Source organism: Phocoena sinus, chromosome 11 (assembly GCF_008692025.1).
Source record: "Phocoena sinus isolate mPhoSin1 chromosome 11, mPhoSin1.pri, whole genome shotgun sequence".
NCBI lineage: Eukaryota > Metazoa > Chordata > Mammalia > Artiodactyla > Phocoenidae > Phocoena > Phocoena sinus.
The window spans coordinates 8,035,257-8,106,788 of NC_045773.1; the positions used below are offsets into that span (position 1 = coordinate 8,035,257).

The following is a 71,532-nucleotide window of genomic DNA, read 5'->3' on the forward strand; positions in this document are numbered from 1 at the left end:
TGGGGTCTGTGGGGGACATTACTCCTGTCCACAGTGGTGTGGACAGAGGCACCAGGACAAAGTCGATCACGCTGGGGTTTCGACAGAGGAGAGATCACGTATCCCGTAATCCCTCTGTCCCGCCATTACCAACCCCTGTTGAAAACTCTCGGAAGGCTCCCCGTTGCTCGTAGGACAGAAACAGGTCTTTTCTGTTGCCCACAAAGCTGGTGACCCTCTCGTGCCTCAGCATCCATCCTCCGTCTGTGGACCTGCCACACCCATCTTCTTTCAGTCCCATCCATGGTCACCACTGTATCTCCAACAGCAATAAGTAGCTATTGAATAAACTGTGCTGCTTCAGCCACAGGGTCTTTGCACATGCCACCCATGCACCCATCTTTAACCATCTTCCTTTCCCTCTTTGGCTCCTCGGCATCTACTGCCCTTTAGATCTCAGTTCAAGTGTCACTTTGCCAGGAGCACCTTTCCTGACATCCCGGATTAGGTCCAATCTCTTTCATTTGCTTTATAGAGACCTGATTCCCCACCCCACTACCTTCATACCATCCATAGAAGCAGTAATTTTACATCAACTTGTGGGAATATTTGCCCGAGGCCCATCTCCTGCACAGACTGTAAAGTCCAGGGGCATTGTTCTTTCTGTGAGCACTGTACCCCCTGTACCCAGCATGCGAATTGGAATTCTGTAGTGCTCAGTGAATACTTGTGAATGAATGAATGAGGGAATGAACAAGTGCCTATTCCATTGGCGCTTCAGGGAGGGCTGCTGAGAAGCAGGTTCTGTTTCAGAAGCTCCTTCTAGGGCAGGTGGAATTTCTGTAGAAGGAATTGGTCTTCAAGGACCCAGCACAGACCAGGGCGGTGGTGGCAGGGGAGAGGGTCTTGATCAAAAGGAGTTTCTGAATGTTTAAGTGAAATAGGGAAATTGAAATCTAGAGAAAGAAAGGGTTTTAAGACCAGAAGGACAGTTAAGCCAAGTGTTGGAAGGACTCACATGTCAGGATGAGGACTTGGTTGTTAAGTTGAGGGGCAACAGGGATCCTGGAGGGATGGGTCCGAAAGCTCCTCTTTGAGAAGGTGGACATGGCAGAGAAACACGGGGGCTGGAGAGATGAGCTGGAAGCAGAAAAACACCTGCGAAGGATAGGGCAATAGCTTTCGTCCAGCTTGCAACCACATGAATGGAGGTATTGTAGACGAGGTAGTGCGAGCAAAATTTGGGTGGTGAAATGAAAGAAACTGGGCAATAGATGGGCAGTTTAAGAAAGAGAGGCCAGGACTTCCCTGGCGGTCCAGCGGTTAAGGCTCCGCACTTCCAATGCAGAGGGCGCGGGTTTGATCCCTGGTCGGGGAACTCATGGCGTGACTAAAAAAAAAAAAAAAAAAAGGAGAGAGAGGCCGTGGTGATGAGGCTGTGAGCTCCTAAGCCTCAGGTCTTTTTCACCTTTATATCCGCAGTAGAAAAAGAAAGGTCTTTCTTCTGAAATTGTGGGGAGGAAACGAATTTGGAGACTGTAAGTGCACAGAGAGGCCATAAAAGAGAGACAGTCTCACCCGAAGAGCTGTTCTGTTCGGCTCATTCAGTGTTCCGTTGGCAACGTTTAAAAAAGGGAGCGATTTCTCTTAAAAGCCATATTTCTTCAGGTTGGCCTGCACTGGCCACCGTGTCCCATGTGGCGCCCATTGGTTGAGCTTAGGTGGCCCTGTTTGGTTGCTTTGAGTCCCCTGCCTGGTCTTACACCCAGAGGGGCTCACTCGTCACCTGCCGGGACTTGGAGAACACCTGAGTTGCTGCTCCCCGGTTTTCAAGAGGCTGCTTTCAGGTGTCCCATGAAACACGACACGCTTGTTTCCATCAGTGCTCTGGGGGTACCCAGAACTGGGGGGATGGGAGTTCTGCCCCGAGGACCTTCAGTCCCCAAAGGAGTCTGATGAGACACAATTGATGAAGAGGCACACCTGCATTTCCAGTGCCTTCTGCTAGCACCGGCACTCAGGATCTTGGTGCAAAACAGATGCTGTGAAATGACTGCCAGGTGTAAATAATGAGATCAGGGCATGTGCGAACTTCGTAAAACTTTTATTGATATATTTATCATGCCAACGTTTTTTTATTTAAGATTCAAATTCCGTTTGAAAGGGAGGCAACAAACGAGCATCGGGATCCCAGGCTGCTCCTGGAGGAGCCCCAGCTTCACGAGAAAGCACGCACATCCTCCAGCTGTGTGATCTGATCACTCAGAGTTGCATTCTGGGAAACTCCTCCTAGAGAGCCCGGGCGGGATGTGTTTCGTTGGTAGCTGGGAAACAACAACAGCAGCAAAAACAAAATAACTGCGTCCTAAGACTTCTCAGAACATCTCCGGCTTTGAAACTATTGACCCTCAAGGATCCCTCCCCACCCGATCTAGAATATGTGTGTGTATATATATATATCCACTGAAGAAAGATCACTGTTTTTGTTGCTTGCTGGCTGTCTCGCCAGACCCTTAGGATGGCCTTGGCACACTTGGCTGTGCTTCTCGGTGGGATCCTGTGGATTCCAGCCGTGGGTGCACAGCCCTTCAGGAGCGTTTGGACTTGCTGCACGCTGGGCACAGAAGCTGAGCCCTGGAGATGATGTACGCCCGGCCGCCCAGCTGCTGCTCGCAGCCCTCGCAGACAAAGTGCTCTCGGTGCCAGGCCAGGTCTTCCACGCACTGGTAGTCCTCTGAGAATATTATCTGGGGAGGGGAGCAGAAGAATCGTTCAGCTCAGGTTTTGTCCCTAGTAGACAGGGTGTGGGAGACAAGCCGTCAGATGGTGGTCCCTCGTCCCCCATGCTTGTTTTGACCTTTCAATGCCTCAGTGGAGAAATCTGACATAAATCTAAGACAGTAAGTACAGTATTTGGCGAAGGTCATGGTTGCATCTTAGCTTCTGGGATCAAAAAAAAAAAAAAAAAATCCTCCGCTATTGACAGGTTTTACGTATCTGACATCTATGATGCTGTCTGGGCCAAATCCAAAGCCCAGTTGCTTGGGCTTGGAATAAAGTAACACTTCGGAACATCTGTACAATCTGGCGAGGAACCAGAGAGCAGAACAGCATACTGGTTAAATGTGCTTTCTGATTTGGGGGTCAAACAGGGACCAGGTACGTGTTTTCACTTAAATACCAGCTGCATGACTTTGGGCAAATTACTCAACCTCCCTGTGCCTCAGTTTCCACATCTGTAGGATGGGGATATAAATACTACCCATCCCGTGGGGTTTTATGAGGGCCGCGTGTGTTGCTACAGATGGAGTACTCGGAATGGTAACAGAGACAAAGTCAATGCTTTGTGGTTATCACTGACCTCTCTGAGCTGCACTTTTCTCAAATGTCAAATGGAGATAATGATTCTCTGTCCCCGAAAGACTGTTGTGAGATGTAACGGCACATCACATACAACGTCTGTAGCGCATTAGGATGAGGTGTTGTTACCGCGAGCATACTGTTGACCTCACAGAGATGAGGTGGGTGGGACCAGGCCTGCTGACAGCCCTTTTCCTTCTGTAACATCCTTGCCCACACAGTTATGAGGTAGGAGGATTACAGGGTCTTAACTTCACACGGAGACCAACACGTGAAAGGTGGGAGGAGGCAGGTATTGGCTTAAAGTGAGGAAGACATTTCTAACCCTCGTATGTGCCAAAGGTGAAGGTAGTGAGTTTCTCGTCACCAAAGGCATGCAGGCGGTAGTTATTATTGTCATAGCCATTATTGTCACTATTCATACACCTTAGAGTTTCTCTACTCTAAACCCACGTTGGAGAGCTGAACCCCTTTCACAGCATCTCCTAACTGTCGGATTGTGTTATGTTAACGCTACGTGATTTTATTGTATCATCTTGTATTACATTACCCTAAGACTCACAGCAGCTTCCACTTCTTAGTTACTTGGGCCCCGTGCCAAGCATTTTCAGGCATGATCTCATTTATCCTCACAGCAATTCCATGGGATGGGCACTGTTACCCTCCCATTTGGTAAGTTATAAAACGGAAGCACAGGGGTTAGGGACACACATGCCTCACAGATGCAGAGCCCAGTTTGAATGCGGGTCATGTACCTCCTGGCGGCAGCCCATAAGGTTCTTCTGAGCCCTTAGTGCCAAGCCTTGTGCCAAGGATGAGACTTGACAGGTCCTCTGTGTCTGACCCATCCCAACAGGCCCCGGGGGTGGGAACTAATTTCTGCCCCACTCTGCAGATGGGAAAACAGAGGCTGAGAGGTGTCAAGAGGGATCTGAGCCTCAGTTTTCCTATCTGTGGATCACGAAGCTACACTCCCCTGGGCCTCTGGGTCCCCTCCTGCAGTCTGGGGTGCCCATCCCACTCGGTCCTCACCTCGTCGCAGCCGGAGCACCGGGGCCGCAGGCTCTCGCAGTAATGACGGCCACACCAGGGCGCCCCGTCCTTCCAGAAGTAGATGAGGTTCCACCAGCGGCTCGGAGCACTTGTTGCACACGAAGCAGGCAGGATGCCACTGCTTGCTGTAGCCTGCCCTGTCCGAGTAGACCACAGGGCTGTCGGCGGGGGCCACCCCCTTGCAGAGCTCACAGACCTGGAAGGGTGGGGGAGGAGCCCCAGGACACAAGGTAGGTCAGGAGTGCATGGTGACCTGGGTTCGAGTTTCAACTCCAGTCTCCTTTACTTCCTGGGTGACCTTGAGCAGTTACTGTACCTCTCTGTTCCTCAGTTTTTCTCATCTGCAAAGTGGGATAATAATAATACTGCCTACCTAGTAGGTAGTCGTGAGGACTCAATAAAGTATCGGTTTGGCCATGAAGTTCATTTGGCTTTTTCTGTAAGATCTTATGGACAAACCCGAATGAACTTTTTGGCCAACCCAGTATTTGTTTAGCACGGTCATTCTCACGCTTTTTGTTCTCAAGACCCTTTATACTCTTAAAAATTTTTGAGAAGCCCAAAGAGTTTTGTTCATGTGGGTAATAGCTATTGATATTTACCATACAAGAAATTAGAACTGAGGAAAAAAATTAAATAACTATCAATTCATTAAAAAATAGTAAACAACAGCATGTTAACATAAATCTGTGTAATTAAAAATAACTGTATTTTCCAAAACAGAAAAATTGAGTCACGTGTGGCATTGTTTACATTTTTGCAAATCTCTGTGACTGGCTCAGTAGAGGATTTCTCGATTCTTACGACCTGTTTTAGCTTTTTATCTTTTGCACCATGTGGTTTTCTTTGAAATATATGAAAAAAATCTGACCTTACGCTGATTAGAAATTGAAAAAGGGAGGCAGGCATTTTCAATAGCCTTTCTAGATAGCTGTGGAGTATTTTCCTTTGCTATTACATCAACATTAGACAAATGTTAGTTTCTCAAAAGTTAGTTAATGTAGAGTATCAACCAACCTTTCATCCCCGGTTACATTAAAACCCACCGGTCCACCTTGTACTTTGAATGGATCTTTTACCTATGGAGGATAATTTTTAATAAACTTAAAATTTTAGAACAGTTTTTCGACTTACAGAAAAATTGTCGTCATAGTACAGAGAATTCTCGTATACCCCACACCTGCTTTCCTCTGTTCTTAGCACCTTACGTTAATACGGTATACTTGTCACAGTCAGCTAACCAGTATTGATATGTTGTTATTAACCGAAGTCCAAACTTTATCCAGATGTGCTTAGATTCTACCTACTGTCCTTTTCCTCTTGTAGGATTGGATCCAGGATCCCACATCACAGGTAGCGATCATGTCTCCTTAGGCTCCTCTGGGCTGTGACGGTTTCTCAGACTTGCCTTGTTTTTCATAACCTTGGAGGAGTACCAGTCAGATATTTGGTAGACTGTCCCGCAGTTGGGATTTGCCTGTTGTTATTATCATGACTGCACTGGGAGGAAGACCACAGAGCTAAACGGCCGTTCTCATCACGTCCTATCCAGATGACATCCTCGAGCTGTAAAATCCAGTCATTTTGGAGTTCTCACCTCCTCAGAACTCTGATGACGAGGATGATGCGGGCTAGCATCTCCCTGGGGGCAGTTGTGTGTCCAGCTCAGGTGTTTTCCCTCCCGACTGACACCCTTACGGAAACCCGAGAGAGTTACTTTCCCTTCTAGACTTATCTCCCTTTTAAGGAGACCTATATTTCCCCCCAGACATGGCCAAGCCCAGGTTCACAGAGATTCAGTGATTGCTGAGTAGCAATAGCTGACAAAAGGCAAAGCTGGGATTTGAACACAGGTCAAAGCCTGACCCCAAAGCCAAGGTTCTTTCTGCTCCACCGTGCGGCCTTTACATCAGAGTCGGCAAACTACCTGCCCCCTGCCTGTTCTTGTAGGAACCATCAGCGTCGAATGGGTTTTTACATCTGAACTCTAATTTAGTGAAATGTTTTCTCCCAAAAAAGAATTCCATTTTTCTCATAGTAGAACGGGGTTTTGGACTGAATGGTGCCCCTCCCCCAGTTAACATGTTGAAGCCCTGACCCCCAATGTGACTGTATTTGGAGATGGGGCCTTTAAGGAGTTAACTGAGGCTAAAGGAGGTCATTAGGGTGGGGCCCCTAATCAAATAGGACTGGGTGTCCTTATAAGAAGAGAGACCAGAGATGGATGGCTGTCTCTTTCTCTTTCTGGGTGTACACAGAGGGGAGGCCATGTGAGGATACAGTGAGAAGGAGGCCCTCTGCAAGCTAGAAAGAGGGGTCTCACCAGAACCCAGCCCTGCCAGCACCTTGATCTTGGACTTCTAGTCTCCAGAACTGGGAAAAAAATACACTTCTGTTGTTTAAGCCACCTGGCCTGCGATATTCTGTTATGGGAGCCTGAGCTAGCTGATACGGCCTGTATTGCAAAAACCTGTCTTAATTATACTACTGTACTTTGAATTTCAAAAAAAATTTGTGGATATTTATTTTCTCTCTTGTTACATAAAGTACCTACGTGATATCATCAACTCCAGCTCTTGGTCCACAACACCTGAGAGATAGATCACCTGGCCCTCTACAGAAAATATTTACTGATCCCTGGCTTGAGACGAACACTCTGTCTTACCAAGCACAAATTATGTGTCAGCCCAAATAGAGATATTTATTTGTTTTGCTGTGTAAAGATGAATAGGCCTATATGCAGAGCCTAAACACTTAGAATTCTTTACATACTTTAACTGCATACTTAATATACTCTTGTGTATGAAGAGGAAATAAAAATTAAAATGGTGGTAATTGGGGAAAGAAAACCAAATGACAGAATATGTCCACGTACTGAGTGTGGTCCCTAAGCACGGTCGTGGCTGAGCTCGTGTTCAGGTGAGGCGTGTGTTTGGTTAACTGCTCCTGGCCGTCTGATGAGGATGTTCCTTAGAACGTGCTGGGTTTTGGTTTCAGTTATGCCCACAAGAATGACGGGTGTGAGTCCTTCACCAAAGTGAACCCTGTCCTTCTGTACGTGGCTGAGCCCCAGCTCACCTGGAACTCATCAGAGGGTCTGAACCAAAATATAGGTGATGGGGAATTCCCTGGTGGTCCAGTGGTTAGGACTCCACGCTTCCACACCAGGGGGCACGGGTTCGATCCCTGGTGGGGGAACCAAGATACCGCAAGCCTCACAGTGTGGCAAAAATTAAAAACAAACGAACAAAACAAACCAAAAATAGGTGATGGATCCGCGTTCATTGACTGTCACATCCTCCAGAAGTGTAAAACTGTCTGGTGAGGGCTGTTTGAGAAGCAAGTGAATTTTCTGTCTGTTGGTCTTTCTAAATTTCACAGAATGAAATTTCCGGCCCCTTTCCTCCCACACAGAAGGGGCTTACTGTCCATCCACCACACCTGGTCGAGTATCACCAGGGATACATCAGCGGGGCGCCTGACTCCAAGTTTCCAGATGTGCCTAACACAGAAGTGGGGAAAGGGGGGGATATAAATGCACCTGGATGTGTCTGGTGGGTACCAGCAGGCGCCCGCGACCCACAGAAGGAAATAGAGGGACGTGAGGTCAGGAAGCAGTTTGGGGGTGATCGCGGGTGACTCTGAACTGTGGGTTGGGACTTCGCTTTGGAGATAATGGGAAGCCATTGTTGGTTCTGGAGTGCTGGGGTGTGGTTTGCACTGTGTGAGGGGATAACTCTGGGAGCACTGTCTGAAAGGGCTTTGTCAGGAGCCTCTCTGAGGAGTGTCTCTTCCCTCCTTGTCCCCCAGCATCCCTGGCTGTGCACCCTGTTACCACCAGTAGCCAGTCCTTTTCTAAGCAGTGTCATTGACATTTTATGGAAACATGCTGTCAGAGTAATGAGTCCTGTCAACATGCATCAGGAAGCAATTTCTTCTTCTGGCCTCTGAGCTATTTTCCATGCCCCCTTCCCTGTGGTCTCAAAGGACAAGAGATCTGACAGTGTCTCGGCTCTGTCAGCTGGTGGCCCCTCAGCCACTAGGGGCAGCCTGACAACCAAGAGTCCGACTGCCCAGCCTGCCTGGGGTCCTGTGATCCCGGTCCTGCCCTTCTCTGCACAAACTTATTCTCCTGCCATCCTTGGAAGGGAGGTTTACAGTTTCTAAATTGCAGTGGGTGGTTGAGAGGGGGGCTAGCTGTGTGACCTTGGGCAAGTTACCCAACCTCTCTGCACCTTAGTTTTTTCACCTGCCAAATAATACTCGGAACATCACAGGTCTGTTGCATGGATTAAATGAGATAATAGAATGAATGAACTTGACAAGGGTTCAGTAATAATTAGCGAAAATCTCCTGTTATCCCTACGAAGCCCTCCTTATAGAAAGCTGAGGAGCTAAATCCATTTCCTAAGATGACAAAGACGTCGAAGGCAGCATCTGCTTCTGGTTTGGAGGCCTGGGTTCCTTTCAGTAGCACCATGAGCACGTAGATTGGCAAGAGGTCATTCCTCCCACCCATGAGCTCTGTGTTTTTCCATCTCTGTTCTTTCCCTCTGTGCAAGGCCAGAGAATCACATCATGTGAGCTTCATCTTCTGTCACTACCCCAGACTCAGCTACAATCAGTGCCCACCTTGGTGGGCCTGCTTTTCTCCCTCTCCCATCCCACCCCCTCCAAGACAGCGTTCTCAGCCTCGAGTCTGCCCCAGCATCCCTAGAGGGCCGCTCAGAGTGCTGCATCTCCCCACCCCGAGTGTCTGATTAGTAGGTCTGGGAGAGGGTGGGGGAATTTTCAGACTCCCAGGGGATGCTGGTATGGTCAGGGGACCGCACTTCGAGACCCACTGTCATAGAGCGTTTGAACATGACCTTATATAAAAACTCAGCAAAAATGACATGACCAATTAGGTTCCATGACAGCAAAAGCCAATGTGAATTCCTGGTATGCTTAAATTGTAGACCATTTTGAAGAAAGCCCAATGTGGTCATTCCCAGGTGACTTCCCCTCTAGAGGAGCCACTTTTGGTCGAGTAGAAGTCCTTTGGAACTAGGCTAAAAGGCACAGAGAAGACCATTGATCATGAGCATGTCAGTGGGTTCTCATTCAAACTCCCAACTGTCTAAAACTAGAGCCTTCTCATGGGAATCTGTCCAGCCTTTGCCACGTAACCTAGTTTGCAGACTGGTGCCTCCGGGGGAAGGAGCTGTAGCACAGTCCTTTTGTAGGTAGAACACATGTGACGTTTCTCCTGGTGCCACTGAAGTTTTGTCTTGCCCTGTTCAAATGGTGAGAGATTCTTCATCACAAGCGTCTAAATGAAAGAGTTTGTATATTCTGTACTTTGGGCTTATTGTAAACACTTGCACTGAGAAAGCTGAGGAGCATTCTAGATTCAGCTGCCTGCAAAGCTCAGACCCTGCAGGGCTGGGGTTCCCTCCGCCGTGAGGTGTGGAAATGATGCCGGCAACTTCTTGGACCCTCCTCCAACCAATACCCGTATCCCCTTTCTTTGCATATGTAACTCGCTTCTGTAGAACAGAATGTGGTGGAAGGGATGCTGTAGATCCCTGAGGTAGGTCATAAAGGCAACACAGCTTCCACTGGCTCTTTCTTGGGAGTCCTGAGACCCACATCCTAGGGCAGCCACACGGAGAAAACACAGAGATAGAGGGAGAGGCCGGGGCCCCTGCTGGTCCAGCCCTAGCCGTATCTGTCTTCCAAGCATCAAGGCCAGATGTCAGGGACAGAGACAAGCTCTCCCGCTGAGCCCTGCCCAGGTTGCTGATCTGCGAGAAAACAGACGTCTTGGAACAGGTGTTCTAAGCCGCTGCATCTCAGGGTGGTTTGCTGTGCGGCCCCAGGTAACAGGAGCAGCACACGTGGGCACGCAGAGTTATTCAGGCTTCTGAAACGGAAGTAACCAAGACACAGAGTGTTTCAGGAAGCAGCAGATTCAGGACAGTGGCCCCGGGTTCCACGGCCAAAGAGCTGTCTCCAGGGATGAGCCGAGCTGGCCTTCAGGGACAGATCTGCAGATACTGAGAGCCCTGTAAACCAGCCGAAATCCGTCTGCCGCGGTTGCCAGCAGTTCTGTTCCAATCATGTGGTTCTTTTCTGGAAGGCCTTTATCCAAAGGCCTCCCCAGTCTAAACCCAGATTGCCTTGTGAAAAGCTCACCGTTACAATACAGTAAATATTGACTCAGGGGCCTTGAATTCAGGCACTGGGTTCTCTCCAACACAAATACTCAACAATTTATTTATAAACAGTATCACTCCGTTTCCTCTTATGGCGATTATTCACCATCTTTGCTTGCAGCCTCGTCTATCGGCAGTCTTTTGTTTGTTTTTTCCTCTTTTCTGGCCCAGTGTCACGGCTGGCATCTTTAGCCTCTTGCGTTCTCTTGCCCCATACGGGCACCTTCCCGAGGTTCCTTATGGTGCAGAATAGGTGGGTGGCCGCAGGCGCTGTGGTTAGGGTCCCAGCCTTTGCACGAGGTCCTGCCGTAGCTTCATGTGGGGGGATGTCCGAGCCTCAGTTTCCGCATCTGTGACACAAGGTGGGCCCTGATCTTGGGAATTGCTCTGCACGTGGGGTCAGTGCTGTGGGCCCACCAGTGCTTTGTCTCCCGCATCTTCTAGGGGCAGGTCCTTAAGGAGGGGGCTCTCTCCCAAGCAAGGCAGAATGCAGGCGTTTCTAACCGCATCTCCCTCACTGGTTATCTGGTGAAGGGGGAGGATGGGGCCAGGAAGGCTTCCCAAATTCGACACTTGCAAGAGAGAACGTCGGCCTGGGGTGTTCCCGAATCCGGCTTTGACAAGTGTATCCCTACAGCAGGATGCTGCTGAGTAGGGACAAGGCTTATGTGTGGTCATCTCTGTTGCAGAGGGCCTCGCAAGGTGTCTGGGCCACACTGGGGGCTCTGGAAGCGGGAGCTGCCGTCCTTTGGAGTCTGTGCGGGGTTTGAGGTGAGGCAGGCCTGAGTTCCAGTTCTGGCTTCACGGCTCACCAGCTAGACAACTAGAGAGGGGGATGATATATCTTGCCAGGTAGTTCTTGGGATTGAATGAAACAACCGTGTGAAGCCTCTGGCGTGCTGCATGGCACAATGTAGGTCGTCGACGAATGGCAGATGACACCATCCTCAGAATTATCAGCGTCACCAAGTAACCTCCAGTAGCAAAATAAAACGGAACAAAGCCCAGGTCATTCATAAACGGTGAAAACCATTTTTTATGGTTCTTCTAGTTCCAGGGTCAGCAAAGTACATCCCTGGGGCCAGATCCAGCCTGCTGCCTGGTTTTGCAAATAAAGTTTTATTGGGACACAGCCCTGGTCATCTGTTGAGGTATTGTCTTTGGCTGCGTCAGTGCCACAAGGACAGAGGCCAGTGGTTATGACTGAGACCTCGTGGCTCGTAAAACCTGAAATATTCACGATCTGCCCTTTGTAGGAAAAGTTTGCCAACCCCTGTTTTAGTCAATGGACTCTTACGTAGCCCACTTTGCGGGGGGGGGGGGGGGGGGGGGGAAAGATAGTTGTGAAGCCTTATGAGGCAACATGGCAAAGTATTTATAGTATGAAAAGCAGGATAAGAGGAATTTTCTGTGGCAAATAAATCTCCTTTAATGTCATTAAAATATCTCCCCTGTGAACAAGGTGGCAGGCAGATGCTGAGAAGCCTGGTAACCATGGCAATCTGGGGGGGGAGCTTCCTTTGATCCTCTGTCCTCCAGCTCAGGCATGGCTTGCAGGCCTGGGGGCGCACGGTGGTTTCGAATTCGCAGAGAGGGGCTGGCAGGAAAGCCAGCCTGCCGACCCACAAGCCAAACATCTGCTCGGACCAAGCTTTGGAAGTCCCTTGCCCACAAGTATGTCCCTTGTCGGGGCTGGAGTCGGGCTGAGCCGCCAGAGGCTGTTAAGTTTCCATCTGAGAGGCCCACCTCGTGGGAGGGAGGGGACCCACACCTCCGGTCCCTCCTTTGTGCATTCTTGTGGGGAAAGGGGGCAGGGGCATTACACTGTAATTTGGGACCAAATTAACACATCTTTACGACTTCCAGCAACGTCTTCACTTCTTTCAGTCTGTTCTCCTTTTAATCATTTTCTCTGGGGCCACGGCTTGGCCCATGAGGCAGGAGCTGGGGTCTCCCGGCAGGGATGAAAACTACGAAAGGGCGGAGATGACATTAAATGCTGTGTCCTGGCTTTCTTTCGTCTTTCTTCGGTTACAAGTTTGGGGTGTAGGGAAGGGCGGAAATTCCTGGGCAGGATGACCATGCCCAGGAAATTGGTATATTTAATTTCGGAGAAAATATCCAGTAAACTTTCTAAACGCAGGGAAATGGTCTGGTAGAGCTGTTCACCGTCCGAGCATTGAGGTCCACTGTCCGTAGGATCCATCCAGGTGGGAGAGGTCGGGAGTGGGGGCCTGGAAAGCAGATATGGGGCCCCGCCGTGCTGCTGTGGAATGGTCTGGGCTGCTGGGGTGGGCAGCTCCACGGCCACGGAACGCTTCGAAGTCCCCAAGACCCCTGAGAACCCATGGCGGGTGGGACTGGGGCGGGGCAGGCACGTCCTTCCCTTGTTCTTGGCTCACAGACAAGAGGCCCTCAAGTTCTTCACCAGGCTGGGCTGGGAGTAACTCTGCACACTGCCACCCACTCCAGCAAACATAAATGCACATGCCCTTGCTTTGTCCCCACCCTGCTGGGACCCCGCGGAAGGACCTGGGCTGGAACCTCACCGGCAAACCAGTTAACCTCTCTGTGCCTCAGGCTCCACGTCTGTGAAATGGGCATAACGACCCCAAGCTGTCTTGCCGGTCGTTCGGAGGATTCGAAGAGATGAACGAGCCTGCTGTGAAGTAACAGTTCCCCACCACCCTCGCCGCTCCACGCACACACAGAGGGGCAAATCAGGGAAAGAGGCTAAATACTGGGGTGTTTTTACTTGGCCTCACTGATTTAAAGGGCCTGCTTTGGGAGTGACAGCGGTTGGTTAGTATCTGGGATTTTTGTGCCGTGGCGTTTCCTCATGAAGAGGGATGACTCTCAGGGCACTTGCCATGCCACTGCCTCTCCTGAGCTCAGGGTCAGGATGACACTTGCAGGGACCGGCCCTGAGGTCGGCTATGGGCGGCCGCAGCTTTGGGGTTCATTCCCAGACGTGCCACGGCTGATTTCAGCTTGCCCGTCCTGTCACGGGGCCCATGGGAAGGCCTGGCGGAGGGCCTTACTCAGATCCGAGTAAGTGAAGAGTCCTGGCCACGAGGATGGGTCGGCTCAGAGGGTGCTGCTCCCGTCACCCAGCTGGCCCACCGCCCTCCGGCTTCACCCAGCGCTCAGCCCGTGGGTGGGGATTCCACACAGGCGACTTGGAAAAGCCTTTCGGCGATAATGCTTCTCTGGTCTGGACTGTCTGGTGGAGGGGCCTGGGGTTGGGGGGAGGACTTGGCGGCCAGGGTCTCCGAGGAAGGGCACGACTGTAACAGCAGTCCAGCAGCAGGACGGAGCCGAGCGAGCTCCTGGGAGAACCGCCGTGGGGTGTAGGCTACCGGCAGCTCAGAGAAAGCAGGGCTCATGGCCTCCGGCTGCCAAGTGTAGAGTGTCGTACGCTCTAGGATGGGGCATTCGGGGCGGGTATAGAGCAGGGGGCTATGTTCCGTGCCTGTGTTTCCACCACTCCCCGTGGAGAGTTCAAGGAATTCAAGAGTGCCGTGCAGTGTTCTCAAAGCCGGACACCCTAAGCCAGGGGGCCACATAAATCTAGAAAATGCCCCCGTTAGCATCTCTTGGACCCTCCCTGTATACCAGATCGGCAGTATCATTTTGGCTGAGCTTAAATGTAAGGTCATTTTTAACCCTCTTTAGCAGTGGATCTCAAAGTGTGGGCCCCAGCGTTGGCATCAACCTGGAGACTCGTTAGGAATTCAGATTCTCAGCCTCCACCTGCACCAACAAGTCTGGGGTGGGACCCAGGCCTCTGGATTTTAGCCAGCTTCCAGCTGACTTTGGTTTGAAAACCACTGCCGTGGCCTCCTAAAGGCTCTGAGAAGTCCAGCCCTAAAGAAACCCATTTTGTTTCGTTTAGTCTGATGTCCCCTTTACATGGCCACATGGCCCGTTTATAGCTTCATGGCCATGAGCTTTCTAGGAATAAGCTTTGGGAAACAGGAAAGAGGGGTTTGGGGGCTGAGTTGGTTCGAATCCTACAGCCTCCCTTGGGCGGTTGGGAGCTTTACATCAGATACCCTCCTGCTTAGCTCTGTCCTCGGTCCAGAGAAAGCCCGCTAAATGGTAGCCACTGACAACAGTAATAACGTCACCATTAGGATGATAAAGTGCGATATGTTACCATCGTAGCTCCAGTGTGATCCATTTCACACGTCCTTCTTTTTGCCGCCTTTTCTTTCATAAATCACTGTTTGATTTGGGGTGTCAGTCCTGTGCTTCCTCCCTGTACCTGGGTTCTCAAGTTGAATGCCCTGACTACTTCTAGCAAAGTCTGTGGCCCTCGTCAGGGGAGCAAAAGTCAGGCCTCGTGCCCGATGCTTGTCTGTGGTAACTGTCCTACCTGCCCTTTTACGAGAACAAGGGGAGCCCAGCACACAGGACAGCCAGCGCCCATGTCCCCTTGATATGCCGCCCCCTGGGGTAGAGCAGAGCAGTTCAGGCAGCGAGCCCACAGCCAGGCCCAATGGCAGGGCTGCCGGGGACAAGCCATCTATGGCCTGACAGGCCACTTAGCTACCTTAATAGAATCTGCTCCCCGGCTTCAAGGAGGTAAACAGGGAGTTAAACACAGATAACAAGGAGGGTTTTATAACTCAGCATCATGCAGTAGAAAGAGCCTGATGACCCAGCTTCTGCCCTTGAGAAACCATGGGGCCTCTGACAAGCCACCATTCTTCCCTGAATCTCTGACTGCTCACCTGTAAAATGGGGCTGGTGAAATCCACCTACCAGGTAACAGTTCGAATTAATCCAAGACCTGGAAGTACTGAGCATAGCACGTGGCACACAGCAGGTGCTTAAGGCATGTGAACTTGAAATCTCATCGTCCTTTCAGGCAAAATGGCCACCCAAGCGGTCCCCATCTTTTGAGGATCAGTTTAGTTCGAACATGGGACTTCCCTGGTGGTCCAGTGGTTGAGAATCCGTCTTGCAATGCAGGGGACGCCGGTTTGATCCCTGGTTGGGGAACTGAAAGCCCACATGCTGCGGGGTAACTAAGCCTGTGCGCCACAACTACTGAGCCTGCGCACCACACCTAGAAAGACCTGCGTGCCGCAACTACAGAGCCCACGCGCCACAACTAAAGAGAAGCCTGCACGCCACAACGAAGGATCCTGCGTGCTGCAACTGAGACCGGACGCAGACAAAAACGAAAACAAAATTTAGTTTGAACATTCATTCATTCATCCCCTTGTTCAGTCATTCATGGGTCGCATGTTTATCAAGCACCTATTCTGTATATTATATTGATGACTGCTGCTGCAGATACAGAGATGGACAAGACAGGACCTCAGCTCTTAGAGGGGGTGATGGACGTGAGTCCACTAATGACATAATTTGTCATCTAATTAAGATTGGGCTTAGGGTCAGGAAGGAAAAGTCTGTCTTCCCAGCCAGCCCGACCCACCAATATCGGCTTCCTTCGCATTCCCTATTTACTGCCTGGTCTTGTTTAAATGCTTCTGAAGTGTCACAGCCATTTCCTAAAGTTGACTGTTGCCAAGGCCCTGGGATCTCAGGCCGCCTCTGCCCCAATTCCACACTGTCCAAACCCGTGGGCTGAGTCCAGGATAAAATACGTTCTCAGATCAGCATTTCTCTCTTGGGAATGGCAACTGGGAAACGTCACAGACTTAAAGACGTTGCGTTCCAGCTTGGAATCACGCAGTACTGATGTGTTAAAGATCGATGGCTGCTGGAGGGTGGATAGAAGGCAGGGCTGGGGACGAGGCTAGTTGATGAAACATGGTAACTGGATCTAATGTTTTCAGAAGTTCCTGGCATGTGAATTCTTCCTGAGAAATGGGTCTTTTCAAGACCATCACCAATTTGTGCTAGTGAAAATCAATTTCATTCTTTTGTCTCCTTGTTCTTTGCGTTGGATGGCAATCCCAAATGAACGGGCCCAGGGGGCGGGGGTGGGAGATGCAGGACACAGGTTTTGGATAACAAGTGTGAGTCACTACAGAGAAGAAAGACCCGGCCCCTTCTGGACGTACTGACAGCATCGTTCGGGCTGGCATTTCCCTGGGGTGTCTGGCTCACGTGGGTGACGGCTAGCCTGTTCCCAGCAAGGCAGGTGGTTTGCTTGAGGACCCTATACATTGGGACTTTTATCTCCAAATGTCACATAGAAGCATGAAGCCTCTTGGCTGATAGGGGTTGGGGGCCCATGAAAGTTAGCAAACAGCCCCACGTGGCCCGAATCTCAAGCCCGCCACCTCTCCCTACGGCCCTTGGAGTAAAGTCCTAAATCTATAGCATCCCAATACGGGGACAGTGTCCTCTGCTTGTTTGATTTCCTGGGGGCTCGGCGGACAGTACAGGCCAATCAATGCTTGAGTGATGGATGGACGGAGGGCGTGCCCTTCCGGAAGCGTGCCCCTGCCGACCTCGCCAGCCTTGGGCCCCCCTGCTCCCTGGTACCACACTTCCAGCCACCTGGGACTTCATTCAGTCCTCTGTGCTGTGCTGTCTGAGACTTTCACCTTTTTTTGCACATGATCACCTCTTTAAGGCAACACAGGTCTTCCCCGAAGAGCCCGAAGGCCTGGGGCACTCTTAATTATTCTTCCAAGGCCAGCGTGGGCCTCACCTCTCCCCCAAGCCTACCCTCACCCCCAAGCAAGGACAGATGCCCTTTCTCCGCACTGCGACGGTTTGCTTGTCTGTGACCTCTCCTGGACCATGACCACGAATGAAGGCAGGAATGAGGGAACAGAGCCTGGGGCTGGGAACCTGACCCTGCAGCCCTGGCCTGGGCGGTTTCAGCCAGACCCGATGGATGGATGGATGGACGGGAGAGACTTACGTGTTCCTTGGACGGGTCGCTGATGCTGCCGTTGGTAGTTGGGGCGGCCGTCTCTGCGCCCTCGGGCTTCTCCTGCTGCTTCCCCTCCTCCTTGGGCAAGCCGCCCTGCCCGGGAAGGGCCACTTCGCCCACACCCAGGGCCTCGCTCTTATACTGCTTCACAAACTCCTCCATCACCTTCAGCTCGTTCTCCAAAAGTCCGCGGCAGCGAGAGGGGTCCTGGTCGTAGATAGGGAGCTGACGCAAGAGCTGGCGCCGGCGGTAGTAGGCGCCCTCGGTGCCCGTCACTGGCTGCTTCTCCTTGGGGATGAGCTCCATGTACTGCAGGCCCTGGGGAAGAGGAGACCCAGCACCATGACTCCCAAGCACCGGGCAGAGATCTGAGCCCTGGCAAGACCTGGGCTTCTTCAGGTCTCTGCAGAACCCAAGGATTATTCTCAAGGAAGAAACGGGGTGAATTTGGGGAACACTGGAAAGAGACCTAAATAAGCTTCCACTCTCCCGAGTCACATTCACAGATTCACATTCTTGATGAGAATCGGGTAATTTCAGTAGACGTTCCTTTTAGATTTGCTAGCTTTGCAACATGGATTTTTGTTTCCTTCAAAACTGAATATTTTTACCTCATTTACCTCATGGCAATGCTTCTCATTTAAAAAAAAATGTCGATCTAGTTTAAAATCGCTTTTCTTGGCAAAGTGTAATTAAATCACTATAGGCAGAAGGTATTTCATAGTTTATTAATTTAAAAATATGCAAAGGCACCTTGTAACAGTAGAATCGACAAGGTCTCAGGTCAATCACATTTCCACACCAACAGGGCTGGCACAGATGGTAGACCATCTGAATATTAATATGTCCATGGATGGCTGTCCAATGGCCTTCTGTTGGCTTGCTTGCTTGCTTTTTTGAAATGAGCAGAAATCTTACACTTGGGTGGGTCCCAGGGACGGGGAGATTAGGGGAAGGTAAAGGTCGAGGCCACACAGCATGAGAAAGCGTGAGGGGCCAGTTGTTTGTCCTGGACTACTGTTCTCCACCACTGTGCCCGACCCTGACCCTGACCCTGACCCGTACCTGACTCGCCCACCAGACGGCCTCATTCCCATGCCCCCACGGTCGCTGCCGTATTGACCGTCTTAGAATCTGCCTGCCCCATATCTCGTCCTTGAGGCTGGACTCACCCTGGAGTTGTGTTAACCAACATGGAAAGTGCGATTCATAATGGACAGTCCCAGCTGCGGCCTGTCTGTAGGGAACAGGGTATGAGAACCTGGGGGTGGGGGGTGCTACTCCAGAGCCTGGTTTGCTGAATTTCATAATAAATGAATTCCGGATAAGAGCCTTTTTAGAACAGGGAGAGGCAGGTGTGGGAATGCAGTTGAGGGGGGGGCTGTGAGGGCCCCACCCCCGGCAGCTCAGCCCTGGATCCCGGAGGACCCGGCTGAGACCTCCTGGCCCTGCGGGCTCACGCATACCCTCTTCGTCCCTGTTCCTCTGCACAGCCCCTCATACTCTCAGGGCACCTTCTAGACACAGGAAATGGCCTGGGTGGTGCACAGAATTCTGGGGTGCTGGGAAATTTGGGTTTCTAGCTCCGGCCCTGCTGCTACTCTCTGTGTAAGATCAAGAAAGCACCCAGCCTCTCTGGGCCTCCGTTTCCTGATCTGCAAAGTTCAGGGTAGAAACCATGATCGTTAGGGTCTGGGCCGTTTGTGAGAAGTCAGCGGCCACCTCACTTGATCTTCCTCACAAGTAAGAGGAGAGCAGTGTCACTCAGCCGAGTCCGCAGCCCCGAAAAGGGTCCAAAGTAGGCTGGCTGGCCAAAGAGTCCCAGGCCCTTCACCCAACACTCAGAAGAACCAGAAGCCCCGGGGGGTCCCCCAGCTGACTACACGTCTGGCAGGGGCTGATTCCTGCTGTGTCTTGGGAAGACCGTGGCTTTTCTCTTGATCAGTGTGAAACTGCAGGTGGCCTCCGACGAGAACAGGCCAGACGGGTAGATCTGAAGACCCTTGTCTCAAACTTTGCGGTGCATAGGACTCACTTGGCGACCTTGTGGGAGAGCTTTCCAGGCCCACTCTGTTTTAGGAGCCTGCAGGGGCCTGGAAGTGAGTGCTTGTATAGGTCCTCCTGGGGGAGTCTGAAGTAGGACATCCGAGGGCAGTGGGTGGGGGAAGGGATGGGACCAACAGAGGACGGGAAGCAGCAGCCCAACAGCCAAGAGGCTGGGGTGGGGCACAGGGCCCTGAGGAGATGGATGAGGGTACGGTAGGGCACAGGACCCTGGGGAGATGCAGCAGGGGCGGGGCAGGGGAAATACCCCCGCCAGCCCTTCCTATTTCTTGCCCGGGGCCTGCCCGGCTCCTAGAGTCTTAGGAAGGATTTTGCAGCCGTGGAAACACGAGCTTTGCTCATGCTGTCGGAATGGGCATCCAGACCTGGCCAGTATCTCACTTACTCCGAGTGCTGAAGCAATCCCGGTCGCACGGAGGATTCGGCTGATGGGAGAGCAGCCTCTTCTAGGAAGGCTGCTTTCTTCCCCCAGGGGAGTGGTACGAGGAACGGTAGGGACAGCTAACACCTACGTGCTGCTCGCTGCGTTCCAGACCTTCTTCTAAGTGTCTGACCTATGTTAACCCATTTAATTCTCACAACACCCCTAGGAGAAAGGTACTAATATTATCCCTTGGGAAACTGAGGCACAGAGAAGTTAAGTAACCTCCCGAAGGTCACACAGCTAGTATGCGGTAGAGACAGCTTTGAACTCAGCAGCTTGGGTCTCGACTTCTTCTATACTGACCGTCTACAAATTGGATGATTTGCAAAGAGAAAAGAAATGTCCCCCAGTCTCTGGGGGAGTCTCCTTTTGTCATCATTTCAGGGTGAGGGGGCTGTGGAAGCATTGCCTGGTGCCAGGAGGCTGTAGTCCCTGGATCTGTGTGTGGCTCTGGTCTTCTAGGGCCTGCACCCCTCCCTGCCCGACTTTATAAGTCAGCCCTGTGGTCGAGGTTGCGCCTGCACTCACAGTGTCCTCAAAGCCCCAGCTGGGTACCGGCTCTCTGCCTTTGCTCTGGCAAGGCCCCAGCATCTGGCTACCACCGGCATGTGTTTCGGGATGGCTGGCCTTGCCTGGCTGGCCTGAGGCCCCTCCCACACTCCCGAGCCACACGCTGATGGCAGACATTGCTAATCAACCCTGATGAGGGTCTCAGAACCCACCTCAAGGCAGCCCTCAGGCAATCACGATCAGTTGGCATGGACTCGGGAAGGGGAGGATGGGGAGGGAGGCCGGGTCAGAGTGAGCTGCCGGTGGTGCTCAGAGCCTGCAAGAGAAGCTCTCAGGTGTTTCTCCACGAAGCCGACTACGGTCATGTTCCCCAAACCTTTAGCAAGATGACTTTTCTAGGATCAGTTGGAAAGATTGGTTTAGGTTTTAAGTTTTTCGTGAGAAACGCTCTGAATCATTTGGTGCTTTGCTGTCTGGCACAGCCATACTGGGTGAAGAGGTTCCTGGAACCAGGCTTTTTCAGGAGAGAAATCAAAAGAGCAGAGAGAAAAGTGGAGGAGAAGGATGCTCTTTTCCCAGGGTTGGGCAGTGGGACACACACAGACTCTGGAATCAGAAAACCCAGTCCTGATTCTGCGCTTCCTGATTCTTCTCCAGCTGTCAGACAAAGAGAGCAAATGGGCTTCACGTTACACGTTAATCCTGGTCAATCATGGCAGCCTGGAGTGCTGTGTTGAGTAGGATTCTGAGGCCCAATGAGGGCTCAGTGGGAGACAGTGCGCTGACTGCCACGGGTAAGGGAGCAGAGGATGGGGTACGAGTGAATGCCAGCCCTGCATGCGCTCCTCAACAGCTTCTGTTTGCCCTCCTGTAAAAAGGGGGCAGTAATGCACCCAGCGCACAGGGAGTGGTGAGGTGTTGATATCCTTCGTATATAAATACTCCGTGGATGCTGGTTCCCTTCATCTTCTCCGTCTTGCCTCCTCACAAATTCCCGGCTAGTTTTCAAAGACCCATTCACCTCCCCGAGCCTCGGTTTCTTCTTCTGTAGATGAGGGTAATAATAGTACAACCCTAACAGTGTTGGAAAATCAGAGGCAATCGTGCATGTGTGGCTCTTAGCGTAGTGCCTGGCTCATAGTAAGTACTCGATACGTACTAGCAATTAGGTTTATTGTGACTTTAGTCTTTGAAGACTTTAGTCAGCGTAGTGCCTGGCTCATAGTAAGTACTCGATACGTACTAGCAATTAGGTTTATTGTGACTTTAGTCTTTGAAGACTTTAGTCAGCGTAGTGCCTGGCTCATAGTAAGTACTCGATACGTACTAGCAATTAGGTTTATTGTGACTTTAGTCTTTGAAGACTTTAGTCTTTGAAGCATTTCTCTGGCTTTTATTCTGGTTGGGAAGGGTGACAGCAAGATTCAGTTCCATTTCCAAAATATAATCAGTCCCGATCACTTGGTAATTAAAAAAAAAGTCGGAAGGGTGAGTGGGAAGAAAGTCGTCCAATCTCAGAAATGTGATTTGCTCGGGCAGGCCAGACGCAGGGCAGACAGAGCGGCCTTTATCCCATGTGGTTTTATGAGCCGGCATTAATCACGGCCCGACGATGCCTTCCTCTGATTAGACTGGGGCTGAAGCGTTTGGGGTTTTCACCGGTCAGTTCCTGACGCCCACAGCTGGCTCTTTTATGAGCTGCTTGTTTTAGTTTCCACTCACATCTTGGAGACCCACTGATGGCTCACCCAGGCCCGGGTGCTGGAGGGCAGACCCGCGTTCCGAACCACCTGGCACTGCTGCTATTCCGTGCCGCTCTCCGTGGCCCCCGACCTGCCCCTGCCTACCCACTGGAGCTGTCAAAGTCCAGTTCAGCATTCTGTGTTTCCTCACATGTAAACTAACCCTCACCTCACAGGGTGGCTGAGCTCATGCAGGCTGAAGTGTTCTTTTAAAACATGCTTCTCAAAAAGCAAAGCTTTAAAAAAAAAACACACAAAAACTTTGCCTCTCTTCGCTTTATCTAGAAGGGATTTTTTCCCCCCTCTTAAGCTCCAGCTTAGCACTGCGCTGCTCGAACCTTCTATGGTGAAGGATCAAGATTTGTTTGGTGTTTTTTCCACGGATTGCAGGATGATTTGTGGGCTCAGTGCATGTGGTGAGAATGTAGCTCAGGCCACGTGAGATTTCCACGTGAGGCTGACCACGCAGCGCTGCTCAGCCATCACGCACTTGGATGTCAAGTGCTACAAAATTTTCCCAACATTTATTCTCAATTTCTGTGCTTCCGATTGGGGACCAGTCACAAGGATTTTGTGGAGCAGTGCCAGTCCCCAGACCACACGTGGAATGTCCTTGGCTGGGAGGCGACGTGGCACAAATACGCCTCGAGCCTGCTGCGTGCCCTGTGCAGTGCAAGGCGAGGAATGAGATGGCACACGGGACAGGCATGCGTGTGCTCTCGTGGGCCTCGCTTCACTCCAGTGTAGGGGAGAGGTGATGCCGAAGCACAGACGCGCATGCGACAATGAGAGCTCGAAATAAGAGCTTCTAAAGAAACCATGGAGAACTGGGAGAGAGGAGAAATGCAGTAGAGGGATGGGTGACATCTTCCACAGACTGGGTAGTGCGGGACGGCCTGTCTGAGATAGGACTGGCAGAAGGAGCCAGCCATGCAGAGAACCGGGAAAGGATGTTTCAAGGAGAGGGAACAGCATGTGCAAAGTCCCCGAGGAGGGCAAGAGCCTAGGGAGCCCAGGCCTGCCATAGAGTGGTCCAGGGCAGGAAGGTGGGAGGTCATTGCCATGCAAGGTACTCAGGGAGGGGGCGTAGCAGGAGCTGTGGGGGGAGCCCGCGGGGACAGGGACACACGGGTCTCAAAAGGCTCTCCTTTTCGCCCAGGAGAGATGGAATTCAACGTCAGGCTTGCATCTCTAACACTGTAGGGTTTTTTAAATCGCACTAACCTGTAGAAATCATCTGGGTCCTTGCTACTCCAGGTGTGCTCTGGGAGCTTGGCGGGACTGCAGATACTCAGAATGGCCCTGAGCCTACTCGATGTGTTTCTGCATGCTCTCCAGATGGCTTTTATGCTTGTGGAAATTTGAGGGGCGCTGGTCCACTGCTCTGGGTCTTGAAGGGGGCCCACATGGGGTATTACCTGGGGCTTCGTTTAAATACTCGTGACTGATAATTCTGATCCTGCAATCTGGAGCTTCCGATTTAATGGTCTGGGTTGAGGCCTGCGCATGGAGACTTTTCTTGGGTCCTCTTAGTGGGCAGCCACGGGGTGACCTTGTGCAAGTCACCTGCTCTCTCTGGGCCTTGTCCTTCTCTGGGTGCCTCTTCCCTAGGGTTGTGTAAAGCCAATTTACTTCTCTCTTTTAAGCCCAGGAGTTAGGGAGAAGAGAGGAGTGTTCCTGTGCTCTCCCCGAGACTTGCAAAGGGCGCATCCCAGGCCACTTTGAGGGAAAATGAGGAACTTACGGACGAACATGAGCACTCTGAGAGTTCTGAACAATGAACCATCCTCTGTTCAGAAGTGGGGAACCTAAAGGGAACCATGAGCAACCCTGTACTAGAGCTGAAAGGGCCCCTTAGAATTCACGGGAACACCTCTACCCATTTCATGGATGAGGAAAACTGAGGCCCAGACAGTTTTCACTTCAAGATCACGGAGTGAGGCAGGAGCAGATTCGAAACCAAAGCTATTTTCCTACCATTTTTGCAAACTGGCCCACTTCTTACCTCGTCTTTGACATCCAGGAACCTATGGCATGGCTCCTATTTACAAGGGTAGGGAAACAACCACTTGGTTGCAGGAAGCTCTCTTACCAGTTTCTGGGTGACTCCAGGGGGAGCCCACTCATAGGTGATGGTGTCAAAGGTGGGATCTTTCCCGGTGGCAATGGGGTTGGTCATGATCATTCGGTTCCTCTTGTAAATCCGGATGCCGTCCCCGCCTTTCACTCGGGCCGTGAGGGTGGAATACTTGGAGTCCATCAGCAAGCGGCCAATTTTCCGATCGTCTTCCAGGTCCGAGCTCAGGCAGTGGTCCTCCTGACTGCATTTGCATGACTTGCACATTTTCCTGGGGGGTGGGATGGGGACAAGTGAGATCAACCTCCAGAAAAGAGAGGCAGAATCTCCCGCTGGAGCACCTACGCTTTGGAAAGCAAGCTCAAAGTTTAACTTTAGTAACTTGAAAATGTTAGCAGCAGACAAATGGTAACCGGAGCCCAAAAGGCCTTTGACGTCAGAAACTCACGTCTTCCTATCTATCTGTGGGGAATGTGGGTATGACTTTCGTGGGTAAAAAGAGCAGCACATTTTTCCTCTTGGTCACTGGGGTGGCAAAGGCTGGTTCATCACTGGAGATGTTCTACAGTAGGAGTCTTCACAGCCTGTGGGCTAAACCCGGCCCACAACTTGCTTCTGTAAATAAAGTTTTATTGGAACACAGCTGTGCCCATTCATTTACATATTGTCTTTGGGCGGCATTTGGGCGGCAACAGCAGATAAGTAATTGCAGCAGAGATCACGTGGCCCATGGAGCCTAAAATATCTACTCTCTGGCCCTTTATTTTTAAAAAGTCTACTGATCCCTGCTCTAAAGAATTATTGAAACTGTCTCCCAAGATTCATGAGCCTCAGAGCTTCAGCAACTTGTAAACTCTTTAGCACTCATCCTGAAGTTAAAATACAGCTGGAAATTTTCTTCAGGAAACTGGTGGACAGGACCTGGGGGGAAGGGAATGAGTTTAGGAAACCCCTCGGGCTGGAGAGATTGATGTCCCTTGCCAAGGCTTTGTCCTGGGGCTGGGAAAAGAAAAAGCGTCCTGGGGAAGCTTCACAGTGACTTGAGGCCTGACACTTCCCTCTGACAATTAAAAACAAAAGCAGTTGGCTGCTTTGTGTCCTGCTGTTAAGGTTTAGATATCCAGAGCGTTCCCAGTGTGAGAGGAAAACCGCTCCCCTCCCTTCCTGGCCGTGTCCCCTTAGGCGTGCTGTGTCTCAGATGCCGGAACACACGCGATTTAGAGCTTGTTAGGTCAAGTGAGCTACATGAAGACCTACCGCGGGATGGGGCAGGCCTAAGCCAGAGACATGCCAGGGCAGTTGCATGGGTGCTTCACAGCCAGACCCGCCTGGAGGAACCCTTCTTTTCTAAACTCAGGAAACTGATGCATTTAATCATTTAGCACAAATTTTGACTGTGGGGCTACCAGACGCATGCCTTGATGGTCTACATCAGTGGTTCCCAGCCAAGGTCAGATCTGTCCCCAGGGGGCATTTGACAATGTCTGGAGACACTTTTTTAAAAAAAACTTTTTATTGGAGCATAGTTGATTTACAATGTTGTGTTAGTTTCTGCTGTAGAGCAAAGTGTATCAGTTATACATATTCCACTCTTTTTTTTTTTTAGATTCTTTTCCCATATAGGCCATTACAGAGTATTGAGTAGAGTTCCCTGTGCTATACAGCAGGTTCTTATTAGTTATCTATTTTATATATAGTAGTGTGTATATGTCAATCCCAGCCGCCCGATTTATCCCTCCACCCCCCATACCCTGGTAACCATAAGATTGTTTTCTACATCCACGACTCTACTTCTGTTTTGTAAGTAAGTTCATTCGTACCCTTTTTTTAGATTCCACATCTAAGCAATATCATATAATATTTGTCTTTCTGTGTCTGACTTACTTCACTCAGTATGACAATCTCTAGGTCCATGCATGTTGCTGCAAATGGCATTATTTTGTTCTTTTTTAAGGCTGAGTATGGAGACACCTTTGATAGTCCCAGTGGGGTGCTATGACGTCTATAGTGTAGAGACCAGGGATGCTGCTAAACATCCTACAATGCACAGGACAGCTCCCTCCACAGCAAAGAATTATCCAGTCCCAAATGTCAGTAGTGCTGAGGTTGAGAAATCCTAGTCTAATATGAAAAGAAGGAGGCCCCATCACAACCTTCGAGGAGACTGCAGTTGGGGTGGGAGAGGGAGAGAAAATCAGGTGGAAACCATAACATAAGGAAGAATCAGGTTGGGCCACGTGGGAGTTGCAGATGCTCTGGGTGGGGGGGCGGTTCTGCTGCCTGGACCAGTTCCCCCAGGAGGTCAGGATGTGGCCCAGGGAAAGGGCTCAGCGGTGATGGAGGTCAGCAGGCTACAGAAGGTTAAACACATTTCTTCAGTGCAAGGCTGCTTCTTGTTTTTAACGCACGGGTGTGCAGTGTGACATTAAGGGGAAGAGAAGGCAGCATTTCCAGCGTTATTTGGAGAGAAGCTTCCAGTCCAAGTTCACATTCAGTGGGCTGCCATTTGAGACATGTTAAAATCGCAGATCTCAATGATAATTCCAGAGACATTATCTCTCAAGATGAATAGGACCCTAAAAACGGTACAGGGCAAATGCAAGAAGGCTTTTCTTTTCGTGCTCATGAGAACGGGTTGCTTGTTTTATGGAACTGGGGCATTTTATTCATGACCCAATAATATTCTGTATGAGCCAGTCATGGAGGAAACTGATTCTTTAAGAAGACAGGTGAGGGCACTTTTGGTTTATGGGGCGAGGTGAGGGAGGCAGCAGCAGAGCAGGAAGCGGAGAGAGGAAGGAAGTGGAGGAAAGCCCAGTGTCCCACCGGGTCCTCTGACGTCCCCAAACCTTCCACACGTGGAAGTGGGGGAGGAAGCTGCCCTTTGCTCTGTTGGTTCACGTAGACGCTCAGGGTGCTGTGCGAGGCGTTGGGAACGCAGAACGCTTTGAAATGCAAAATGCTGACAAATCGATGTTCTTTGAGATTGTGTCCACATTATTCTTCCTTTCTTCATGCTCTTCATGTCACCAGACACGTTTCTGAGGCAGACACCCACTTGGTCCCACCTCACTCTTTCCAGGCACCCAGATTGCAGGGGACACAGACACATCTGGAAAGATCCTCAGCGGTGTCACAACGGCCATTTCTGCAATCTGTCATAGGCAACCTGGAATTATGGAAATGGCATGGCCTTGGGCTCTAATCCCAGCCTGAACACTAGCCCACCACAGACCCCTGGCAAGTTTCTTATCTGTAAAATGGGAGGGTTGGTCTATATCAGGGGTTGCCAAACTACAGCCCACTGGCAGAATCCAGTCCATCATCTCTTTTATATGGCCTATGAACTCTTTGGGGACACATGAAAATGATGAGAAATTTGAATTTCAGTGTCCCTAAATAAAGATTTATTACAACACAGTCACATTCATTCATTTACGTACTGTCTATGGATGATTTCCTGCTACAAGGGCCAAGCTGAATAGGTGTGACAGAGGCCATGTGGCTTGTGAAGCCGAAAACGATTACTATCTGGCTCTTCATTTATTTTTATTTTTGGCAGTATGCGGGCCTCTCACTGCTGTGGCCTCTCCCGTCGCGGAGCACAGGCTCCGGACGCGCAGGCTCAGCGGCCATGGCTCATGGGCCCAGCCGCTCCGCGGCATGTGGGATCTTCCCGGACCGGGGCACGAACCCGTGTCCCCTGCATCGGCAGGCGGACTCTCAGCCACTGCGCCACCAGGGAAGCCCTATCTGGCTCTTTAAAGAAAGTTTGCTGACCCTTGATCTAGTTGATGAGTTTTCAAGCTTTGCTGCACGCCCAAATCACCTGGGGAGCTGTGTTAACTTGGGGATGCCCCGCTCGGCCCCCGCCAGTTAGATACGTGCGTCTGGAGTGCGATCTGGGTCCGGGCACTCGCGACCCTGTTCCAAAGCGCGAGAGGCGTGAGTATGTCCCTTTCAGGAACTTAGGCACCTCAGGCTGACTTTCTATAGGTTGTCGCTCCAAAAGCACAGGAAGCCCAGCTATTGTATTACTGCGCAGCCACCTGTGAAGATCCTGACCCCGGTGAGAGGAGCAGAATTAACATCAAAGGGGTGCCGCAATGAGGAGATTGGGGGAATCTGTCCAGAGAGACCCCCAAAGGGTGTAAAATTTTGTAATTTGCAGAGCCAGTGGTCTCCCTTCCATTTTTCATAGTATGTCCCCTGCTTCCCTGAGATCAGGTTTTTTTCCCTATACTCACTGGAATTGGTGTGCCTTTAAAAAATAAAGCTGTTAGAATGATGATGATCAGTCTCTGCATGCGAGGAAGAAGCCTTGCCCTGGGCTCTCTCTGAAAAGCTTGGCCTTCTGGAGGCCCGCTTCCCTCCGCCGTGTATGGCAGCTCAGCATCCTATGAGGTTGGCCCCTGCGGGCAGGGACTCCGGCGTGGCCATTTGGAAAGCGGGATGCTGAAGGCTGCTGGGGGGACCTCCCCTTCCATTTCCATGATATGTTTGTTCTGAAAGTCTGCTTTTGTCTTCACTCTGTACCCTCCTCTCTAAGTAATTCTACTTATTCTGTGCTGCGAATATGAAGACCATTCTAATTCTACCAACCATGTGAATCCGTAATTGGATTCCAGACAGTTTGCCTGAAACTATGGAATTGTAAAGCTGGAAGGGGATCCTTGGGCCCACCAGCTCCAACCTTCCCATTTTTCAGATGGGAAATCTGAGGCTTAGAGAAGGGAAGTGTCTTATTCAAGCAGAGTCAACACATGAATTCTGTCCTGTGATTATTAGTTAGGAAACTTTCCCATGAAACCAGACTGGCTGCCACTCTGACCCTTTAAATATCTTTCTAACTATTGAGAACATGAGAACTGAAGCATAAAAACGGTTTGACACAGTTTCCCTGCTAGGGCTCTGCGACCTCACTGCTCCACGAAGCATCAAATTTAGGTCCCTATTAAGGTTGTTCCAAGGTGACACTGGATGGGCAGGACCTAAAAGCTGCAGTCTGTGTTTCTCAAGGACAAGTTCGCTTGACGTTCAAAGAACTTGTAGGATGATGAGGAAATGGGATGAAAACAATGCTGAGAGGCTTCTGCTCCTAGCCGAGAGGAACAGTGTCCAGAATTGCCCTCCTGCCATAAACAACTAGGAAACCAGACAAAATATATCAAACACCCATTTTCAGATGCCAGATAGCAGCGCGGGGACTGTGGTCCTTGAGAGAATGGAAACATTACTGCACTGACGCCATGTGTGCATTTAGGGAACATTATCCCTCGGCTCCGAGAACTCTGGAGGGAGGCATCCTCGCTTGTCTTCAGAGAGCTGATGAAGGGCCAGCCTTGTTCTCTGACACCCTGGTGGCAGATTCAGGACCAACGGGGTGAAATGATAGGGAGGCAGCCTCTTTGCAAGGCCAGAAAGAGCTCAAGTGGCCAAAATAGATGCGTGGGGAGCTCTTCGTCCTGGAAGGACATCCTAGCTGTGGGAGGAATTTGTGCAGGGGACGGGTGTTGGGATTGGATGACCTTGACGTTCCCTGGCTCCTCCGAAGCGGGGACTGCCTGGGAATAGCGTCAAGGAACAATCTTGTGCCTGGACCCCAGTACTGCATGCAGAATGGTTGACAGTGTGGGATGGGGCTTCATACAGACCTGAGTCCGAATTCTGCCCTCTGGTAGCCGTTCCCCCATTACCCACCCTCAGTTTCCTCATCTGTAAAGTGGACATACTAGTACCTCCTGCTTAGCGTTATTTTAGCATTTAAGTAGAAAAGACTTAGCTCAGCTCAATAAGTATTTTTGGTAACTGCTCTCTCACAGTGGAAATCAACTTCTCTGAGACAAACATCTCCCCAGTTTTGTTCTTCCACTGAGTGCCCAAGGCAACCCTCTGGCAGTGGAGACAAAAGCTCCTTTTTAGCTCTCGTGCCCTACAGGGCTTAGCCTCTCTCTCCCAGGGCTGCAGGGACGGTCCCCCAGGCTGTGCCCTGCACACCTCCAGGGCATACGACCCACACAGACGCTGATGTGAACAGTGCCCAGGGACTGTGCAGAGCGGCAGCCCTGCCTCTTGTTTTCAGAGTCCTCAATGAAAAAAAAAAAGAACAGCGCTGTGAGTCCAAGTCCAGCTGGATCTCACAGCCCTCCTGCCTTGGATGTGAATATCAGGTCCTGGTTTTTAAGTACTGTGGACACAGTGATTTTTATTTCTGTCCCAGGGGCACTCTTTGGTCAGAACCCCAGGGGGATGATGGCGCAGGAGGGGGAGATGAAGCCCATACACCAAACCCCAGGACAGACAGGTCTACCCAGCGTGGACCAGGCACCAGCTAACAACTGTCCACCGCTTCCCAGAGCATCCTCACCGGGCTGAGCTTGGCAGCCTCCACCTGGAAATGGTTTATAAAGCCCTGAACTCCCTCTTCATCTTGGCCCCTCAAGGGCTTTTCTGTCATTTCTGAATTAAGCCAAGCAAGAAGGCATTCACCCCGGAGCCAGTCCACCAGCAACACATGCATTCTAAACGGTCCCATCAGAGAATGACCAGGGTTCCCAGAGAGGACAGCCAAGAAATGAAGGCAGGCAGAGCCTCTCCTGACAAACTGCGTTACCTCCATGAATGCGGCTCGAAGCCCGAACACGTCCCCTTGCATCTCAGACAAGGCACACCTCTTGCTGACTGCTGCTGGCCCAGGGACATCTGGAAAAGGAGACAGAAAAGAGGGTGTTTTCCTTCCAAACGTCTTGGACCGGGGAAGCTTGACCTCTAAAGACTTGGCATGCCAGCAAAGCGATTGTGTGGGGTTCAAAGGTCTCGAGATGAATAAGCCATCACTTCACTGTTTACCAGGAATGGAGGAGACCAGTCAGGAAAGTGGCCATGGGTTAGGCGAGTGTGGAAGGGTGGAACTTTCCCAGCAGAAATGCCCTGGGGCTCATCCGCGCCTTCCCCAACCCTCACCCGCTCCCCTGATCCACTTGTCACTGGAATGGAATCTTCCAGTGAGTGCCTCCTGTCTCTCATTTATTTGTGATTTACTGATAGGGTGTGATTAAACCAAAGCTACAGGCACAAAGGTTCATGCTGCCAAATGTTTACAGCTCAAAGCATAGCTTAAATATTTTGCTAAATCACGGAAAATCAGGAGCATTTGAAATCTGGTCGTCTTTTGGGAGGAGCGCAACGCATGAGACAGGTTTTATTGTTCGTTACCAGCCACAGGTAAGGCTGCTGCTCGCTGATGTATTTAGACCCGGCTGGCTCTCAAATGGGGTCTTCAAACCGGCAGCATCACCAGAAGCCTGCAGGAAACGCCCCACCCATGAGGGTCTCAGCCCTTTCGAATTAGAACCTGCACTTTAACACAACTCCCAGGAGATTCATAGGACATGAAACTTGGAGAAGCGGTGGGTTGGCATATGGATCTGCCAGCTGAGAAACTGACCTGACTCTCCACTGGGGGTGGGCGCTGACTTGGGATGGGAACCACGTGTACTAGGATTTTATCAGAAGCAGCGTTCCATCAACTTGTGGGATAAAGGGATAAGCTTCTCATTCAACAAACTATTGATTCATCTAACCATTTATTTAGCATCTGCTATGTGCCAGGCACAGGGATACATGGTAAGACTCGCGGTGCCCTAGAGGAATACACAGTCTAGGGGGAGATGGAGAAACACATACTTATCCCCTTTCCTGGGAAGGGATTAGTTTGAGGCAAGGACAGCTGCCTGTTGTGTAGTAGAAAGACATGGACTTTGGAGCCTGAGAGACCTGGATTCCACACCCAGCTTCGTGACTGAACAGCCGTGTGGCCTTGGACAAACTGAGCCTCAGCTGCCTTACCTGTCAAATGGGTACAGAGATAACGCATGTAATGTGCCCAGCCACCTTAGCCGCTACAAATGGTAGCTGCTATTATTGTGCACACAGACTTTAGGAGCATAGAGGAAGGTGTTAACCCGAATGGGAATTCCAGAGAGAGAGGCGTCTCAGAGGCGGTGACTCAGGATTGGGGCTGTGCATGGTGAGTGGGCAGAAAAGGAGGAGAAGGAGGTCCTGGCAGAAGGAGGAGGTATGCAAGGGCAGAAGGGTACAAAAGGGCTGGATGGGTAGGGTGTCACGATCTGAGCATGCTCTGTGGGGCATGACACCTCTACTCTCTCTGCTTGTAAGTGGGGAGAAGACAAGTCGTGAGGCCGTCCTCATTGCTAGTGTCAGAATTCAAAGAAGGACATAGGAAGAAACAGTTATCCTTCACGATATTTCTCTTCTCCCGCCCAAGTCTTCCCGAGATAATACCCAGCTCCACACCTCCTGCGTGGTGACTGTTGTTTATACCACGTCCCCGGACACTTCACTGTTCTGTCTAATACACCTTCACAGCCTTGGGAGTAAGAGCCATGTGGCACGTATTTGAAGGGATGCATGTTTATATTTGTGCCCATTCAGTGCTAGAGTCACGTTAAAATGGAAAACGAAGACGATGCTCACCACTGTCTCGTTGTCTGAGCTGGGGAACTTTCATTCGTGGGTGGAACTTTGCTCCCTAAAGCTGTTGGCATGGAAAACCTTGCCTGTTTGTTCCTGACACGTTGGATTCTACTAGCTGAAATACAACGATCCCATAACACTTCACGTTTAATGATTTGAAGTTTTGGCGGGGAGGTGTATGATGTATGAATCAGGCTTCATCGCTGGATGGTTTTAGGTTTACCCGGAGGCAGCAAAGCCTGAAACAGAAGAGCTACGCGGGAGAATTTCCTAAGTGGCAAATCAGCCCGCCCACTGGAGCACTGTTCTAACGACTGTCGGATTTAACAGCCAGCCTACAAGGGGATTAGTCCTGATGCTTGGCCGGGAGAGCTGAACTGCTGGCTCAGGGTTTGGTTTAGATGCAAGGCGGCCCAGTACAGCCGAGCTCGGGCCCGTGGGTCGTGGGGCTGGCTCTATGGTGTCAACTCTGACATTTATTAGCTGTGCAGCTAGAGGCGAGTCGTTTCCCTGCCCAGCCCAAGGTGGTCCTCTGGGAAATGAGAAAACTGGCCTGGATCGGGGTGGCCCATATCCTGTTGCATGGAATCCTCGTTCTGTGGGCTCTTACAAAGTGGCTTATGGCGGAGGTGGGAAGGATTGTATGATCAAATAAAAATGGTGGATGCTGGATGGACCGGGGCGTCCAGCGCCTTTCAAGAGCTAGCTTATGACAGAGGCAAGAGAGATAGGAGAAGGCAGCTGTTTCAAGTCAAGAGGTCTGGCTTCAGGGTCAGAGGTGTGCATTTTCGTCCCAGTTCTGTCCCTTTCTTCTGTTGGACTTGGGCCAGTGAGTGATTCGTGGAGTCTGTTTTCTTCATCTGTGTCATGGGGCCAGTAAGAACCACCCTGCCCCCTGGAGTCACTGAGAGGGTTCAATGGGCTGCCGCACGGAAAGGGCTTAGCATGCACTTATTATGCACCGAGTGTTTGCTGTTGTCAGTATCCTCATATAAACATACTCTGAATCAGATGTTCTCAAAAAAAATTTTTTCCCAGCTTCAGAGTTCTAGGCAACTTCAGAGGAACTACTTTTCTAACTGTACACCCCATATACTTTCTTATTGTCTACTTTGTTTCCTGATTATAAATGTTGCCTCTCTCACTGGATGCAGGAAGCAGGGTTGGGCTGAGTCTCTATCCTGCTAGTGGGACAGTTTCCATGACAACAGAAGTCCGTGGGTGAGAAAACTAAATGGCCTTGCGAGGAAGAAACCGATTTGGGCCATCAGGCCACACTTGCTGCCGGTTTCCTCGCAGACAGTTTAACACAGTAAACAGACATTTGTCCGCTACGTGCCATTCACCAAGGAGGCAGACAGACCCAGCTCTCCCTGACACAGAAAGTGACCATCCTGTTTATCGACGAAGGGAAAACGTCAACCAGAACAGGTGTTTCAAATGAGATATTCCGGTTTGTAAACAGTGGGTTTCTCTGATGTGGATGCCCTCTCAGACGAAAGATGGCAAAGTGGCTCACAGTAGCTGAGAAGACAAGCGCTTGAAAGGAGCCACCACTTAAAAAAAATCGGTTCTTGGAATACAGCATCCATTCTGTCCTTTTTCCCGAGGGGAGGATAAAGTGTTTGGACAACTTTCTTTGGCTCGGGGTAGTAGGATGTGTGGTTCATCTAATGCTGTGGACCTGAATGGTGTCGGGGACTTAAAAGGACTTGGATGAGACCAGAAGCTCCTGGGATACAAAGGGTGGGGAGTGGCAGGGTCTCCTCCCTCCTCAAGCATTTACCTTCAGTGAACCCCAAGGGAAGTCTGAAAGGGGAACAGTGCCACCGAGAGCAATGGGGGGGCTGAAATGAAGGGGAGCAGAGAAGGGCAAGGGTGAGATGGAGTTTCAGCATGAGACTCGGAATTAGAAAACGGGATTCTCCTCCAAGCCCAGCGTCTCTCTCTCCTCGTGTAACTCAGTTTTCTCCTCTGGAAATGAGTTTTCTCTGCCCTTTTTGCCTCAATAGGGCTGTTGTAAAGCATCGTGTAAGAGAAAGGTTGTTTGTAAAGTGCGGTAAGTATTTACCATTGTTTAAAAAAAAAAAAAAGTCCAAAACTCGGATGGAAGGCAGAAAAGGTGGGTGGCACATCCTTCAATGTCGTATGGTGGCAATATGACATTTTCTCCACCCCACCCCATCCCTGCAGGGATTATCTAGAGAAATTTACTTCTTGCTATCCTTAGACTCGGTGAAGTTCCATGTTAACATGTAGCTTTTTGTCCAGTAGAGATACCAATACAAATAGTTTCTGTCCTTTTGAAAAAGACGACCCAAGGGTTATGGTTGATGGTCCTGCAGGACATTAACTAGTTATGTACCTAAGCTATCAATCTTGTCCTAACATTAAATTACCTAGGAAACCCCTAACTCTTCAAATGCTTTTTGAACTGCTCTAAATAGCTTACTGGTTCCTTCATTATATAATGAGTTGAATATAATCTTTGCTAAGTTTCATTTTATAGTTGCCCAAGAATCATGCTTTTACCTCTTGAAAACTGTATCTTAACACCGTCACATGCCCTCCTGACTACCCATGGGTTTGCTTTTTGAGCTGGGGCGTTCTGAACTGACACTAAATTCTCTTCCAAGCCAAGTATTCTGACTTGTCTTTTACAGGTAAACTCTATAAGCATACCTGTGTTACTGGTCAATGTGCTTTGTTACTTAAAAACGTCCCTTTTCCCCCGGGGTCCCAGGAGAGAAGGTGTAGAGAACCTCTTCCTTAACAGTGATGACACCCCTGTGAGGTATAGTCATTATTCCCAGTCAACAGGTGACGTAGGCCCGTGAGTCTGAGAGAGGAGAAGCACCTTGCCTCTTCAGAATGGTCTGGACTGGAGCCCCTCCGGGGAAGGGCGGTCTCCTTAGTCTGTCCTTATTTGTATTAGAACTTTAAGCAAAACTGTTTTGTCTTTCCTATGGTCATGATTGTAGCTAACATTGCTTGAGTACATCTTATGTGCGGGGCGTACACCAAGCATTTTCATATTTAATTTAAGCTTCTTGATGAAGCCACCAGAGAGGCACTTTTAGTAACCTCATTTTTCAGGCGAGGAAACAGGCCCAGAGAGGTTATGCCTCCGCTTCGAGATCCAATAGCCAGTAAGTGACGGAGCCAGGAAGTGAAACCATGCATGTGTTACTTCCTTGCTATGCTCTCCTCGACTGTTCTATGGGCACCTTCCACACAGGTACAGCACTTTAGAGTTTACAACGTGTATTCACATCCCTTATCTCACTTGGTTTTCACAACAACCCTAGGATGTCAGTATCTTGCATTTGCCTCAGGAGGAAAACAAGCTCCAGAACTGATAAGGTACAATGCTCTGGACATGATTCACACTCATGTCTTTGGAATCTAGGTCCTGTGACTTATTACCGCACTGGGCGTATCCAGACCCCAGATAGCCTCCCACGAGCTTCAGCCTCTTAGCCTTGACTTGGGGCCTCGGGCCACTTGGGTCCAAGGGGGTGGGCAGCGTTTCTGGAGGGATGGGAGGTCCTGGAAGGGTTAGGGGCAAGGGCAGTAGGACAAGGTCATGCTCACCTTGGTTTCAGGATTTCTACCAATTACCCTGTTTCTGCTAATAAAGTGTAGACGTTCAAGGCAACAGACAGGCTTCAGTGGGAGAGGTGGCAGCCAGAGGAGAAGGAGAAATCAGAACCACGGGCAGTGCCTATGGGAGAGAAAGCCAGGCCCTGGCTTCACCTAGTTTATCTGCCCTGCACTGGAAGCCTGAAATGACTGCTGGTCACGAATGCATAGGACCAGGCCAGGGAGCTGGCACTCACTGAAACTCTGACTGAAGTTTACGTTTTAACTTAACCCATGCACTATAGGCCATGTTAAGGAACCTTTTCTAGATATTTTGGGGCCCGTACACTGACTTCTGTAATAACTCACATAGATATACAATTACAAATGCGATCCATGCCAGGAAGGAGAAGGATTGACCTAGTCTGTGTGTGCTCGCACGTGTGTGCGTGAAGCAGCGCTTCGCAAGTTATCAGACACCCTGATTAGGCATACAGATCACCTGGCACCTGGCTAGTGTGCAGATTCTAGTCTAGCAAGTCCGGGGGAGCCTGATATTCCATAGTACTCCCGGTCTCCCAGAGGAAGCCAGTGCTGCTGGTCTGGGGACCACACTTGGAGTAGCCAGGGACTCCATCAGTGGTTCCCAGACTTGTCTGCCCATTAGAATCACCTGGGGATCTTTTCGCACTTCCAAAGCCTAGGCTGAATCCCAGAGCAGTTTAGCTGCAATCTCTGGGGATGGACCACGGGCTGTAGGCATTTTTGGAAGTTCCCCAGGGGATTTTAAAGTGAAGACAAGTTTGGGAACATCCAGGCCTCACCACTGGGCCCTCAGCTGTCCAGCGTGGACTTGAAGGCTCTCAGATCCTTGCTTAATGTCTCCCCCTCCCATACTCCACTCGCAGACCACCACCCCTCCAATGTGAGTTTTACAGGCCGCCTGAATTTTATTGTTGTCCTTTCATTTGGTCCCATCTGCCCTGGCACAGGCCTGCCTCCCAGGCTTCCTTGCCAAATGCAGTAACTTTCTTACAGCCACGCAGAAAGGAAACCACACCCTTCCTCTTCCTTTAAATTTCACTGGCTGCTGAAGCCCCTCGGGGGCTCTCACGGATCCTGAGACCCTCTACCAGGCCTGAGGTCAGGGGTGGTCCTCCCCTGCCCCACCCGGGGCCAAAGCACAGGCTGAGGGGTCGTGCCAGGTGGAGGAGCCCAACCTGGCTATGGCTTCAGGTCTTGGCCAAGAGAACCCTGTGTCCCCAAATAGGAGAGGAAAGACTGGGATGTGTAGCCCAGACCCTGGCGTGTTCTGTCTTTTATTCCCTCCGCCTTAAGATGACTGGCTCAGAACATGGTAGCCACAGACAAGAGTGTGCACAACTGAATGCTGGCAGTCTCTCATCCTTTTCCAAATTTCCATCCTGCGCCATCTGACCCACGCTCTCTATGATGACGTGTAAGTCACCATGGAGACAGGTTTGGATAAAGTGCCCCCTAAAACCACAGCGAGTCCCAGAAGCAGAAGCAACATCCTCGTCTACATTAGAGGTCATATCTGGGGGCAGTGGTGTGGTGTGCGCGTGTGTGTGTGTGTGTGTGTGTGTCCAAATCTACTGTTTCTCCCCACGTTTGCTGCTTGGGAACTTCTCTTCCTCTGTCTGGACAAGCACGGATGTGAAGAAGTCTCTCCAATTAGGAAAAGAGACTCTCTTTTCCTAAATTGTGCAATGAGGATAAAAATGCATAGACTAAACAAATTCAGATGAGCCCTACTGATCTAGTGCTTAGAATTCTGTGCATGGAAAACTTTCTTTCTGGTTTTAAAGACCAATCCTATTTAAAAGTGACAGAAAAGGAAAACATTGGGTGGGCGACGAACTGATTGCAGAAGTGGCTGAGTTGCTAGTATTTTAGGGTAAAGACTCAATTATTTTTCCTATTACATGTGTGTGTTGAATTTATCCCATGGACTGGCTGTGGTTGGAAGAGTTAGTCTGAGGGATTTAGCTCAGGGTGTTAGGAGTGTCTGGTGTCCCAAAGAAGTTGTTACAAATGCCCAACAAGAGTACTTTTCACTCCTATGAGAAATGGTGTTTCATCTGGGTTTTGTTTTGTCCATCAAGATAGTTTGTACAGGTTCAGCTCTAGGGAGAATTTGGGGTAAAATATACCATGTTCTCCTTTGCTGTCTTTTTTTTTTTAAGTTGAATATAGTTCCCTGTGCTATACAGTAGGACCTTGTTGTTTATCCGCTTTATATACAGTAGTTTGTACCTGCTAATCCCAAACTCCTAATTTATCCCTCCCACCCCCTTCCCCTTTGGTAATCCCAAGTTTGTTTCTATATCTGTGACTCTATTTCTGTTTTGTAAATAAGTTCATTTGCATCATTCTTTTTAGATTCTACACGTAAGTGATATCATATGATTTGTCTTTCTCTTTTGGACTTGCTTCATTTCATATGATCATCTCTAAGTCCATTCATGTTGCTGCACATGGCATTATTTCACTCTTTTTTATGGCTGAGTAGTATTCCATTGTATATATGTACCACGTCTTCTTTATACATTCTTCTGTCGGTGGACACCTAGGTTGCTTCCGTGTCTCGGCTATTGTAAATAGTTCTGCTATAAACATTGGGCTGCATTAATTTTTGAATTAGAGTTTTCTCTGGATATGTCCCCAGGAACTGTCCCCTTTCTCTCAATACCATCCATGTTTAACAGGTAAAATTAAGTTAAGATCAGGGTGGCCAGGAAGGAGCATTGAATTCACAAGTGCTCTAGGGCACGTGAAAAGGTGAACAGGAAGCATGGCGGGCCCAGACCCTTTGTGGGGTAAGGAGCCTGCTCCTTCTGTATCTCCCACATCAGCTGTCCCCTGAAGTGGGTCCCAATCATCTACTCAGGGCTCCTCGATGAGCATGTCCCAGGAAAGTTCTAGAAACCACCATCCAGTTCCTCTTCTTGCTTCCTTGATTTCCTAGACTAGGTCCCCTCCCCCCTCCCCCCTTAAGTTCCTGACCGCCATATACAAACCATTTACAGAATGTTTCTGATAGTTGTAATCACTTATTTGGGTTCTGTTCCCTCCGGGGGAGGAAATGATCGGAGATCCCCATGGTTCGCATCATGTGTGAACAAAAAAGGGTTAATCTGGCTAATGAAAACCAAGTACGAAAAACAAATCCATATGTGGACAGGGAGATATAAAATGAAAGCCTTCTCTGTTTAAGACCCTGCTTTAGCCTCCCCTCCCCCAACCCTTGTCAGAAAAAGCCTCACTGATTTGAGGCTGGTTCCAGAAAAGCACGAATGCCCAGACCCCCTGCCTTTGGGGTGCTGGTTCTAAAACCGCACATCCACCCCAGAGCTGACCCCAACGCTCAACCGGCTGCCTCCTGGAAGTTTCCCCCCGATGAAAAACGATTATTGCCGTCGTGATTGCCTCAGCTATCTGGCCTGCTTGGCTGAGTCTATTAGTAATGTCTGCCTTGTACCACATCATCACTTGGCAGGACGGTGCGGACACCGAATGCTCAGGCAGCCACGATAGGGGATTATCTACCCCTTTTTTCTTTGCCTTCTTTCTGTCTGCCTTTTCGATAACTTGACTCTTCTGTGTTTTTAGCACTTTCATCAAAAAATAATCCAAGAGGCGACAAGACTCAAATCAGGACATTTTTCAAGGGTTGGCAGCTCATGGAAAGGCCTGACAGTAAAGGCTGTTTGGACCGAGTCGCTGTAGCAATTCTGTGAACCAATTGAAGTGGCAGGGCTCCTCTCTCAGCTGGCACCGCCAGAGCCTTGCAAGGGAGCAGCCTTGAAATATTCGCAGAGTATCCTTTATTACCTTTCACAGGTGATGGGGCTGGGGTCGCTTCGAAAAAGAGCAGTTCTGAGGCGGGGGCAAAAAAGTCCCATATCCTAAATTCAGCCGCTGACGCTGGGGGCTGGATCTGTGCGACAGCTATGGAAAATCTAGGGAGTCGTCAGCCCCGGCCCAGGACTCTGACTCCTTTGTTTTAACATTCTATTGGCAGGGCGGAAAGCAAACCAGCCTCTTGGGCTGCTAGCTTCTCGCTGATAGCTGATGTTTACGTGTGGTTGTATCCAAAGCGGGTCCACAAATCTTCTGTGTGGGGGGACCCTGCTGGACTCAGGTGATAGGATTTTTAGGACTGAACTCTTATTTCCCTTTGACTCTAGCTCCCTTTCAACCAACTGCAGACGCTGCCCAGGGTACCGTGCCTAGCGCATCGCCAAGCACAGACAGATCAAACCAGCCCGGGGGCAAAACCCTTCTCTCCCGTTTTTGAGAATCGCCCGTTTCTAGAAAAGCCCGCCCATGATCTGAACATGTCGCTGGCTGCTTACTTAGTCATGTGAGGAGAGGTCCTCCTGCCTCTCGCCCCGCCCAACCCCCCCGACTTTTTATGGACCTTTTGAGACACTCAGCTTCCCAGAGCATGCGCACTGTTTCTTCAGCTGTGAAAGGGATTTCCACAGGGCAGGAGCTGACCTGGCATTTCTTGCCTAACTTAAGTGTTTCCAGAGGCTCCGACACAATCTTTTCTTTCCTTGGAGTTGTCTTTTTTCTTTCTTAGATAGGGGCCTGCCAGCTTTGGGGGAGATGGAAGTAAAGCCCTTGCTAAGCCCCTTGCTCAGAGCCAGAAGTTATCCAGTCCTCCTGGGAATCTTATTTACAGGTTTACGAAGTAGCTCGGGGTGGGGGGGGGGGGGAGTTGAGATAAAAGAAAATAAAGTCCTTGCAGGGAGTCTTTACTGCCCCCCGCCCCTTTCCCAAATGAGAGCAAGCTTGGTGCCCCCAGGTTACCCTCGGAAGTGAAAATCTCGCTGGCTGCGTGGTTCTTAGGTTTGGACCCTTAGTAGACTCTTCCTCAAGTGGTAAAACTGTAAGCTTGAGGCTGGCAATATTTACTCATTATATCTCTCCAGTTTTCCTACGACTCCCTGATTTTAGAGGCCTGATGTCTCGAGAACAGCTTCCTGTAAGGGTGTAATTTGGGGTGTGTGGTTGTGTGCATCTGAATTCTGAACTTGCAGCATCACTGAGCTTTCCAAGGATAACACACTGTTATTGGGGTTAATTTTGGAAACGGGGGGCGGGGCACTTAGCAAACCAAAATTGGAGAATTTTTTATCTTGCCTATCTGAATCTTAAAATCTTAAAGGAAATGCGCGTGTAAATGTACAACTCTGTTATTAAATGTCTGAAGGCTTTGCTTATATAAATGATTCCTGCTGGGAATCTCACGGTTAACGTATAGGACAAGGGAAGCAGTGAGACACACGTTCCTTCAGCCAACACTGGTGCCTTGATGGAAAAAAGCACTTGTGTTTTTGGGTGGTGTTTTTCATGAGACATTTTCTTGGTTTAAATCAAGTATCCTTCTTATAAATGACTTCTCTCTTCTCTCTTTATTGCTATTAAACTAACATTAAATACACTTTCAAATATTTCATCCTTCCTTGATTTCCCCCTACATAAAGCACTAGTTGTCCATGCTCTATAGAGTTGAATTCAGCGTTTATAAAAACCTGACACGAGAAAATCACTGATTCTTAGAAAGGGAAACACCTTAGAGAGGGTTTTAGGCCAAGTTTTTCACTTTTATGAGCAGAAATTAGCAGATGGTCATTCACTTTGCCACTTTTCAAGGTCCCACCTTTGAAGGTCATGGAACACAATGAATATGTAAAATCAGAGATACTGAAGCCAAGTTCCTTTCCAGAAAATTATCTCTGGAGTAATTTAGAATTATTCATTTAACCATATGCCCTAGAAAAGATGCCAAATTCCTCTATACCTCTAAGCCAGCCCATATGCAGTTCCCTCTGCTTGGACCATCTTCCTCATCTCTCTCCCTTCACCTAACACACTCCTGTTCGTCCTTTAGCTACCCCTATCACAGGGTCTTAGAAAAGGCTGTATCTTGTACTTCTCTGTGGTACCCATCATGATTGTAATTATTTAATCATGGATATAACTCTTTCATGTCATTCTTTCCTGCTGGGCCGTAAGTTCTATGGGGGCAGGGTCCCTGTGTCTAGTTCATTTCTGTATCACCAGTGCCTTTGGCAGTGCCCTTGCACATAGTAGCTCCTCAATAAACATGGGTTTCATAGCTTCCTTGGTAACGCTTGCTTTCAGTTGCCTTCGAGCGATGCTTCTTGGTGCCGTAAAAGCTAACACATGATAGAGATCTTCCATTTGAGGCGGCTGTCTGCAGGACAAGTTGGAAGAAGGTCCACCCTGGTTTCCTGTGGGTTTCCAGAATTCTAGCCTCCCCTGGTCACCCAACCTGCCTGGGCAGCCTTCTCCGCTCCCTCACTTGCTCCCCTCCCTCCTCCAAGGTTCCAGCACTGGCTCTGGTCTCCCCTTGGTTCTCAGGATGCTTCTCTCTTAGGGCATCAATCTGCTCAAACGGCTTCAACTCTTCCCTCCGGCTCTTGGCATCATTTCCAGGAGTGTGTTCAGCTCCTGCAAACTCTCTGTGGATCGACTGATGGAACTGCCACTCACCTCCTTTGCCACCCAAACCCACTGGTTCTCCCACGTTTATGGAATCCCTGCTCATCCAGTCACCTGGACCTGCAGTCTGAACCCTAGTCAACTGCTGGAAGAAATGCTCTTCTTACCGGGCGGAGGCTGGCTTTTCCTCCTTGAGAGGCCCATTTCTAGTTTGTGTCACCCCTTCTGTAGTGGACCCCAAAGGTAGGAGATGTTGCCCTGATGGGAGGACCAATATCTGAACCTTCTGGAAGGGGACTCACTAGAAGGAGAGAGAGTCAGACTTCTCTAGAGAAACTCAGAATGGCGCAAACGCAGGCTCGTCCATGAAACAGAACATATACAAGCACGGGGAACTTGTGAAAAACTCAGGCCAATCGGGAGAGTCACCAAGTTCTGCAGACTTTCCTTGGCATTTCTAGGCTTGGCCCGTTGCTTCGCAACAGCCCTTCATCTGCTCCTGCCCTTGACGTGATGCGCCGGCGGAGTGCTGGCGGAGCACCATACATGTTGGAGTTGAACCTGAACTCCGGCTGCTTTCTTTCACTGCCTGTGTGACCACGGTGAGCAGTTCCTGCTCTCTGAACCTCGAGTTTTTAAATGCATCATCTTTAAAACGATAATTCCTACCAGCTTCATGGGGTTGTTGTGAGAATCCAGTGTGGTAATTTATATAAGAGATACTGAAAATTGGCAAGTGCTGTAGAGATCAGGTATTATGAGTATTAGGTGTTTATGAAGCCCTATTTCCTTCTTCCTAAATCCTATCCTCAGTATACCATCTGTGAGATTGTTTACTTATAATTTTTCTTCAAACAGATCACTTTTAAAAAACCTATTTCTTAAAAAAAACCTTTATCCTAAAATGTATAAAAATAGGAATTAAGCCACAGACCTAGAAAACAAATTTATGGTTACCAAAGGGGAAGGGCGGGGGGGGAGGGATAAATTAGGAGTTTGGGGATTAACAGATATATACTATTGTATATAAAAGAGGTAAATGACAAGGACCTACTGTACAGCACAGAAAACTATATTCATATCTTGTAATAACCTATAACAGAAAAAGAATCTGAAAAGAATATATATATACACACACGTAGTGTGTGTGTGTGTGTGTGTGTGTGTATAACTGAATCACTTTGCTGTACACCTGAAACTAATACATTACAAATCAACTATGCTTCAATAAAAAGTTGTTTTGAAAGAACAGGAGGTAGCCATAAAAAATACAATAAATTTGAAACAACAACATTAAATTCTAGTTAATACTCTTGCCGTTGTAAAGCTCTGAACCTGAGGACCACTCTCCATCTGTTTCAAAGTGACACTGGGCAAGTGATGCAGGTGTTAAAGCCATTTTAGCACCAGGTGCAGAGTTCCTCCTGGATATAATCCAAAGGATGAAAGAACTGAAAAGGGAGACAAATTCTGACATAATGTGATTCAACATTGTTAATGCATGTCTGGGTACCAACTCAATGCATCTGTACCCAACAGGTTCATGGCCCATAGTCCTGGAACCCTGTAAACATGTTCGGTATAGATGAGAAATGGTTTAGAGGGAAGACGGGGACCTGAACATTTAATTCATGTTCATCACATTAGCTGTGTCACTGTGGCAATTTACTTCATCCCCTGAACCTCAGTTTACTCATCTGTAAAAATAGGACTTGCGTAAAGATTAGGAAGAAACTATGTAGCACGATGCCTGGCACGTAGCCTGTGCTTGATAAGTGCAGTTAATATGCCAAGTGCAAGGGCAAGGGCTTCCGTTTTTGCCCCACATACCAAGAGCAGAACTGGTTCAAGTTTCTGGTGATTTGGTTCGAGGAGTATGGAATGACTAATAAAAGTGAGGAGAAAAATGTGGGGCCATTTTTCTACTCACAGAGTAAAAAAGAGAATTAAAGTGATTAACTGGACCATTCAGATCTTCAAAAGATGGGAAGAAATAGCAGCCAACAAAGCAATTTCACCCAGCGGAGCTCTGAATAGGCTTATCTACTCTTTCCAAAAAGCGTTCATGTCAGCACAGTGTCAAAGGCTGGGCTAAAACTCTAAAGTACCGAGAGGTGTTGATATTAAGCATTTTTAAAGAAGGGAATGCCGACTCTGAGCCTTCAGGATGAGAAGAAATATGATGGGTCCAGGGCCCTTCTCAGAATTTCTTGCACTTCAAAGAGCATGTGCTTGGCAGTGATTCTGCCACTTTCCTGAGTTTGTTAACGTGGCTGAGGGAAGGCAAAACTCTTAAAATCCACACAGATGGAACTTTTCCACTGGCTCTATTTTGGTATAAATATTCATTAAGGACTAGAAACTTAAAGTAGATATCGGCCTGAGCTATGAGTGGTTTGGACTAAATTTCAGCCAGTTTTCAGGCGTCCCTCTGGATCTTATCTCTCAGGAGGGCCAACCCTTCTGAGATGTGGCTGCCGTCGCTTAGAGGTCCCAGCCAGCTTCCTCCCCAGATCAGAGAAATCACTGGAGTTTGGTCTCAAGAGACTTCCAGCCAGAAACAGGGGGCCTCAAGGTTCAGATGAAGGTTTCAGTTTGTTGTCTGAAGGAAGGAAACAAATGAAAGCTTGGCTCATCTGCCATCTTAAAGTCCATCCTTTTATAGATGAGTTTGAAGGAGGATAATAAAACTTGGGACCAGACTTCAAAAGTTCCGAGTCTGCTTTGGAACGGTGCCTTCCCCCATCCCCCTCAAGAAGGTTTAGATTAAGCAACGTGTATGGGCTGTGAAGAGGTTAATAGGTCTCACCTACTCTATTCCATGTCTGTCTGTGTCCTCCGACCCCATCTTCTCTCTCCCCCTTTCTATCCTCTCAGGATTCTTGTCTCTGTCAGGAAGGAGACCAACCTGCTCTCACTTCTTTTGATACCTTTCCTTCTCTCTCCTGTATCCTGATTCCATCCCATTTCCTTTTCTGTCCATATATTACTGAGCCCTTACTGTACGCCAGCCTTTTCTGCGGTGACACAAAGGAGAATTAAGACACGATCCCATGCCCTCAAGGAGCTTACTAATGGAGGATGTAGGGACAAAAAAGATGTTACGGGACAGGAGTTAGGCGGGTGGGACAGTGGTAATGTGTTCCGGGACCATTTGGGAAACTAAACGTCCATTCAGTAGGAGAGCAAAATCCATGCTGGGAGTTCAGAGGAGAGAGAACTTTGTCTGCACTGCCGGCTTCATGGAGGAAGGGCACTGAGGAATGGATGGGGCTTTGGCCCATGGAGAAGAAGTCCTTTTAGTATGCGAGTGAGGAAGAACAAGTGTTTTCAGGGAAAAATTGACAGATCAGGTTGGGTAAACAGAAGGTTGTAGTGATGGATAAGGCTGAACAGGGCCCCATCATGCAGAAACTTTAATGCCAGACTAAAGTCACTGGAGAGATTCTAAAGTGTCCTAGTGGCAGCTCCCTGGAACAAAGCTGTCTGTTACAGTGGTACCTCCCCGGGGCTGAAGCAAGAACTCAGCCCTCAACCTCTTTGTGCCCACATCCTTCTGCTTGAATATGCAGCCCTTTCCAGTTATTTGTCAGATATTGCCTTGATTATTTTCTAACAGTGCTTCAAGGTAAAATTTACATGCAGTAAAAATTCAGAAATCCCACGTATTCACTTGAGTACTTTATATGTATATCCCCTGGGACCACATCCAGATAAAGAACACTTCCTGTGCTCCAGAAAGTTCCCTCATGCCCCTTTCTAGTCAATAACAACCTCTTCTTAGGCCACTGTTCTGACTTCCGTCACTGTAGATGGGTTGTGCCTGTTTTTGAATCTCACGCAAATGGAATTAGACAGTAGGTCGTCTTTGAGTGTGAGTTCTTCTGTCCAACTTATTTAAGATTATCCGTGTTGATGCATATATTAGTAGTTGTTTTAATACTAGTAGTTTTCTGTTGTGTAGATGTAAAATAATTTATTTATTCATTCTCCCTGTTGATGAAAAGTTTGAATTATTTCCAGAGTTTGGCTATTATGAATAAAACTTCTCCAACTACTCTTGTCCAAGTTTTTTGGTAGACATCTGTGCTCCTTTCTCATGGATATAGACCCTGCTGGGTCACAGGGTAGGTGTATGTTCAATCTTATTAGAGGTTACCGAACAGTTTTCCAAAGTAGGTGTGTCATTTACATTCTCCTGGCAACGTATGTGAGTTCAGCTGCTCCACGCCCTTATAACACTCGCTCTTAAATTTATTTATTTATCTTTGGCTGCGTTGGGTCTTTGTTGCTGCGCACGGGTCTTCTCTAGTTGTGGCGAGCGGGGCGCTACTCTTCATTGCGGTGCACGGGCTTCTCTTGCTGCAGAGCATGGGCTCTAGAGCGCAGCCTTCAGTAGTCGTGGCGCACGGGCTTAGTTGCTCCGTGGCATGTGGGATCTTCCTGGACTAGGGCTGGAACCCGTGTCCCCTGCACTGGCAGGTGGATTCTTAAACCACTGCGCCAGCAGGGAAGTCCCTCAACACTTGCTCTTGTCAGTGTGTTAATTTCCTCCTTCTGTAGGGTGTATAATGCTATCTCATTGTGCCTTTAATCTGTGTTTCTCTGATGAGTCATGAGGTTGAGCACCTTTTCCTACACTTATTAGCCATTTAGACATCTTTTTTTGTGACACGCCTATTGAAGTCTTCACCTATTAAGAAAAATGGATTGCTTTTTCAAAACTATTGATTTATAGAGGTTATTTATCTATTTTGGGTTATAGTCCTTTGTCAGATATATGTACTATGAATATTTTCTCTCTCTGGGTTGTCTTTTGATTCTTAGTGGTATCTTTTAATGAAATCGAGTTAATTTTGATGACCAGCTTTTGTATTTATTTACTAAGCATTCTCTCCAGATGCAAGAGTCATAAGGATATAAAACTTAGACTATTTTCTTACTGTTCTAGCGTTCCAAAGAGTAATAAGCTATGACAACGTTGCAAATCATCTCTTAAAGCTTTTCAGAAAAGATATTACCCTATTTACCAAGGTTTCTTCTTTTCCTTCATAGCTGCCTCTGATTTCCTATTACCCACCCCCACCCTTACTTTTGATCAATCAGGTACTTTGCATGTGGAACAGTGCTGATTTTTCATGAGTGTTTATGATATGGGTTTGGAGTTCTTCCTTAGTGATTTAAAATTTCCTATTTCCTTTCACTTGACATGTCTTTCCACTTAAAAAAAAAAAAAACTCTCTTCCAGGAACAGGATAGTTTGGTGCCACAGAAGTGGCCTTCCCTATTGGGTGAGGATGGAAGTACCTACCTGGAGGAGGTGACACACGTCCCAAAACTGATGCCCAAAACAAAAAGTGGGGGCTGTCTGTGGGGCCATGTCACTCAGTTAAAAGCATATTCTAGGCCTCCCAGCAGGTAGGAAGTAAGCCAAGAAATAGATGCTCTGACCTCAGTCTTGACCAATGTGTAGGACTTGGTCAGTGAACCAGAACCAGAATGTTAGAAAAACGTGGCCATTGCATCCTTGAACTAAGGAAACTGAGAAAACAGAGAGAACCAATGGGGAGTGGTGGGAAGTTGCAGAGAGAGAGAGATTTTAGCTCAACATAAGAAAGAGCTGTCTAATAATTAAAGGGGTTCAAAAAAACCAGATCTCTTGACGAAGTTTCAGTGCTTGCCAGTGGTTCTTACAGCATCTGGCGCTCTGGTTCGTCTCCCATTTAAGGTTTTGGATAGGCTACTTGGACAAAATAGTTTTGGGTTTTTTTGTTGTTTTTTGCGGTACAACGGGCCTCTCACTGTTGTGGCCTCTCCCGTTGCGGAGCACAGGCTCAGGACGCGCAGGCTCAATGGCCATGGCTCACGGCCCAGCCACTCCGCGGCATGTGGGATCTTCCCGGACCGGGGCACGAACCCGCGTCCCCTGCATCGCAGGCGGATTCTCAACCACTGCGCCACCAGGGAAGCCCAGACAAATAGTTTTTAAGTCTTTCTGAACCTGAGATGCTAAGACACCCTGAATTCTAATCCTAGCTCTTCTACTAATTACCTCTGTGACCTTGAGCACATGACCTAACCTGCTGGATCTCTCTCCTTTGTTAACAGGGAAGTTGACCCAGGGAACCTGTAAGGCCCGTTCTACCTCTTAAAAATTAATTCTAATTGCTGAAATATACAGTATAACAATTATTCAAATAAGGATATGATGATTTCCTTTGTGATGGTCTCAGCCCTGGGCTGGGTCCAAGGAAAGGTACAGGTGGTGACCAGAGCCGTTCTAATTAGCGTGAATCTTAGTGTAAGGTGTGCTTTCTCCACAGGCTGTTTGGGCCTGTTGGCTGTGAATGAGGACAGACTCGAGGAAACACAACTTTTCCATCAAACCTCACTCTTTGTCAGATCCTTGCAAACACAGGGATGATCCCCAGAATTTCATTTTCCAGATAACTGGCAGGGAATCATCTGGGATTTTTATCCCCCCTCTGTTTAACGTACCACAAGCACTGAAAAAAAATCAACTGACAACACTCATCCCAGTGGCGTTTTGATATCCAAACCATATGGTTTTCATTTCGAGGCATCACCTGCTCAAAACATGGCAAGAAGAGACCCACAGTCTCAGACCAAGTCAGAAATCTGAAGAACGGAGCAAAAGGAATTGTTTTGATGCAAGAGTCTGGATCTCGTTACTCAAGTCTCCATATTTCGAAAGGCTGATTTTCCTCCTCGCAGTTTATCAAGGAATCCTCTGTAGGATTTCTTTTCCTCTAATTACCATTTAAATGACTTGGGAATTGGAAGGTGAATAAAACATGGGGTGGACACACCATCCTACGGTCCGGGTCTTCTGATTGTGTTTTCACATTCTGCTCACAAGGACCACGTGCTGAATTTTGCAGAGGGTGTGTGTGTCTGTCTGTCTGTCTGTCTGTGTCTCTGTGTGTTCCTTTCTTTCCATATATGTTGCATATCCTCAGTTAACTTTTGTTCCTCACAACACAAATCTACATCTTCCTGCAAAACTTCGAACTGACTGGGGGTGAGCCTGCTGGAACTCCTTTGCTGAGCTTAGGAGTCTCAAGCGTGCCAGCTGGCCGGCTCTGCTATCCTATCACCCCCAGGGGTTTTGGTTGAGAGGCCAGAGGAACAAGTTCTCATACGGAGAAAGTTACAAGACATGCCTGATGGATGGATGGATACGTAGGAATGTATTTCTCTGTAGTTCAAGATGGGTGATATTCCCCAAATTAGAAAATCAGATCAGATGGAGAATAGGCGTCTCAGACTTGGAACGCATAAAACTGGCCTGTGACCCGATCCCATTACTCATTCATCCTTGTCTTTCAACACGCAGCTCAGATGCCGCCTCCTCGGTAAGCGTTCCCCGACCTCCCCAGGTGAGGTTAAGTACTTCCTCTTCTGATCTCCCTCCCTCACTCCCTCGATTGTACCTCTGATCAAGGCCTTTGGCACTGCTTTGGTTCTCTGATGGCCAGACTGGCTGTTCTGTCTCTCAAACCATCAGCCTCTGGGATTTCTTCCTTTTTACTTCTCCGCTTCCCAGCTCAGTCCCTGGCTTATAATAATTACATGGAATACGTGTTTGCACAGAATAAATTCTTAAAGTCAGCCAAATCAGAGGTGGGTAATAAGTGTCATCAAGATAATGTTTCCATGCTCTTTACCATTTCACTCTTACTGGCTGTTTCAATAGTGATGATAATTCTCGTGTAACACACATTCATAAGTTGTCAAATACTGTGTTAAGACTTAATAGATTATTGTTGTGACGACAATTTTTCGGCCCACTTTACAGATGAAGAAAATGAGGCTTAGAGGTAATGTGATTTATCCAAATAGGAAACACGTGGCAGAGCTGGGATTTGAACCCAGTTTGTCCATTCTAAGGACCTCAGATCTCAATCCACTATTATTGTGTGTGTACATGTGTGTTTATATATGCATACATGTGTATATTTGCACACGCATGTGTGTAGAATACCGTTAAAGCTTTATGTCGACAGAAGTCTTAATCTATTTGAGCCCCTTTGTCTGATATGGAAGTGTCCCTTCTCAGAACCATGTTTTAAATGCACAAATTAAAATATGTAGGATTACAAAGGAAATGAATATTACTGAAATTTACCAATATATAAAAACAAATCTGTAATTTAGTAACATACGGGCCTTTGTTAAATTAATTAACAAGACCAGCCGTGGATTTAATTACTGTTATTTCAGATGAGGACAAGCATGAGTGGTATGCCCGGCATTTCTCTTGGCTGTAATAGGATTATGAAAACATCAGATTTCCATCGGTATGAAGGGAACGGGGTCTATTTCCAGTTATCATTTTCTCACTTAAATTGTCATATACAAAAACAAACAAAAAAAGGCATAAGGGATGCTGAACTGCCAGGGCTTTGTCTTCATTTATAATGGAAGGAAACGCTATATTTCAGTTAGAGGTTGGGTATATAAGGATGCAACAGTTTTCTTAATTTACGTCCCTCAATTCTATCCACGGATCCCTGGTTAAAACCTCTCCTCTATCTACTAACAAGATTAAAAACAAAATCTCCCTCCCAGACTTCCTCTAAAATAAGCCTCAAATGCTGACCCCTCCCCCATCAGAGCCAGCCCCCTTAACAAGGACACTGGTGGCCACAGGGCCAAAGCTGGGTGGGGAGCACAGGTGTGCCTTGGCAGGTGGGTGGCTCTCTTCCAGATGAGGGCAGGGCTGGGCTCCACGTTCCTCCACCTCTTCCAGTCAGAGGATTAGCCAGGACAGTCACCTTGGTGGGCAGCCTCGTGAATCAGTACGTGGAAATGCCTCTTAGTCAATATAGCCCAAATAGACGCTACCTTCTTAAGGGCAGGTTTCTTATGGAGCATTAGTCAGCTCAGAGCTCTCACCCCATGCTCCTGCCCTTTGGTGCCGTCTGACACCAGCAACCAGGAAGGAGAGAGCCTGGGGTGTTGAGCTGCCTGAGAACATGGGCTGAGCACAGACAACCGGTCTACCGCCAGTGGCGAGGGGGCTGACGGGCCGCTGCTTACCGGTGGTACGTGAGAGCTGCCAGTAGCCCTTGCCTGAGACTTCTCTTCACTCAGTGCTCTGTTTAAAATGCAACAGCTGGGGGCAGAATTGTCATACTGTTACACTGTAGAGATGACTGAGGTTGGGAGTGGCTCAGATGTGTGCAGTGCTGAAATCTGAGGGTAGACAGCGAAAGAGGAGGAAGAGGGGTGTGTGTGTGAGATGGGGGAGGTCAAGGAACACACAGAGTGAAAGAACACTGCCGTTATTTGGTTCTTCTCTTACCGTAATGTAAAACACATTGCACTGGACTCAAGTTAACATGGCAGGAACCAAGAACTTTCTATTCATTGCCCTGTACTGAGTGCTCAGCACATAACAGGTACTAAATAATATCTGCTAAATGAAGAAATGGGTGGACTGTTACCCTGTCTTATAAGCAAGACATCCGAGGCCTTGGCGAGGGTAAGTGCCTGGGTTCAGATCACCCAGCTGGGGCTAACGAGTGGTCTCAGCCAAGGGGAGGGCTGCTTTTTGCAAGTGTGGCAACCACACACCCAAGGCAAATTGTTGCCATTGTCATGATTTTTGCAGATGATGTGACCAGAGTCTATTTATGGCCAGGTCTAAGTTTAGCTACAAAGAGCAGGTCCTGCAGTCTGATACCTTAGAAGCCACCTGTGACGTCAGTAAGCTGAACTTGGTCTTCCACGTTCTACCACTTAACTACCTATGGGATTTCTGCACTGGGCTGATGAGAGGGCATACCAATAGCAGGAGGCAGTAATTATTTTCAGAACGTACTATGCATCCAGGCACTTTACCTGCTTTATCTCATTAGACTCCTGCTTAAATATAGCACTGTTATTAATTCTCTTTCTCAAATGAGGAACTAGAGGTCCAGAGAGGACAAGCAACTTGGTTGCAGAACCTAGGAAAATGTCAGAACTACGTGTCACATCTAGATCTCCATGCTTGCAAAGGCTGCATGTTTAGCCACTTCTCCAAATGGCCTCTGAACCATGTGGCCAAAGCTACGTTCACAGCCAAAATGTTCACCTGACCTTCTGAGCTTTGAAGGTATGAGGGGGACACGAAATCAGGGTACCACGGCCATGGAAGTGACAGAAGAGAGAAGATACCCTTTTCTCCTTCATTCTTAAAAGATGCTGTGAGTCAGTGCATCTCTGCTGTGTCACATGTAAATTTTGGATGTGACATTTCCCCCCCATGTCCCATCTGTCACATGAAGAGATTGACCAAGCAGATCACTAGATTCTGTCCTCAGCTCTTTTATATAATGATTCCTTCACATTTTCTCCAAAGATTAATTTTAAGGACCCCATGTTTTAAAATAGGAGGAGGAAAAAAAAATCAGTCCATACACATATCATGTGGATTTGAAACAGCCACCATGGGCTGGACCGTGGCACTAACTTTGTCCTTCAGAAGAGTGACTTGCCAAATACAGCCTTTGGTTTCTTCTCCCTCGGCAATCTTATTTCCTTTTAAAGCATGTCCTGTGGGGGCTTGGGCTGTTTGCTTGGTCCCTGATTCCCGTGTTATTGGGTAGACCGTGAGTCAGGCTGACCAGGCACGTAGAGATATACATTCCAGAGGCCCAAGCTTATCCCCAGGATAGAATTTCCTGGAAGCTCTGGAACTTGGATCTCTAGGATTTTTTTTTTGTCAAGTATCAATTGCTTCTTCAGTATTTCTGGATAATACTGTATGATTCTTTAGATTGTCTCTTTACCAGCTTTCTCTCTAGACAGTTCTATCAGACTTCTAGAAACCCAGGAAGGGAGAAATCTAGAAAGTCCTTCTTCTCTACCTGGGAAATAGCTTTGACTTGGCGTGGGTGAGGGTATACACCTGGTCGTGGCCGAGAAATAGCAGAGAGGCACAGATGCCTGGTAACCTTTGGCAAATGCTGGGCCATTCCTGAATCACACTATCAGTGTGTAGGAAGACCTTGATCTCTGTGTGAAGCCTGTAGTAATAATCCTAGTCCTTCACCAGATTTCTGCTTCTGATGAAAGCCTCTGGTTTCCTCCTGTAGTGGAAAGAGCTTCAGTTTTGGAATCAGAGAAGACCGGGTATGAGTTCTTAACTTGTCATCATATGATCTTAGGCAAGTCATTTAAACTCTTAGCATTCATTCACTCATGTGTAAAAAGGATATTAATATTTTTGCACAGTAGTCCTAAAGGCAAAGAGAGATAGGATGTGCGAAGACATCAAGCATCCCGAGTGTACTCAAAAGACATCTTTCCTTCCTTTCTTGTGCCTTTCCCCAAACTTGTCCATCCTAACAGAGAACAGATGAGTCTTCCTGCAGATCCTTAGGGGACAAGAGCCCAAATGGATGATGAAAGTAAGACCAGCACATCCTTTCTGAGAAAACATTAAACGCTTCTCATATAAAAGAGCAGACAGCGAGCACTGGATTTCCACATCAAATATTTAGGCTTGATACGAAATACAAGTTTCTGCCACTAAGAGAGTCTTGGCCCACATAGGAGACCTGACTTCTTGTTTTACTCTTTCTAGAAAAGCTATCTAGACAGCATTTCTGGAGCATCTGCAGATCTGTGCCATGGATATGTGCTCAGCTCCCAGAATGGGTTCACGATAGCCCCAATGTTGGGTTCACGATAGCCCAATGTTGTGTTAAGGAAATAGGTTCGATCTTGAGGTCTCCTGTACAAGTAGCTGGTGGCCCTGTATCTGGTGGAGTCATGGAAGCTGCCAGCCAGATCCTCTTCCTATTAGCAAATGAAAGGGAAGAGGGGGATACTTCCAAAACAAAGCCACTTAGAGAGCAGCAGCTGTCTCTTCTTTCTGGAGGTCCCGAAAAGCTGTTCCCCAATTCTGCTTTCAGTGAACTGAGTTTTAGTCCTGTTTTCCCATAATCATGTGCTATTTGGGAGACACTGTGGTATCCCGGAGAGGTCAGCGGACTGCAGGGGGAACGAAGCCCAGTTCTCATTCAAGGTCGGCCACTTCCTAGGGAAAGTGACCTACCCAAAGTCACCGGTAAGTGCTTGCGGTTACTGTAATGACTCGACCCCCGACCCAGCCAGGAACTTCTCTTATGATACATATTTAAATGGTGTCGGATGGACACTGGGGAGATAAGAACTCCCAGGGTCTGTGCTTATCAGGACAGATTTCCACTTTATTATACAGACACTATTTTGAATGTGCAAGTTGGAAGGAAAGATTCTCCTTGCCACAGTCAAATGGAATACCTCTTGTGGAGCCCAGTTAACCCTAGTGGCGGGGGGGGGGTGTTACAGGAGGAACTATTCCTGAGTTCTCTGCTCCTGACTTACCCTCACCGTAAGTAGCAGGAGCGGAGATGGGAAAGGAAGATGCACATGTGAGTCTGTGCACCTGTCCCTCCTTCCTGGTCCCCAGGCCTTTGCTGAATCTAGCCCATTCTTTTTCTCCCTCATCACCTTTAGTCAGTTAACATGGAGAGAAGATCAAACTATGGGAAGATCCGTAAGGGATACCACGGGATCCGAGGGGAATACCAAAGTCATTTTTCCCTGTCCTACCTGTAGAACTGTTGGTAAGTCCTGGGCCGGAGAGGCCTTGGAGCTGAGATGGCTTAGAATAAAGCCAAGACATGATCTGTGAGGTACCTTTCCCTGCCTTCCACCACCTCAGGGGGTGGATGCATTGGTGAAAGTCAACTGTCAACTGCAACCCCATATATTCGGACGTGTCTGCACAACATGACAAGCCTCTGCAGCTTACAAGCAGTGGCTTCAGCATCTGTTTGGGGAGATCTTTAAGAAGGACTTGGATAATTTCTTTCTTTCTTTCTTTCCTTTCTTTCCTTTCTTTCCTTTCTTTCCTTCTTTCTTTTCTTTCTTTCTTTCTTTCTTTCTTTCTTTCTTCTTTCTTTCTTTCCTTCCTTCTTTCTTTCTTTCCTTCTTTCTCTCTCTCCTCATTCTTTCTCTCTCTCTTCTTTCTTTCTTTCTCTTTCTTTCTTTTTTTTTTTTTTTATATGGCTCTCTTTGGGCCAAGTTGCTTATACACCTATGGGCATGTATCCAATGGCTTGGCTATTAAAGTCTTAAGTGACAGCTTAATATATTTCTAAGATGGAGGAAGCCAAGGACAATTCTCGAGGAGCCGTGTTGATGTTGGATCGGCTTGCCCAGGCAGTGTGCCAGCAGTTTTGCACGCAGCAGGAACTGGAGGTGAAAGCAGGAAGGGCTGAATTATGGAGGGGAGGGCAGAGCTGGAGGACAGGAAAGCCAGGAGGGACGTGATGTGGAGAAGCGTGGAGGGGGACGCCCAGCTGAACCTGGCAATGCACTAGGATGAACCATTCTTTCATGCTCCTCTGACATGGTGCTGAGGGGTGAGAGATAGAACCCTCCGGAGCCGGTCCACTCACAGTCAGCAGTGAACATGCTCTCTGATCTTTTAGTTCTAGTCCTTTCCAAACTCCTGCAAATGGCTCTTTGGCAGCCAAGGGGTCTGTATTCTTACAGAGCCTAATGGGCCCTGGCCCACCTTCTTAGCAATCTCAGAGAAGGGGCTTGACCTGTCTGGGTCTCAGTTTCCTAATCTATAAAGTGAAAAGAGCTCTGTGTCTGCTTCCAGGCCTACCATTCCAGCACTCCAGAGTGAAATGCTCAGTGACTGGTGATCTCTGTTGTGTAAGCAGATTTTGTATCTGTTGGGCTAGAATGAAGACAAGGTCATTGGTCATTGCTGTAGGTTATCAAGGCTGAGCAGCTGGCTTTCGCTCAGGCCGAATGAAAATTAGTTACTCCTCAGATGGGCCAGTCAGCTGAAGAAAAAAGAGCACGTCCTTCATTCCCCAGAAGACTCCTTTCAGCAATCACACACCCACTGAAATACACAACCACCGACAGTAACAATGGCTAAATCTATTTGCGCTCATGTGCTGAGTCCTTTGTACGCATCAGCTCATTTCATGATCACGGACCCCTTGGGAGGGAGATGCTTTAGTGTCTCCCAATTTTCAGATGAGGACGCAGACTCAGAAGCTTACCCGAGAGCACACAGCTAGTAAGTGGTGGAGCTGGGATTTTGAACCCAGATCTGGTTACAAGAATACTAACCGCTTAATAAACAAGAGAAGAACACAATCCACAGTGGTGGTTGATTCCACCAAGAGAATGGCATTTGGCCTTCCAGGCTTTTTTGTTACCAGGGCATGGTGGCTAGTTTCTGATTCTCAGGGAAACTCTCCATGCTAGGAAACCTCTTTCCAGTTGAAAAACAAATCATGACTCAAGAGCCGCCAACGGGAGCATTCGACTCAGCACAGATGAGAGGGCGTAGGGAACTATTTCTACGCCCTGCCACGAACTATGGATGTGACCCACGGCAGTCCCCCTGTCTGCCCGGAATTGGATAGATGGTCTCAAAGCCTACTCCAGGTTTGGGATTTTATGTTCTGTCTCTTGAAGATTTTTTTTCTGACTTTCCAGCTGCTAGGGATTCCCTGCAGCACACCATCCCTTTGGGGGCAGGGCAGTGGAGTCAGCTTGTAGCCCATCTGAGTCATTTCTCATTTTGTAAATAGGTCCCTTGAAGCTCTCAGGGGCTATGAAATTGTTTCAGAATGCCTAAGTGTGATTATGCCTCCTGAAGCCAAATGTTAGCAAACCGCCCCCCCCCCCCCCCCCCCCCCGCTGTTGCAGATTTTGAAAGTAAATTATGCAATAAAAGTTGTACAGCAGGCTGTTGACGTGACCCAGTGTTTAATCACCGCTGTACAGCTCAGGAAGTACAAGCTTTTACAAAAGCAAGTGGAGCTTTCCCCCCATTCCCTTCCCTTTTCTTGACTTTCTGAGTTGATGACATGGGTTAATCAACCAAGTGGTCATCCTCCTCTGTCACAGTCCCAAAGGGTAAAATCCCCACCCTTTCATCTCTACCCACCACATTCTTCCGCTAAGCCTGTAATTGGATCTAAACGGAAAATAAACGCTTTGCAGGCCAAGGAAGTTGGCACTAGAGGGTGACAGGTCGGAGACTGTGTTCCACCTCTAATCCGGATAATCACACGCTCCCATGCAAAGGAAAGTAAAAGCAAGCCTTCCTCCGAGTGGTGGCCGGGGCTTGTGCTGAGGAGGGGTGTTCCGTGTATCCTGTTTCCCTTCACCCACTCACCGTCCACTAGCTTGTAGTAAAACCACCGCGAACCATGTGATTTTCCAGTGGACAGTGAGACGCTGCCCCTTTAGCTCTGAACTCTTTACCTTGGCTGAATTTGGGGAGGGAGTTCAGACACACAAATATCCCGGTTGCCGCCACAAGTTAGAAAACAGTAACGCACAAATTGTACTGTCCGAGAACACCATGGTCTTAGCCCGTTCACTTGTAGTTGATTGAGTCCTGCTGTGCGTGGCGTGCTGCATCAGGACAGAGATGAGGGAGAAAGGTTTGTCCTCCAGGAGTTTACAAAGGTGGGTAGAGAAGTGAGAGCAGTGCGCGCCTGACTCACTGGAGGTAGAAATTACCGGGTATCTTACCAAGGTCTAACATGCGGTTAGATTTCCAAAGGAGGAGAATTCCAAAGGAGGAGAAATGACTGGATTCTGCACATAGTCTGGCAAATGCAATGGGGGCAGGTACATTCCAGAGAGATGCCCTGATGAAGTCTGCCCTGGTGTACACATTCAGAAGGTCTGATGCACTGCTCTGTATGCGAGTCTGGGGCAGGCCAGCCATGCAGTGGCGTAGCTGTAAATCAGATGCGTGAATCCTGCACCTCTAAGTGGCTGGCTTGCATCTTGATTCTGACATAGGTTTTTTTTTTTTTTTCCCTTCTCATTCTACTCCTGCACCCCCCTCCATCCCCCCCCGCCCCCCACGCCTCTGGTAACGGCAAATGTCTAAAGAGGAATTTGCCCTGTAAGACCAAGTTCTCTTTGGGAGATGACCCTACAGGGAACCATCGCTGTTACTGCTTCTGTGAGGGAGGTGGGACCTATCATCCCTCCATGGGAAACAAGGGAACTGAGGCTCAGAAAAGGGACTCGGTTATTGTGATGCAGCTAAAAGGTGGCAGGGCTGGGGTTTCGATGCCAAAGGTTTTCCTTAGGCTTTGCTGCCTGCTGGGAGCAACTCTCTGTGACGCTGGGCCTCAGCTTCTCCACTGGTCTAGGCTGTCTCTCGGCTTCCTTCCAGCTCACAGGTCCTCTAAGCCTCCGGCCTGTGCCCCCTCCCAACTGCCTGCAGGTGCCCCCTCCCAACTGCCTGCAGGTACCCGTAACTGGCGGTGGTTGGAGCTAGGGCACAGCTGCAGGCCCCTCAGGCAGTAATTCACCCGTGACCTTCTGGGCTCCCGGCCAGCCCTTCTTGAAAGGGAAACGTGCAGACCCTGGGGACAGAAATTAGTTCCCGTGTGCTGGAATTGCTGCCACTGCCAATATCACCAACTAAAGAAACTGGTGTGTGTGTGTGTGTGTGTGTGTGTGTGTGTGTGTGTGTGTGTGTGTGTGTGTGTGTGTCTGAAAAACACAAAACGCTAGGATGACAGCAAAAAGGGAGATTCCTTGTGAGTATATATAACCCCCTCCCCAAACCTTCACCTCAATCACAGGAGGGGGAAGGAAGGGTCTTTCCCCCCCACTACAGACCAGAGAATTACCATTTCAGAAAAAGTTTTACCTTATTTAAATTTTAATTAGCATCATCAGAGAACTAAGATCCTTGGCAAAAACTTTACAACGACGGCCTTTAAGAGTAAAATTTGGGGGGGGTGTGCCTGTTAGCTGAAACATGTATTCCCAGCTTTTCTATTTTCTGTTAAGTCTCGGAATTTAATGAATTTCCTTCTCCTTACTTCTAGGTAAGCCGCCTCAAACACAGAGGAGAGGGAAACGGGGAAAGAAAGAATCTGGGTAAGTACAGACAGATCGCAGCTCACCTTCTGAACTCCTGGGTTGAGGTCCACGGCCACCTTTGCCATCCTCTTCTGGGGTGGACAAACAGCGCCTGGCTTCTCAGGCAGAGGCGCGAGGGCGCGCAGCGGGGACAGTGGTGGCTGAATGGCCAGGATCGCTGGCCCAGGGCGAGCTCTGCTCGCAGCCCGGCGCGGCGGGGCCCTTTAATTGGAGAGCGGGACTCCCTCTAAAACCTCGCCAGCCAATCGGCGCGGGCGCTCGCGCTTGGCCAGCCAATCCCAGCGCGCGGCTCCCCCTCCCTTCGGTTGGTCTGGGCCCGGCAGGGAGGCTGCAGCTGAGTGAGCGCTGCCCTTACGTCAGTGGGGCCGCGGCCCCTGCCTGCCCGGGCGGCGCACATCTGTCCCTGAGCGGCAGGAATCCGTCCCCCACGCCCTTCTCCTTTAAAGGACAATGGGCAGAGGGTGGGCGGGCCGCCGGCCCCGCGATCCATTCAGGTCAAAAGGGAGAGTGATCAAACAGGAAGGCTCGGGTATTTTTAGTGAGCTGGGTCCAAAAAATAAATGCTGAGCTGTGTTTCCCCTGCCCACCCTTTCTGCCTTGTGGTAGAGGGGTGGGCAGGTGGTATGCAGCAGCTTTGACTAAGCTGGCTAGCTTTTCCCAAACCTGGGCAAGTTTTCCAATCATCGGAGAGGAGGTGAGATGGCAGTGAGTTGTGATGTTTTAAACTTAATGTTTGTAAAGTATTATTCTGCCTTTTATAACTTGCTTTCGTGTCAGTCCCTCCCCGTTCAGGGAGGAAGAGAACACTGTCCTGATTTTATAAGTGGCAGCGTGTACATCTTCACTCCTGTAGTCATATTTTCTCATTGTTATCTAGTAATCATCTCAGGTATTGCTATTGCTACCACGATAATGATGATGATTGTCACTCCCATTTAACAGATGAGGGAATAGGATCAGAGAGGGTCACTGGGACAAAGGCGAACTCTTCAGCAAGGCTTTAAACCTGAGAGAGGGAGCCTGAGAGCTCATCTGGGGAGAAGGAACACAGGATAACAAGCCATAACTAGGAAATTCATATTTTTTTTAGATTAATTGAGTCATGCGGGTCTGGACAAGCAAGATTCCATCTGTGGATTTCTCACATCCTTGGGAGGAAGTCTCTTGCAACATCTAACATCACAAGTCCTAGAAGACAAAATCGGCCAGGTCTCACTGTGTCATGCTGTCTGCCTATAATCCACAGCTATTAAGCCAGTTCCACAGACCTGGGTTCCCAGAGCCATTTTCCCAGCCTAGACAGAGGATTAAACACAGCCCTTTTTCACCTTTTTCCCAGACAAGAGGGTACTCTGTCGTGAGGTTTTCGTCCTGTAACCCACATTGGCAGCGCCCCCCTGCTGGAAACCAGGGCTCAAGTGGGCTAAAATAAAACCGGCTGCAAGAATGCAGGGTGGTTTCAAAGTACGTCGTGTGGGACTGATGTGAGGGAACAGGGAAGCTGCAGGTCACTTTCTAGGGTTTTTTCTCTTATTGGAGATGCTTTCCTTCTTAAAGCCTCCTCAGTTGGGTTCTTAACACATCATCCTCAGCAATCCGAATCTTGACCCGTGATCCCAAGTTGTGGTTCTTTTTTCACATTCCTGGAAAGGGCTTTCTATCTGTGACTCCTTTTTTCCGAGACGCGGGATGATCTTTTTCTCCTTTCATGGATTTCCGCTCTGATTAGTGTTTTGTCTCGCTTGCTCCCACCTGTAGCCCCGACACCTAGCCCATGATTGATGCTCAGAACACATCTGGGAATGAATGGAGGTTGCGTTCTGGCTTTGAACAGCAGTGAGCTGGCAAGGTGGGGACTGGGAGAGATGGCTCAGTGCACCCCTAGTCTGGTTTGTCCAAATTTCCTAGGTGGGCTGCATGATTAAACCAGGGTTGTAAATTAACCGTGACTGGACGGACGGAAGCCTGGGCTGGGAGAGGTTTCCAACGTGAATAGCCCTTTCAGTAGCAAATCCTAGAAAACAATGGTGTTGAACTGGGATGTCCTGCCAGAAGCCTTTAGACTTCAGAGCTGTGGGAACAGAAGCCAGGAGAATAACAAAGGCAGGCCTTATCCCTTGCAAACTAGGCAGAAGCCTACCCAGTGAAGTCATTTCCCACTCTCTTCCCAGCCACCCTCCCTGCCCCATTTTGAGAAATTATTGTTCCATGGAATAATTTGACTTTTATGAACTGTAACACTGTTTAGGTCCAAAAAGACAGTCTTCCCCTCTTCTTATTTTTACCCTTGGCTACAGTTTCAATTAAGGAAGCAGGTATTGTGGCTCTTTCTCAGAATATGAGTATCAGAAGCTACTGCTTGGGGGCCTCCCTGGTGGCGCAGTGGTTATGAATCCGCCTGCCAATGCAGGGGACACGGGTCCAAGCCCTGGTCCGGGAAGATCCCACGTGCCACGGAGCACCTGAGCCCTCGTGCCACAACTGCTGAGCCTGTGGTCTGCAGCCCGCGAGCCACAACACTGAAGCCCGCGCGCCTAGAGCCCGTGCTCCACAAGAGAGGCCACCGCAGTGAGAGGCATGTACACCGCAGCGAAGAGTGGCCCCCGCTCGCCACAACTAGAGAAAGCCTGCACGCAGCAACTGTGCTCGGCCCCGGGCGTCCCCGGGAGTCCCGACCAGCAGGACAAATCCTTGTGAGTCCGAGGAGGAACCTGTAGGGGTTGAAAAGAGAAGAAGGGGCAGGAGACGCGAAAGAATGGAGGCAAGACAAAATCCTGATCAAGCCTCAAACCTTTATTGTTGCAGTAGCTGTATTTATACAGTACAGAGAAAGGGGGGCGGGATCCAGAATAAGGGAAGTACTTGGCAAATTATCATTGGTGCTGCGTGCGCGGGCTTTCGTTGGAAGCGCGGGCTTTCGTTTTTAGGCGCGGGCTTTTATCTCATTAAGCAGGAAGAGAAGCAGGATGTCGGCCATCTTCTAATGGCGAAAACTTCTTGGCTCCCAACATCTCCTCCCTTTTTATTTCTTTTAAGGAGGTGGGCATTAACCGAGTGAGGGAGTAGTGACCTGAATCCTCCGTGGACAATGTATGTGTGTCCACCATTGCTGGCTCTTGGTATCTTTTGGGGAGGAGAGGCAGAGCCAAGAATAATCTTAGATACTGAAGCCAAAAACAATGTTTAGATACCAACCTCTTTCATAATTCAGGTATACTCACAGGGAATAACAGAGATTACCTTATGTATAAAGGTTTTCCCTTGTGCATGCTTTGCTGTCACACTCAACTCGGTACCCATACCCTCCCATCAAAGAGGGGGGTAGGCATGTCTCTGTCTCATGCCGCTCCAGTGGAGGGGCAGCCAGAATCATCTTTTGGTTCTGCTTCAGGTTAAATTCTGAGGCAAGTGTGGAGGGGGTTCAGCCTGGCTGACAACCAGCAAAGATGACAGGATCAGGGTCACAACGGATAGTCCTTGTTGTCTTTGTCGTCTTTTCAATGCCAAGAGGATCTCCATCTTTTTCTGAAAAGGAAAAGAAATAAAATCTCAGGGAAAAGGGCCCTGGATAATTTTCATTATTTCATAGAATTTATAGGTTTAATAAGACGCTCGGGCAGCCAACGTCTGGGTGAGGGGAACTTGTCCAGATTTTTGAGGAACAAACCGAATCGCCCCTTGGTTCGGTTCCAAGGAAGGGGCCAGGGGCTGGCCCCGTGAAAAGTTTCCCTGTTTTTTGGCCATTTATGTCCGTTTTTGAATAACATTCCGAAGACCAATGTTTGCCTCTTTTACAGCGAGGACAAACGGTGGTGGGAGGAGCTCGGGATTGATGTTGGGGTTGTTGTGGGTTAGCCTTTGATGACTGTCCTTGTCTATATAGTGGACAATCCCGGGCAAAGTGTCCAGGTTGTTTGCAATTATAGCAAGTTTTTTGTTGTTTGTCTAGGGCGGATGTGTCTTTAAATAAAATCTTTTAGGGCGGCTCCTATTGCAAGGCCAACAAAATGGGAGGGACCAATTCCGGAACACAATTTAATATAATCAGCAAGGCTACCACCACGATGAGCCCGAAGGGCAGCCTGGCAGGCCGGATTAGCATTTTCATAAGCTAAATGTTTAACAAAGGCGTTATCAGTTTCACTGTCGCCCACCAGACCGTTCGGTGGCGTCCGTGAGGCGGCTAATAAACTCACAATAAGGCTCTTCTGGTCCCTGGCGAATTTTCGCCAAGGAAGTTGTGGCCGAACCCTTAGGCGGAAGGCGGCGCCAGGCCTTAAGGCCAGCATTTTGTATTTGAGCCAACAGACCAGGGGGAAAAGCAGCCTGAGCCTCATTGGAATCATAGGGGCTGCTTTAAGAATTGTTTCTCCGGTCTCAACAACCTTTTGGATATCGGGGTCAAAAAAATGACCCATAAGAATCTCTCTAATTAAATTCCAATATGAAAATGCAGTCACAGGTACTTTAGAAGGCCCAAAAGTCTTATAATAATCATTTAAACAATCTCCTACACGATTCCAACATTTTTTATCTATCGTCCCTTCTTGTGGGAACCATGGGCAAACATCAGACAAAAATATAAAAAAAAAATCACGCAAATCTTTTTTCTAGCCTTAATCTTTCGCATCTTGAGGGAATCCTCGATCCCCTGAAGAAAGAGTTCGTGGGAACTCAATTCCTGTCCCATTTTTAAGCTCCACTTACTTTACTCTCTACCGGTCACAACTGCCGAAGGGCGGCTAGTCCTCCGGGGACCTAATCGAGCCGCACTTTCGAGTTCACTCTCGCGGCGGCTCAGTGGGTGCCTGGCCAGGCGTTCGTAAGCGTGCTACCTCCGTTAGGATCCGTTCCTCGGGCCCCACGTTGGGCGCCAATTGTGCTCGGCCCCCGGGCGTCCCCGGGAGTCCCGACCAGCAGGACAAATCCTTGTGAGTCCGAGGAGGAACCTGTAGGGGTTGAAAAGAGAAGAAGGGGCAGGAGACGCGAAAGAATGGAGGCAAGACAAAATCCTGATCAAGCCTCAAACCTTTATTGTTGCAGTAGCTGTATTTATACAGTACAGAGAAAGGGGGGCGGGATCCAGAATAAGGGAAGTACTTGGCAAATTATCATTGGTGCTGCGTGCGCGGCTTTCGTTGGAAGCGCGGGCTTTCGTTTTTAGGCGCGGGCTTTTATCTCATTAAGCAGGAAGAGAAGCAGGATGTCGGCCATCTTCTAATGGCGAAAACTTCTTGGCTCCCAACAAGCAACGAAGACCCAACACAGCCAAAAATAAATTAATTAATTAAAAAAAGAAAAGGAAACGAAGCTACTGCTTGGATGGCCTTGTCTCTCCTTTCTGGAAAAGAATCTGTCGCAGGCAGAAAGCTGCTCCCTGCTTCCTGTAGTGCTTCGTCTGTTCTCAGTTGAAGATGCTGACTCTGACTCTTTAAATCCTACGCTCAAGCCAAATGTTCCAGGGGACCTATAGTCAGAGTTTTGACTGGACACCTGGACAGAGTCTTATAGTCCGGACTGTTCTGGAAAATGAAGGCAATAGGGCCCATTATATCTCAGCCTCACTCCATCTCTGGGGTCCTTTTGCTTCTCTCTGGGAGAAAATGGGGTATCTTTTCCAGATTGGAACAGCAAAGAGATCTGATTTCCCCAAGGTTCATTGCTTGGTGGTGCTGGGGCTTATTAGAAGCTTCATTCATCCATCAAGTACTTTTGGGGGCACCTGCCTTAAGCCAAGCCCTGTTTTAAGTGCTGGGGACACCCAGGTAAATAAAAGAATCCTTCCCCTTCAAGAATGTCTTGGTCTGGTAAATTTCACTGGGGCTTTTTGATTCACAAAGCTCTTATCTTACTTGACCTTCAAGACAACCGTGGGATAATTCTAATTATTCCATAATAATTCTAATTATATCTCTGGGAGAAAATGGAGATTTGGGACAGTCAGGGGCTCCATCCAAGGTCATACTCCAGCAGGTGGCAGAGGTGAAATTCAAACTCAGGGCTTTTAGCTCCAGACTGTGTCCTCTGAGTTATCACGCTGCCTCCTATAGTGACTGTCAAGGATTGATTACAGGACAAGAGTCAGCATTCAGAGCAAGGTGATGGTGTCATTATCCTTGTCATTGGGTTTGTCCTAAGTGGGACTTTTTGACTCTGAGTTTCATGCTCTTTTCACTGTTCATTCATGCATTCAACAAACATTGAGCTGAGAACTCTAACGGGTGAGGCCCTGAGCTGTAGATATGACATAGACTGAATAAGACCGGAAAGGCTCCTGCCCTCATACAGCTTCTATTCCGGTTGGGGGAGACCGGCATGAACAGGTGAACAGATCATTAGATGAGGGAACTAAGAATGGCAATGAGGGCCTCAGAGGAAATAAATGGAGGAGTGAGTCACTGGATGTGTGGTCCCTTGAGATCAGGTGGTCCAGGAAGGCCTGACTGAGGAGGTGATGTGTGAGATGAAACCTAAAGAGGGAGTTCGAGTCAGCATGGCGATGAGCAGAGTTGCCACAGAAAGAACATTTCAGAAGGATGGAGACATGAGTGCTAGGACCCTAAGGTGGGCATGGGCTTGATGTGTCTGAGGGATCATAGGGTCATTACAGTTGGAGAGTAATGAGGGACAAGGAGAATTTGTGAGGAGACCTTGTGGGAACTGGATCACCTTGGATGCTGATAAGGAGTTTTACATTTAAAAAAAAAATTATTTATTTATTTTTGGCTGCACTGGGTCTTCGTTGCTGCATGCGGGCTTCCTCTAGTTGCAGCAAGCGGGGGCTACTCTTCGTTGTGGTGCACAGGCTTCTCATTGCGGTGGCTTCTCTTGTTGTGGAGCACGGGCTCTAGGCGCGAGGGCTTCAGTAGTTGTGGCACGAGGGCTCAGTAGTTGTGGCTTGCAGGCTCTAGAGTGCAGTCTCAGTAGTTGAGGCGCACGGGCTTAGTTGCTCCGTGGCATGTGAGATCCTCCCGGACCAGGGCTTGAACCTGAGTTCCCTGTGTTGGCAGGTGGATTCTTAACCACTGCACCAGCAGCGAAGTCCCAAGGAATTTAAATTTTTTTCTGAGGACAGTAGGAAACTATAGATCTGTGCTTTCCCACTGAGATATAATATGAGCCTCATATATCATTAAAAATTTTCTAATAGGCGCATTAAAAAAGAGTTATAAAAAGGTAAACTATATTTAACCCCATATATCTGAAATGGTGTCATATCCACTTGTGAATGATGTAAAAACATTATTGAGATGTTTTATATTCTTTTTTTGTGCTACATCTTTGAAACCTGGTGTGTGTTTTATACTTACAGGGCATCTCAGCTAAGGTCAGCTACTTTGCAAACGCTTAATAGCCGCGTGGCCAATGGCTACCGTACTGGACAGGGTGTTATAGAGCTTTAAGTAGGGGAGTGGCAGTATCTGATTTGCTAGTTAACTCACAGCAAGGACACCCAGGAGTTTCTAATAGAAACCCAGTTGGTAACTAACAACCTCTGATGATCAGAGTGTGAGGCTGAGGGGGCTGGGAACCTATAACTGAGTTTCTGGCCTCCTATGTGTGTTTCAAGCATTGAGCTGGGAGGGAAAAGTGATTTCCTCAAAGTAAGAGAGCTAGAAAGAGGCCAAGCAAAACCTGGAACCCAGATCTTTTAGTTCCATGCCAATTTAGAAAATCCCCAATCATCATGGCTCACAAAGATGATGTTTTTACTGTAAATGTAGCAAATGTGGCTTAGTTGTTTTAATATGCAAACATGCATGGTGGCTTCTATTTGGTTATGATTTTCGTTAACATATTGTTTTCATTAAAAACACCCAACACTTAAGAGTAGGCAGATATCAATAATCCGTGAACCACATAGTATATTTTAATGTGTATTAATTGATAGAAATATACCATGAACTACATCATATATTTTAATGTGTATCAGCTTCGACCATCATTTGTACCATATATATGTGAATTGTTCACGACTTGAAGTTTTTGGTTTCTTTCCTGCCATGCTTACAGTAACTTTAATTTTAGAATAACTATGTAATTTTCTCCAGATTTTTGGATGGACTGACTCCTAGAGCAAGAAAGGCTTTGCCTGTAAGGCCAAAGCATCTGGATGAAAACAAAACATGATTCTTGGACCCAGCTATCCTCCTGCCTTAGAGCCTGTCTTTGACAGGGACAGTGAAACGCACAAGAAGATCTGTCCATTGCAAAGGAGCACTGGGTCACGAGTCCAGAGCCCCGCATTTGATTCTAGCTCTGCTGAAAGCGGTGTAGCTGCTGTCATCCACAAGGCCACTTGCAACTCAAATTTGTCATTAGTTACTGGGAGCACGTGATCAATTTCCTTTGAACATCAGATATGTATTGCACCTGATGGTGCGATGGAGCCATTCCCTTCTTTGCCAGGTTAACGAGGGAGTGGAAGGAGCACGAGATTGAGACCCAGAAAATCTCCGTGTGTTTCAGCTTCATCACGGGCGTGAGCTCAGTGATTTGGGCAATATATTTAAGAGTGTCTGAGTCCTTGAAAAAAATGAGGATAACAATATTTATTCCTCTTGCCGTACAAGGCATATCCATATGTTCATCTATAACTATCTGTAGTATCAGAATTCTAAGATGCTGTCCAATGACCCAGGCCCTTATATAATCCCTTCCCCGTGAGTGTGGGTGGTACCTCTCAACTTGCTTCTAACGAACAGAATGTGGTAAAGGTGATGGGATTCCACTCCTGTGATGATGTTGAGTCTTATGGCCAAAGTGAAGGGATTTTGCAGATGTAATTAAGGTCCCTAATAGGGAGACTATCCTGGGTGGGCCTGACCTAATCAGGTGAGCTGTTCACAGGAGGAGCCAGAAGTCAGAGACGGAGGAAATCTCTACCTGTGTCCTGCTGGCCTTAAAGAAATGCACTGCCACGAGTTCCACGTCTGTAAGGAGGTGAATTCTGCCAACAACCACGCGGCAGGATGATAAACGAGTACCGTTCTAAGTTGCTAAGTTCGTGGTGTATTGAAAACCAACATACTATCATCCTCTTCACTCTGGGATCTGGTTAAGAGATTTACTTCTCGGGGCTTCCCTGGTGGCGCAGTGGTTGAGAGTCTGCCTGCCGATGCAGGGGACGGGGGTTCGTGCCCCGGACCGGGAAGATCCCATATGCTAGGAACGGCTGGGCCCGTGAGCCATGGCCGCTGAGCCTGCGCGTCCGGAGCCTGTGCTCCACAACGGGAGAGGCCACAACAGTGAGAGGCCTGCATGCCGCAAAAAAAAAAAAAAAAAAAAAAAGATTTACTTCCCTGCTACTTCCTGGGGAGAAGATGTTTGGTACCTATTTTTAAAAGAAATACATCTGCTCCCTTCAATTCTTTTTTTTTTTTTTTTTTGTGGTACACGGGCCTCTCACTGTCGTGGCCTCTCCGTTGCAGAGCACAGGCTCTGGACGCGCAGGCTCAGCGGCCATGGCTCACGGGCCCAGCTGTTCCGTGGCATGTGGGATCTTCCCGGACCGGGGCACGAACCCGTGTCCCCTGCATCGGCAGGCAGACTCTCAACCACTGCGCCACCAGGGAAGCCCAGCCCCCTTCAATTCTTAACGTTTCCTGGGGCAGTAAGTTACATGAGTTGAGTGTGGCCTTTGGAAAGCAGCATTTACTCTTACCAACGAGAACTTTCTAGTTATGGTCCTGGCGGACTGAACCTTTTCCACCGGTGTAGTATTTACTGCTACCTTCCGTCTATCCATCCTCGCTGTGTGTGCGGGCGTGTGTGTGTGAGTGCGTGTGAGTGCGCGCGCGTGTGTGTGCGCATGCGTACGTTTGTGTGCTCGCACGTATATTGCGTGCGTGCGCGCGCATGCGTTTATGTGCGCACGTGCGTTTGCGTGCGCGCGCGCGCGCATGTGTCTGCGTGGTAGGAAGAAAGTGAACAGGTGCTCGGTGTTTTTTCTGTGCCCGTCAGCGTTTTACGTGGTTAAGCCGTAAGACCACCCCAGGTGGTAGCTATTGTTAATCCTATTTACAAATGAGAAAATGAAGCTCTGCTGTGTTATGTGAGCTGCTCAAGCCTCAGAGCTAGTTGGGATCCACACCCAACACGCATCACTCAGGAGATGCCTGGCTTCGGGTTAAGGGCTCAGCCTGGACTATGGCGTAGAGATAGGACTCCTGACAGCTGGGGATCATTTTGGATGTTCCCTGTGACCCCTCCAGAGCCCCTTTTCCTGTCGCCTCCAGCTCTGGGCCTGGGAGGCCGACCCGCGTTCTTCATGCACAGCTCAGCCAGCGCAGGAGGCCCCGGTGCGAGATTAGAGGTGGGTGTCTTAAATCTCCCCGCTTCTTCCCTATTGGCCTGGGTTTTGGAGGTGGTCGTGTTACTCCACCTGCAACCACAGCTCCTGTCAGCCTGGGGACAGCTCTCTCCCTCTGCCCCTTCAGCCTGGGCGTGGTCCCTGCCTCCTGTGGTCGCTGGCCCCGGGGTGCTTGCTTCTCCCAAGTGGGTTCATGGAACGGTGCTATTTTCTCCCTCGTTGATTTGCCCTTTCGTTAAACCCCCTTCAGTTACCCCTTCGAGTGTTTCCAGCTAGCCCCCTGACCCAGAAGCTAAAGTGGGCTTTAGAGAGGACCCCCTTCCCTAGGTTGTGGAGATACGGGCTGCCCTGTGGTCTCCCACATTGTCTTTTTGGCTCTTGGCATGTGAGTTAGTTAAAAGAATCTGAGGCTTAGCGATTAATTAGAATAGGAAAACCAGATAGAGATGCTAGGAAAGGCAAGACAGAAACTTGGCAGCCTTCTCTTGGGCAGATCTGCCAGCTGCTTTTGAGTCTCGAGGAGAAGACTGACTGTGGAGTGTCTTCGGCTAGTGATGGTGACTTGAGGTCTCTCACTCCCTTGTGCCTCGGTCCCCTGGTTTCTGAAAATGGCTTGAGGAGTGAATGCGGGGCTGTGTGCAGCAGCTGGGTCTGGGCCCCGATGGCCCTTCCAAACGTGAAGCATTCCCGTGCCAGGCCCCAGCTAACAGGGTGCTCGTCTTGAGTATTTGAGGATGAGGCTTGCGCGTGAGACACTGGGGAACCTGGAGCAATTTGCTGAGTTGGACCCTCTTCCTAAACTGGAATCACTGGAATTTGCTGACCTGCATGGAGTTTACAACCAAGCGGTAGGTAGCAAAATATTGATGCTTGTGTGTGGCCTGGCACACTGGCCCAGGGTGTTGATATGACTCACTAAGGAGAAAGGCGGTTGAATGGGATTAAGGGGCAAACGTGCAGCTCTGAGTTCCTAGCCTGAGAATGATTGTGATCTTGGGGGTAGGGGGGTCCTGGGAGGGGTGGAGGAGCTTGCAGGGGGTGGGGTGGAGGATTTACAGTGGCCTGTCCAAGGGGGAATTCCCAGCTTCGAGGGATGTGCTCAGGATAATTGGTCCAAGTGCCCTTTCTGAGCTCCCATCAGCACAACTCCGCCAGACTCTGTCCCTGAGCGATTTCACTGCATCCTCCCAACACCTTCCTGAGGCGGTGGTCTTGTCCCCCTTTTACAGTAGAGCAAACTGAGCCCTGGGGACGTTACATAATTTTCCTGAGGTCACATAGCTGGTTGCAGAGCCTGAAATTGGACCCACGTGTGTCAAATTCCAAAGATGGTATGAATAAAAACTAGAAAACAACAGCTAAAGCAACAGCAACCATTTCTTGGGCTGTTCTCCATGTGTCAGGCTAAGTTCATCACATTTAATTC

The 71,532-nt window shown here is 48.8% G+C and overlaps 1 protein-coding gene across 1 annotated transcript; it reads right to left on the reverse strand.

The window, feature by feature from the left end:
• Window positions 1-2,062: 2,062 nt before the first annotated feature.
• LMCD1 (LIM and cysteine rich domains 1) lies at window positions 2,063-59,965 on the reverse strand. The gene is given in 7 exon segments (XM_032650057.1): window positions 2,063-2,726; window positions 4,372-4,458; window positions 4,460-4,588; window positions 17,440-17,769; window positions 24,284-24,539; window positions 30,882-30,970; window positions 59,818-59,965. Coding segments are annotated over 7 exon segments (1,092 nt in total). The 5' UTR covers window positions 59,860-59,965; the 3' UTR covers window positions 2,063-2,567.
• Window positions 59,966-71,532: the final 11,567 nt, after the last annotated feature.